We start from the raw sequence: 72,089 nt of genomic DNA on the forward strand, positions 1-72,089 counted from the left end.
CGTAGTCACTGTGACGGCAACCACTGGTTTGTGGACTGCCGTTTTGAAGCCTCGAGTTTGACAGTTTGGCCGTCGCCGTGTTGTTTTTTTGCAACCAGAACCAAAATGTTTCATGGACCGTAAACACACTTTGAAAGGGTTAAAGTTGAAAATACGAAAACATGGACAACTGCCAGAACGCCGTGGTAGCGACCTGTCAATCACAAGATAGCTACGCCCTAAAGCATCCCCTGCTTTATGGTCTATTTGACTCTAAATGGGACCATAATTTACTAAATGAACATCATGCTGTATTGAAGAAGACTTGAAACTAGCGATTGAGACCATAAACTCATGTTTACAATATTTACTGAGGTAATAAATCAAATGAGAAGTAGGCTCATTTTCTCATAGACTTCTATACAATCAGACTTCTTTTTGCAACCAGAGGAGTCGCCCCCTGCTGGCTGTTAGAAAGAATGCAAGTTTAAAGGTCCCTTATTGTAAAAAGTAAGATTTTCATGTCTTTTATATTATAAAGCAGGTTTAAGTGCTATATAAATACTGTTAAACTATCGAAACGCTCAATATACGGAGAAATATACACAGCCCGTATTCAGAAATTGTGCTTTTGAAACAAGCCGTCAGGATATCTGTCCATTTGTGATGTCACAAATATACAATATTTAGATCATTGCGCGGTTTTAAACGTAAATATTCTAAAATGTGTCCCAGTTTATTTCCTATAATAACATCAGCTGACAGGAAGTAAACATGGACCCAAACTGTTGCCTAGCAACGCAATTCCATTGCAATTCTGTTGAAATGCACTAAAACGGAGCGTTTCAGACAGAGGGTAAATACAGGTATATTTAGGCAGACAGTACGAGGAAAATAAAGTTTTTTTTTAACTGTACAGCATGTAAACATGTTCTAGTAGAAACACAAAATACAAGTGAACCTGAAAATTAGCACGATATGGGACCTTTAAGGCACTTCTGCTTCGGCTTGATTATTGGCGTGATAGTTTTGCACACTATAGGACAATCATTTCACAGAGACAGATGATTCCAAGTTTTATTTGGTACAGCACAGTACAGCATACTGCATGTTCACATCAGGATTCAGGATCTGAACGAAGTCACAACAGACGTGTCCGTGTGCAACGCTACACATGTTTTGGTTTATTTGTCAAAAGCTAAATCGGTTTGTTGAAGACTCAAAACACTGACACAGATTCACTGATTTTCTTAAACCGTCCTCCACATAATCACTCAAATGTTGGCTTCACGTTGAGCACACTCTGTAATGTAATAGTAAAACACACCAGGAGCATCCAGATCGACTTCATTCGTTTATTTACTTGTACAAATAGTACAACACTTTGAGCGAGCTAACTGTTTCACTTTGTGGCGTCACCACGCTCACTCATCCACTTTCATATTCTGTATTTGCTGAACTGTGTGCGTGTCCATGAGAGTACCAGTTTGACTGTGTGTTGCTGTTTTTAGTGTTTGAGTTGTTGTGTGAGAAGTCAGATACAGACACAAGTATCTGCTCTCAGAGTTGAAAAGCAAATCTTGACCTTTTTAAAAGGTCATGGTCAACATTTTATAACTTCCACCTCCACCTTCTATCTTCTTTCTCGTCATTCTTTATAATAATTTCTACTGCTTTCACAGCTTATTTCCCTAAAATTGTGTAATTTCTCAAGTTTTAAGAAGTACATTTCTGTTTTAAAGACCCTGTCGCATGAAACACAGCCAGAAAACGTCCACAAAGACTTTATGTTCAGCTGACTGTCAAAATCAAAAGTCGTGCCCACTTGATAAGTAACTGCAACTTACCAGCTAATTAAACTAACAAATCAACAAACGGGTTTGATGATGAATTAATCAAACAATTAAATTGTCTGCTCTGTGTAAGTTATTGACAGATCCTGCTGTTCAGAGTGATGTAGAGAGAATATTTACAGTGAGAAACTTCATTCATTCAGCAAAATCTCATAAAAAGCATGATTCTTCATCAGACAGTGCCGACAGAACAGAAGTCACAAACATAAACCCCGACCTGCAAAACTGTGTGTGTGCATCTTTTGCAACCGCGTCCTGGCAGAGAAGCCAGCCAATTCAGTGTCACACTGTAGATCTCTCTTATTATTCAGTTATAGTTTTCTTTGCTATGTGTCAGCTACGGATGAGTATTGTTTATTTTTGCATATTTAAGGTGTGCTGGATTCAAATGATTAGCACAGAAGTGACTGCCAAAAGTGCATGAGTGCTGATTATTTCAATCCAGGTCCGTTGCAGCGACTTTAATCACGTCTTGAACTTGGATTTCTATATTCATCATCAATTGGAACAGCACAATCATTTCAGTATATCTGATACTGTGGTGGTGTTGCACAGTGGCTCTCGAGCTTGAGGTTGTGACAAGATCGTTCGGGGTCTATCGGCCTGTCTTTTCCCCCTTGCTTTTACTCATATTTGGGATTTTATGCAATCTTCCCCGTTCTCCATATTGTAGGTTAAGAGGGGTAACATGTGCTCACTGCTGTATTTTAAGGGGTCACAACCAAAAAGGTTTGAGAATCACTCTCTTTGCCTATAATGTAAGAAACTGTATTGTTTCACCAGTTTGAAGCACACAATTGTAGTCCTTAGAGACCAAATAAAAGAAATAAAAAACTACTAAGAAACACAGATCTAGAAAAGTACCCTAAACATATAGCAAAAGTCTATGTGTTTGACTTCAGAGAATCCAGCTGCAATCGAAAACACTTTTATTTTATTGGGCCGTTTTGGACTTTGTGTGTCACTCTTATATCACCATTTTATCTACCTTACTTTGTGTGCAGTGCTGGCAACCGATTGCAGAAAATTTCATCTTGTGCATTGAGATAATGCTTCCAAATACTAGATCACAGCTATGAATTAGACAGTATAAATACATAGAGAGAACTGCCTTCAGAAGCTGCAGGGTGACACTCAAAGATCCAAAACATCAGTCAATTACGCTATCACTGTCTAGATGTGCTTTAGTATGTGTGTGTATGTGTGTGCGTGTGTGTGTATATACATGCTGGGGATTGTTATCTTTTTGGTCGGGCATTTGCATTGGTGTCCATGCTTCTTTACAAGAGGGGGGTCCTTTGTGGCTCTCTGTTGTATGTCCTTTCATTCCTGCTCAGAGCAGCTTCCTCTGTTGCCGTTGGCTGCTGACCCCTTTACTTCTCCTCCTGAGGGATCTTTTGTGTAGCCTGTTACTGTTGGCGCCGGCTGAGGGGAGAAAAGGTACGCATACTGATGACATCATGTAAACATGAGCTGCCAATAGACGTATAAATTACCCTGAAGCGAGTGGCGTGGCTAAAAGGATCCATTTCTTCATCGGCGTGATGCTGAAATGTTAGCTCTGCAGGAGGTGTGTTTCACACGCTTTATAATTTATGCCCCGTTTGTTTGCGAGGTTTAAATCTCCCTCAATTAGTCCGGGTCGTCCATCTCGTCTACATTTCTTCTTCATGAATGAAGTGGATTAAAAACATGCACTTGGGGCGCCCAGGTAGCCTGGGGGTTTAAGGCCCCAATCAGATGTTTTAGCAGTCTGGGGCGGCTTTTTGAAATTGGTGACTGTTGCTGGATATCCGGAGCTATATGACTTTACCTTTAAGACTTTACATGATCTGAACAGAAAACAGCAGACCTGGAGGCAAATTAGTGCGGTGCTTGAGATTTCAGGTGAGTTGTTTTCGTCGCAGCAAACTGCAAAAAACAGTCCTAAAAAATCAGATTGGGCGTCTTCAACAAACAAACAAAAGGCAGTGCGGTGCGCCTCGCATTTTCAACCTGCAGAACACGCTCTGTCTGATCGGGGCCTAAGGCATCAACAATGAACTGCAACATCCCCGATTTGAGTTCGACCAGGGACCTTTGTTGCATGTGTATCACATACTTAGTGATATACAGTAGAGTGAGAGTGGGCTCAGTACTTAGTAGGAGATGGGCATGGAGATTGGTGAGCAGGTTTGCAGTGGAAATGGCTTACTTTGTTACTTTAAAGGAGAAGACTACTGAGTCTTTCTTAATTTTAAGACAAACATTTTTACAGTATGGATGGCAGATCCATATGTTAACTCACCTTCTGTACATTCCACTTGTGGCTCCTCCCACTGTCCGTCCGGCATGCAGCGTATGACCGGCAGGTGGCGCTGTGTGTAGCCCGCGTCACACTGGTAACGGACTATAGAGTCGACGGGGTAGCGCTGTCTGCCGCTGCCCATCGGCCGGCCGTGTTCCACCTCAGGGGGAGCTCCGCACATGGCTGAAAAAGAACAAACGGCAACATTAAGTGGCAGTTGGTAGTTACGAAGCTCGTCTTGGTCGAGGTTAACTTTTTAGTAATCCAACTTTTCCACATCCCAAGCAAATTTTCCATCTAGAAAGAATTCCCAGAATCACTTCTTGGCCAGATACATATCCCCACCCAGCAGACCTACCAGGTCCAGTCTTGCAGGTGAAGGGAAGGTGGTAGTTGCAGGGGACGTCATTCCACTGTCCGCCCTCGTGCCAGATCATCACCACACAATCCTCCTCTGAGTTAAAGTAGTTATCAGGCTGGTTGGGCCTCCAGTTCTCAAAGGTCTAAAGGAAGTTACAAAGACGATCAATGAATACATATAAAAGAGAAATCATGTAGATGGTTGTTATAGCAACCAAACTCACCAGAGGACTGCTGTCTGTCCAGCGGAACTCATTCTGCACATCTTTGTCATTAAGTCCAATCCACTGGTAGTCCTGGCCATTTGCTGTATTGCAAAGAAAATAGATTTTTGCTTTTACTTTTACATGCTCTTCCTCATAGTATGTTTGCAAATGTCAAAGGGCCATAGTAGTAACAAGATGTATCATCCCTCCCTGAGGCACCGGGGCTCAGTGATATAAGGTCCTGGGTTGGCTATCCAGGGCGCACCCTGCCTCTCACCCAACATGTGAGGTGGAGATAGACCCAAATAGGGTTAGAATGTGTAGGAACAGATGAAGGCATTGATGAGTTTTGACGTTCAACTAGAAAATATCCTTTTAATTTCCTTTTTGAAGTAGTGTGAAGTCTTTACCCTTTTCTCCCCAAATTTGAAAGCCTAGTTCTTCTGAACTGCAGTCCTCGCTACATAGAGATTATCGTCGTACCCCCCGAGATTCCAGTCTGTGCAGTGAAAGGGACATGATCCCTCACCGGCTTCCCACTCGTGAGCACTTTCAACTGTTAATTCATCAATACCTGACCAGTAATGTAGAATTTACAGCCTTCAAAAGTTATACATTATCCCCTTTATTTATACTGTCCCACCTGTTACTAACATATTTTGTTAGATACTTTTAGATATATTTTATATAATGACTACTGCGATGTGTTTACAGATACACACGCTTCACCACTTTTATGATTTTTGAAGCGTAAAAGCAATCGCCAGAAATTAAAAAGCTAACGTTATGCTATAAAGGAACTACACTACGGTCGGCGTGATGACGTTTAGTAGTTTAATTTAACCACTCGTTAGCAACTGCCTTTTTTAAGACACAAAAAGGCTTAAAAATTCACAAGTGGGGTATTAATTGATGTATTTTATGTCGTAGAACAAAACTTTAAAATCTCTTAAGCTTGTGTTAACCACAGACCTTATTTCAAGCGTCAAACTAAAGACCCATTCAAAAAACCCATTGACTTCCAGACAAGGGAACCGGAAGTGCTTAAATGCTAACCCATTTCTGGGTTTCAGGACTCATTCCTGTAGCGCTCTATTTGCACACACTCAAATGACCAGCTAGACACACACACACAACACACACACACACACACACACACACACACACACACACACACACACACACACAACTACTCACAATTGACAAACTGCTGCTCCTCCTGGGAGCCGATGCTGACCAGGTGGGCGTTGAGCTCCTGACAGCGTTGCTCAGCCTCAGACCAGGTGTCTCTCTCCGCAAAGTGGAGGTAACAGCTGCCCATGAACTCCAACCAGCCCTCTGCACAGCCCTGCACAGCTACACACACAAACATCACACATCAACATATTTGGAGCATATAAATATATAAAAGATATAATTTATTTATTGGTATCTAACTTCTTCTAGTTTTTTTCTTTAGCTTAATGGCATTTAAAAACAATAATGTGGTGTTTGTTATGGTAGTTTGGTGACTCACGTGTCGAGCAGTCTACACCAGTGAAACCAGTTGGACACTGACACACAGCGAGCTCTTCCTGCACAGAGCAGGATCCTGCACCGCAGGGGTTTGGATCACAGGGGTCTTCAGAGGCTGACAGCAGAGAGAAAGACACTTTACTTCGAGCATTATGACTGATTACAGTTTATCAGTGGTGTTGCATCACAAGGAAAATTACTACAATACTTTGGCGGATAAATAAGTGTATTTCCCATATTTTTGGCCTTATGAAACAGTGTATATCAGTAAAGTAAACACCTAAACCACATACCTTCTACTACTTCAGGCTGCTCCACTACAGCAGGGGTCACGAATGACACTGACGGTGCCGTGGTTGGGCTGGTGTAGGCTGCGTCTGGAGTCACTACATAATCTGTAGGTCCTGCACGGCTTTCCTGACTCTCCTCCCCAAGTCCTGATTGGCCGAGATTGGCAACATACTCAGTGTAAGTCATTCCAGGCGGTAAGGCGACAGAAAGCTCCCCAATGTGCGGTGCTTCTTTAGGGGCTCCGCCTCCTGAGAAATGCAAGCTTTGGTCCAAAGTGCCACTGAATTCATGATGGATCCCCGAGCCACTTCCTTCCCCGCTTACCTCCACCACCCCACGGCCCTGTTCAGGGTGGCGTACCTGTGGCGGCACGGTCACTTCCAACATGTCATTGTCTGTTAGGTAGATGACATCACCACGATGCACGATAAAGTCCCCAGAGGCTGAACCGCTGCTTGAGACGCCAGATGGAAAACCACTTGGAAAGCCGCTGTCGAACCCGGATTCAAAGGGGCGATATCCAGACACCTCCTGCTCACCAGACGTCTGGACTGTCAGGTCAACGCCACTGTGGTCGACAAATGAGATGCCAGAAAATCCACCGGAGCCTGACCCGGACATACTTCCAGATCCGGACATACTTGATTCAAAGAAACCTCCACTGGTATCAACGCCCCCCTGGCCTAACTCTTGCTCAGTGGGCTTTTGGTGAGTTTGTGACACCTCCTCCATCTTCTCATCCACCATGATGATCATCGAGTCTCCGCCGCTACCACTGATGTCCCCACTTCCACTGGTAAAACCTGATCCCGATACACTGAAGCCAGAGTGTTGTCTGTCTAAACCCTCCCCAGATCCAGATGCACTACCCAGTTCTCCAGATGTGACGATGACAGCACTTCCCCCTTCTGCCTCCTGCGGACCTCCAGAACCAGACTCCTCTCCGGAGAAGACGTCAGTGCGTCCGCTGAAGATGACGTTCTGTCCTGAACCTGAGGCGTCGCCACTGGTACCAGAGACGCCGGACTCCCCTGAGATCTCTCCGCTGGCTGAATGATCAGCTGAACCAGAACCGGACACATCAACAGGGTGGACTGGAGGTAAAATGGGTTTCACTGGGGGGGGAAATATTAAGAATCAAGAATACATCAGAAACATTGTGTTTAGCTTTATTGAAAAAATACATTTTTCATTCATAGTTGTATTACCAGGGGGAGCAACTTGGTGAGTTGTGATGGTTGTCTGGTTGATAAACTCCTCTATTTCAGTAATAGTTACACTGGTTTCAGTTTCATTGTAGTGTACAGTAGTTTCAACTAAAAACAAACAAACAAGAAATGATGAAGATGCATAGAAATATCAATGATGATCGGAGAAGAGATTACATGAACCTTACTCACCAGGGGGAGCAAAGTGATCAACTGCGACTGTTGTCTTGTTGATAACAACCACCGTCTCGAATGTCAGATCCACACTGGTTTCATTTTCAACGTGAACAACAGGAATTTCAGGAATTTCAGCTGAAAAAGCTAAAATGAGATCACAGATTAGTTAAGAAATAGCAATAAATCAAATGTATTGTGAATGTGTGGCTGGAAGAAGTGCTGTTTAGGAGACTTTATTTATTTAGGTGAGCTAAACCCCCACACCTAACCCTTTCCTACCTTTAAAACAATAGGCGTCGTAGCGTGAGTGCTCATCAGGAAATCCTGTCTGGTTGGGGTAGGCGTAGATCATGTGGACCCCAACCTGACCGCCTCCACAGTGAGACCTGGGGGTTGTGATGGGGTAGCGGACGCTGCGGTCCATCAACCAGCCTGGACGGCACTTGTCAAGCCCTTGGTTCCATGCAGCAAACAGCTCCCCAGTGGTGGCCAAGGTGGTGTTGAGTTTCTGACAGTGCTGCACAGCCTCCTCATAGGAGAAGCTGTCATAGTCACTGGTGAAGAAGACCTCACCTGGAAGAAGCATTCACAAACACTCAGAAGAGCTCAAACATGTCAGATACAGTAGATATACAGTAGGTTGGTAGATAGATATTAAAGTGAGTGGACTCCTCACCTTGCAGACGTTCAACATAACAAAATACATCGTAATGCTCGCTAGCTGGTCTCAGGCCGTAGGATCTGACTCCCGGGATGTGTGGCAGATTACCAGCACAGTTATCTCTGGGTGACACGATGGGATACCTGAGCATGGAAGAGAATAATGGTACAATGTTTTAAAGCTTTGCTTTGCCATAACTATTCGTCCCAGTTGCCAGAAAAAATGTTGGTATTGTATGTTTCAGCAAACCTTGGGATACGATGTCAACGTATCTGAACAATAATACATAGCAGTTACATAGCAGTCCTCATGCTTACAAAATCGTTGTGAAATGATTGGTTAGGTTTAGGCAACAAAAGTACTAAGGTTAGAAAAAACATCATGGTTTGTGATAAAATAATCACGTACTAACGTAACAACCGTAAAAACAACTGCCCAAAGCAGGTTTTCTTACATAACGTTATGTAACAAGTGTAACAACGGTGCATAAAACGTTACTTAAAAAACATAAACTCAATGTTTTACTTTTGGTTTCACACGGGGCACAAACAGCAGTCTCCCGGGTGAAAGTCCTGTGTTTGTTTGACCCATCTATAACCCTTTCCACCCGCCCTTTGTGGACTTTCTTACGTTATTATACAACACAACTTTCATACCGCATAATATACTACGTCACTTTCTCTGACTTAATGCAGAAACGTCCACATTCAACGTATCCATGGTTTGCAGAAACGTACAATGCCAGCATTTTTCCTGACATTTGGCTGTACTATCCCTTCAGGAATCATGATATATTGGTATATCTCTATCCTACACATGCCTCAAGCTTACCTGACAGTCTGGTCGCGGAGCCAACCAGCGTCACATTGGTGCAGGCCTTTCTCAAAGGCTGCTTGCAGCTGCTGGGAGCTGGCGATGACCGCCCCAACGCTCTGGCAGGCCTGCTGAGCTTCCACAAAGGTCAGAGTGTACCGACCGGTGATGGGTCGGTAGTGGAACACCACACCTGGGAAATGGAGAGGGAGGCAAGAAAAGAAACACAATAAGACAGAGGCAAGTTAAAGAGTCTCATTTTCTGTTATTTATTTTTCTTCAAGCTTAGCCTTCTTTGTTCAGTCATCTTTATTTTATATCATCAAAGATAGGAACTTGAACAGATGCTAAGGGGAATACTCTGTCCCATTTGGGGAAGAGTTGAAGGTTCAGCCCTCTAGATTTCACTCCTCAGAGGGCTACACCTTTTGTAGAAATGTATTGTCACAGTTTAAAGAAATATTCAAATGGATTTTGTTATTGATCAAGTACATAAAACAACTTGCCGGTGGGAGCCATGGCAGCGTATACGTCTGTCACACTGGGCGGGATGGGCAGTGGGGCGAAGATGTCGACTTCTCCACGTTTGATCTCCTCTCCCCCAGGAGAGGGGGTGAGGCTCGGGTACATCCCAGGGGCAGGTGTCATGCGGATGATGTCTGGGAAAGGGGTGGTCCTCATGGGCACGGCACCGGCATCCTCACCAGCTGAGAAGACAAGATTGCATAATTGCTTGATAGAGCTGACAGTTTTAGGAAAGAAATCCACCCTAAAATAGAATTATTACAAAACTGCGTTATGAGTTATGTCAACAGAGAAGCTCCCAGAATGCACTGAACATGTATCGCCAGGTCGATTTTTCCTCAAATCTCCAGGAAGGATTTACCTTGGAAGCAGACAGCATCGTAGCGAGAGTCTGGGTAGGGGTATCCTGTCTGGTTGGGGTTCAGGTAGACAGTTCTTACTCCCAGGAGCCCCCCTCCACACTGAGGCCTGGCGATGTTGATGGGGTAGCGTACACTCCTGTCTGCCAGCCAGCCAGCGTTACACACATCCATGCCAGCCTTCCAGGCGAGGTAAAGCTCACCGGTGGTGGCGAGCCGAGCACCGAGTTTGGCACACTGATCTCCTGCTTCATAGAAGCTAAACTTCTCTACAGACATGGAGTAGAAGACCCTGCCTGGAAGGAGAGAAGAGAGAGGAAGGGAGACATTGATATGACAGTCTACGTCTGGTCCACTATAGAGTTCTCATGTGGGTCAGGTAGCTTTTGTTGCTACCCTTGTTAGATGAGTGTACCTGACAGCTTCTCGGCAAAACAGTACACGTCGTAGGTCTCGTTGACATCTCTCACGCCATAGGTCCTTACACCGGGGAAGTCCTCCTTGTCTCCAAAGCAACGCTCCCGCGGCTCATGGATGGGGTACCTTGAGAGGTCAAGAGAGACGTCGGTCATCAGATAGACTTAGATGAAAAGTCAGCAACAACATCAGTTCTTTTACTGTGTTATTTATTGCAAGTCTGTTGGTATGTTAAAGACATTCGTTTGTTTTATATTATTGCTGTCAAAGTTAGAAAAGACACCAAGGCCCAAAACACATCAATTGAACTGTCCCATCAGGTCGCCAAGGACAGCATTAAGACTAAAGGGCTCAGTATGTTTCATTAGGAGTGCTTGTCAAATGATCGAATGGTGCCTGAAGGTCTTCATGCTGTCCTTGGCGACCTGATGGGACAGTCCAATTGACATGATGTTTGGGGGGTTGGCTCTCACAAATTTTCTATGAACAGCAATCCATCAACAATGCCCACTTAACGCAGCAATTGGCTAGGTGTGCGGGATTGGATGGATATGACCTTCTCTCTCAAGCCATGTCTTTTCATTCTTCTTACAACTACTTCCGTCAACACCATGAATGCCTTTGAGGAGAGACTGCCTGAAATTGTGCACCCTTATCCATATTTGTACATTTATTGAATGCTATCCCTCTCTATGACAGTAGTCTTTTCACCCTGTCTTCATGTGTGGCTATTCAAAACAGCTATAAACACACCACGTAGATGTTCTAGAAACTCGTTCATTAAAGCATACCTTGGCCATGACTACTCTGGCACAGTGGTCATTTAACAACAAAAAAGATCTTGGGTTTGAATCTGGAAGGAATTTGCATTTTCTTCTTGTGTCTGTGTGGCTTTTCTCTGTGTGCTCAGTGCTCTGACTTCTAAAGACATGCTAGTTTGATGAATTAGAGACTTTAAATGACCCCGTAGATGTGACTGTAAATTAGTTTGATGGCGACCTGTCCATAGTGAGACAGTTAAGAAATGAAGGATGGGTGGATGAACTCTACCTGACAGTCTGATCAGAGAGCCATCCAGCATCACACTGGTGGTATCCGTCATCGTAAGCAGCCTGCAGCTGGGCTGGAGTGGCGATGCTGGCACTGTTCTGCATGCAGGCGGCTTTCGCCTTCTCAAACGTCAGGGTGTAGCGGGTGGAGATGGCTCGGTAGTGGAACACAATACCTGTGAGATACGGAAAGTGAGTGGAAGACAGACGATTATACCAATTTCAATGGTTTTGTGACAATATTTGTGCTTGAACTTTGCCAGATCTCTATGAGCTTGATGAGACAGTAACTCATACTGATTAATTTATGCTATGGATTTGTACCCATCAAAACAGAAGTTATGTGTCCAGAGGCAGCAGGTTTTATCCAGCAGCTAACTGAATGATTGGCGCAGAATTTCGAAAGGTCTTGATAAACTTATTTTTTGACAGAGTTTTTCTCCCAGTGTAAGAGCATTGTTGGTGAGAAAAGTATGGAATAAAGATTTGGAAACACTTGGATTTTGCTGCCAAACATGTTTGATAGAAGATAGAATTGCAGGGGCTAAGTTGTTCTTTGTACTGGTGGAAGTTTGACTACCATGTGGTGACTTGAATATAGTGAACTAGCTTGAATAAAGCTTAATGTTGCTGTGGCGTACCCTGAACCTGGATGTCCACAGAGTCATAGTTGTCCTCAATGCCGTGCATCACCTCGCAGCGGTAGGTGCCAGAATCTTTGGACCTCAGCTCTGTTATCTCCATGGTGGCGTCAGTGGGCACCAGCGGGTAGTTGATCATCGTCACTCTGTCCAAATACTCTGTCTCCACGTGAACTTTGCCCTCAGTCGCCACCAGGATCGTGGTGATTTTCTCCTTGATGACGTAGGTCCATTTGATGCGGTGGGAGAGCGGGGCGACGGTCGGGGCTCCGGGGTCGTTGACGGTGTTGTCCTGGAAGTAACAGGGTACCACTACCTTGCTGCCCAGCAGAGGACGGAGAGGCATCTCCATGGGGATGCTGACATGCAATGTGCCATCCATGTCTACGGTAAAGATGGGACAAGGTTAAGTCATTAGTCTTTTTATTTGTTAATGAGGATACAAACTAATATAGTGCAGATACACATATTTTCACACACCGATGGCGGACAAAGTACTAGGGGTAGGAATCCCCATAGGCCCCACGATACAATATTATCATGATACTTTAGTCACGATACGATCTTATTGCGATTTTAAACATTTTGCGATATGCTGAGTATTGCGATAAGAAATATTGTGATATATTGCAGTTTATTACTTTTTTTAAACTGCAAATTATGCAGTTTGTCAACATCTGTTTTATCTAATAAGATACAGTTTTCACTCCGTTCATCCGTGATCTGTGATATGTGATTTCATTCACATATCTTGAGGTCAGAGGTCAAGGGACCCCTTTGACCCCCTTTCCTCACCAAAATGTTGCGTAACTTCGTAGCATTATTTAGCACTCTTCCCGACAAGCTAACATGACATGGTTGGTACCAATGGATTCCTTAGGTTTTCTATATTCTATGTTACCAGTATCTTCACTCTAGTGTTAAGGCTGAGCTCGCTACAGCCTCTGAAAGACAGAATAGCAGCAAAGGTTAATTTATATAATAAAAGATCAATACTTGACATCTGTGTATCGATACAATATTGCCACGCAAAATATCGTGATACAATGCTGTATTGATTTTTTTTTACCCCAACCCTAAGAACTACCCATTATGGGTTCTTGCTCAAGGACACTTTGAAATGTGGACAAGAGGAGCCAGGGATCGATCCACCAACCCTACATAAAATTAACTTGCTCTACCAAAAAACCCATCAACTGTCCAAAGACTACGTTGGAGTTTGGACTACTTTGTTCTTATTCTGCTTGTCAAATTTTGGAATCTCTGGAAATTACTCTGATAATAGTTTGAGAAGAAATTGGTTAAAAACAGACTAAAATATACAAAAAGAAATCTCAGCAGCATATTTAATTAAGCTCTAATCAATAGATTACACAAAAGAACTGATGAATACCTTTATAATAAAAGCTTAATATTAATTTCTTAATGTCTTCAAATAGTCAGGTTTCCAAAGGTTCTAGAGACAGGTATTTAAATTTTACATAATGACGATAAAGATAAGAATCCATCTGATAAAACCACACTTACCTTCATGGTTTTCAAGTTCAAATAATACTGTTGCCGAGATGAAGGGCAAGGACACACACAGCAGAAGCAGGGGGGTCATCGTTACCTGAAAAATACACAAATTGACGACACTGGAATCAAATTTGTGTGGACGAGATAATTAATGACAGGACGGACAGGCGGGTTACTGAAAGTCATTTGAATGTTTAACGTGATATGTGGCCTTTGTTCATCACTTACTGATCAGAAATGTGTATATATATGTATAGAGAGAGGGAAGGTAACTTCTCATTACCAGAAATGCTGCACTGAATGAACAGTGAAGTAACTGTTAGAATGAATAACTGGGTTTATTGTCATTTCCTCTGCCCCTGAATGCCACTGTGTTGTTTTTCCTAACTCCTGTACGCTTACATTCATATTCCATGTTATCCAGGATACTCAGCGCATTCGGTTATTACGTCATCCTTGTTGGCTAAAATGGAAAGCGGACGTCAAAGAGTCTCTAGTATCACTTTGGAAATACCATACATGTTAGCTGAGGAATGAAAGCCGCTCTGTCTCTGGGAACAGGAAATGTCTTTAGTGCTAAAATTAAGTTCAGGGCTGAGAGGGAGAAGTATGATTCATTCATTACAAATGCTTTTCCGTTTGTTAAAAAACTAATGAAGAAATGAGGGTTGAGATGAGGCTTTTTTTCCATCTTACTAACGGTTCTTTCTTTGTCTCTTTGTTTGTGTGCTCACAGTATATTTATAGAGTCTGTGCTTGTATGAAAATACAATCTGCTGCTGTCAAATTGTTCTCAGTATCTCAAGTGTTTCTGTTTACAACTAGAGGAAGAGTACATCTATATGTGTGTGGGTGTGTTTGCCATGCTATAAGACAAATTTCCCCAAGTGAAAATTGCTATGAAGTTTAAATTTATTTGTGCTTTTATTTAATTGAGTTCTTATTTGGCTACGTTAGCGGCATGGCTCTAGGGATGGCAAAGTTGGGTGGCCCACCACTTTGGTATTCTTTCAAAACTACTTGAATTTCCATTTTGTACCAAAATGTATGGGAGCCTACTGATTTTGGGGATCCCCTGACTTCTCCTCTAGTGCCACCATGAGGTTGACATTTTGGCTTTTAGCAAAAAAATATTTGATTGATTTCCATGAAATCTTGTACAAATATCCACGGTGCCCAGGGGATGAATCCTAATGATTTTGTTGATCCTCAGACTTTTCCTCTAGTTCTACCATCAGGTCAACATTTTGATGTGTCCAATACTTTAGATTATGACAAAATTCCCGCAAAACTAATGACATTACTATTAGCCTCAGCTGTACGTAGTATTTACTGAAAAATAGCAAAATTCTTGCCCGCTAGCATGCTAAATTAAGACAGTGAACATCTTAAACATCAGTCTACTTGCTAAACATCAGTATGTTAGCATTATGATTGTTAGCATGTTAGCATACTGAAGTTGTCATTTAGGTCTGCATGGCTGTAGACTCTTAAAGGAACAGTGTGTAACATTTAGGGGTTTCTATTGGCAGAAATGGAATATAGCCTATTATCAATAAGTATGTTTTCTTTTGTGTGTAATCACCGGCAAATAATAACCGTTGTGTTTTCGTTACCGTAGAATGAGTCGTTTATATCTACATAGGGAGTGGGTCCTCTTCACGAAACCGGCTGCCATGTTTCTACCGTTAACTTTTCCTGCTTGGGCCGGAGTCTATTTCGTTACTCGCTCCTGTCGCCGCCGACTCTGCTACAAATGACCTATACGCTGCCATTACAACAATTGGATCTAGATAGGGCCATTTGCGTTTTCGCATCTGCCACCGTAATTCTTCTACAAGCTTGGCACACGGGAGAGACTTCAGTTGGTTGCAATCTGCAACTTCACCGCTAGATACCGCCAGATCCTACGCACTGCTCCTTTAAAGGGACTGTTTGTAACTTTCTAAGCGTATAAATGTAGCGGGTCGGCACACATGCGCGCTCGCATATGCGCGCTCGCGTGTGGCCGCTGTCTCGTCTCCTCTGCCTGCTCGCCTTCACTCAGACAGCGCACGCGTTCTCGTGTACTCGCTCCACCTCTAGACGTGAACGCGCGCTCACTCCACACTGCAGAAGAGTTAGTTTAGCTCTGAGAATATCTAGTGAATGTACATTGGACGTTTGTGCAGAAATAAATGCTGCAGCTCCTCCAGACCAACAGAGGTTTCCCGTGTCTTGGGAAGTAACGGGGCTCCGCAGAGAGAAACGTTACCGTCTCGTTACCGACCGGTTGCCGGTGTCTCCCTGTTCACTCCGGCTGCGGGCGGAGGGAGACGAGTTTCTCGCTGGGGTGCCCCGCTGCTGAAGCCTGCGCTGAGGCAGGAGAAGCAAACACAGTATCAGCATTGATTCATGGAGAGACCTTCGTCTGGTCAGCTAACATTACTGCCAAGCAGCTGAAATATAGAGTGATATTGTGCTTTTAGCTGATGTGTGTCGCCTCACTGTTTGGAGCGATGCTCGTTCATGTCCATTTAGAGCGAGCACAAGCCCAACTCTGACTTTTGTTGATTTCATGGCCACAGGTGTCGCTGTTAACAAGCATTTCTGAAAGTTACAAATAGTCCCTTTAAGTTCTTCTTTTTTCTGTTTTCAGTAAATTTTCATTTAAAGGCCAATGATCCATAAAGAGTTGCTCACACTCACAAAAGGTAAATCTCCTACGATCTAAATGTTACTTTTGAGGGTCAAAAAAGTCAAATTTGACCATAAATATCATTAAATATCACCAACTGGCAACTACAGTCCAAAAACATCAGCTCCGCTATCACAAACCCACATCTGTCAAACACTGATTACCACATTGCTTATTTTCTCTCAGCTTTCCACTGCTGTGACGTGCAGCGCAGTCCAGACGTACGAAACCATTGAGAGTCCTAACTGAACCCTCATTGTGCTGCGTTCACACACCCCGGGTCGGGCTGCGGTTCATTCCAAACAGCCACACAGAGACTTTTACAACCAATAAACCGGCAGGAGCTCACTCTCACAAAGCGTTGGCAGTGGCTGACCTGAGGCTGGCAGCCCGCTGTGACCTTTTAAGTTCAAGTGACTCAGCATAGAAAACACACACAATCATGTATATTAACTGTATCACACTGTAAAGACTGTATAAAGTCTGTGTGTGTACTACAAACTGCATGAATGAGTGTGTGTTTGTGGGCGCTGCTAGCATTCTCCGAGTTCCACAGATCCAGGACGTACAGCCTACAGTAGGACTAATATTTGCCCTGCTGTCTAAGATCAGTCTGAGAGTCAATGTTTGCTTAGTTTGGGAGGAAACACAAAATACCACACAGCATATGTAGACAGATGGACTAATCCACCCTGGAATAATCACACTCTGTTTTATTATCAGGATGTGATGTTCAGTCCACCCCCACAACCTCTTAGCGGTGACGTATTGTTACTCATTGACTTGTTGTTTTGGGCTTTTTCTGCAATTATATGACATTGTTGTATTCATAATCAACTTTTTGGATTATTATGACGTTTCTATTTTTCCGGAATTACTTTCCAACGACAACCTCCCCTGAATATCTCCTTTTGAAATGTTGCTTATGCATGTGCTGCAAGAATAAAAGTGAGTTAGTATACCATGCCTTTTAAAGGTGCTCTATACGATATTCAGAGCATTTATGTAGCAGAAAACAACTATATGCTATGTAAAGATATAGAGGAAGAATGTCTCCCTGAGCAGAAAATGAAGTCTCCCCCTCTGTGTGCGTTGTATCTGTGCTTTTCTGTGCTTTGTTCACATAGCTGGACCAGCCGCGCATGCCTTTTAGTGCACGTGAGCGTGCACCACTGGCTAGCTCATGGCCGCTGCTAGGCGCTTGTACGGCGGTTAAGGCTGATGACGCCGTCCCGACTGACAGCGCCGTCAGTCGGGACGTCAACACTGTTAGCTCCGTCAGCAGTGTTTCTGTTGTTTTTCACTGTTAGCTGAGAGCCGCCAGCTCAGCCGTCCCCATGTTAAGAGCCGTGCGGAGGCAATAGATATGCTCCCAGCCTGGGATTTAGCACCTTTAAGTGGCGTTTTGAGATTATTGCTGGTCCTTGGTATCTCTCCATCTTCAACGGTGCATTTCTTCTTGATTGTTGAAGTCTCAGCTCTATGACTTTAAGGGTTATACACCCAAACCTACTTATCATTGACTTTTTTTTTCTTTTTTTCATGGAAAAATTAAATTGTATTGCAGCTTGCCATAAGATCAAAAGCAATGCATAAAATATATTTCCAAATAATAGCAGCTGAAAATCTTGTTTTTGCTGACCCCCAGTGGTTTAACTTCTCACCCTGCTGCAGCGATGTAGAAGAGTACTCCAGGGTGTGTCAGTACAATGTGACTTCACTGTTGGGTGTTGTGGTTACAGACAACCACGCACACTTCATGGCCACATCCAATCACACCCATCAGTGATGGTAAAACTGAACTTAATTGGTGAAACTCAACCAGGGAGTGCAGTCAAACACACAGCTATTCAGTCTGGTATTAAGTTTAGTTTATTTGAGAGAACGGAGAGTGTAAATTAATAAATATACATGGTATAAATAATGTCAGAATTATCTAAAAGACTATTTTTCATCTGTTTCATCTTGGTAAAGTTTTCCTAAAACACATCAGAGCAAAAACAAAACAGGGGCAAGCAGTTTAACGGTTGGAAAGGGACACAGAGTTGTTAAAAGCAGTAGATGTAGTGACCTATAAACAATACATATAGAACGACATTGCAAACAAGCAGGACATATAGATAGCAGCAGCAAAAAGAGGTGTAGTGCTGACGTGTATGTGTTAATCATTCAGTGTTTTAATTGGTTACTGACAGATCTATAAGTGTTTAGTTGTCTGATGTGTCTTCAACTACTTGTTAAAAAAATGTCAAAATGTTTTGTTGCGTATTTTTCTTGCGAGTTAGTGTTAATAGGTAGATATAGAGCATATCTATATATTAAAGTTAATTCATTAGTGTTCTTTCTGGTTGTGCTTCAGCCTGAAAAGGCCACTTCTACATCTGCCAATGTAACAAGTGAAAATTCGCTTGGTAAGATTTCTTGAAATAAGATGTAATATTTATACCTTTCAAGATAAAAAGATATCTTGAAATTAGCTGGGAAAACTAATTTTGAGCTATATTTTACTAGTATTATGAAGTGTTGTGTGTTATAATAAGACTGTAATGCTCAAAAGTAGTATTTTTTCACTTAACGAAATATTCATCTCAAGCTGCATTGTCTAAAAACAAGTCCCTACATCTCACTGAAATGTTACCTACTAGGTGATTGTGTCTTAAATTAAGTGTTATTTGACTAGTATTTAGACAAATATACTTGATAAGATTTTGCTTTTTTTGCAGTTTCAATACCGTATGTTACAGTCAAGGTGAGCCTCCCAAACAGCAAGCAAACCTGCACTCTCACTATGAATGAACACAGAAAACGCCAGCAAAAAAACCTCGCCCCATTTCTCTGAGCGAGCCAACCAAAACCTCGACCCCTTCATGGCTTACTATCCGATCATTGAGCGGACCCTCGGCTCTCTTTAAATGCATCATTTAAACTGTGGCCACTTCATAACGTGCCCCAGCATTCGTGAGCAAAGCCACAGCAGGCCAGGTCGAGCCAACCGGCCGGCCACAGTGTGCCCATTGAGTCGGTGGGGTGGCTGCTTGCTCCCCTGTTCGGCCGCTGTGGTATGTTCCGCTCCCAGTTGGGGTGGAGGCCAATAAGGCCTCGGTCTGTTCCAGCGAGGACAGGGGCAGGGCCGTGGGGGGTGCGACCCTGCCAAGGTAAACACAAGGCGGGCATCCAGGGGAGGCTCACCACCTCCCACTCTCCCTCCAACCCTCCAGAGTCCCTCAGCAGAAGAACAGAGTTGACATTGATACGAGTAGAAACACAGACCAACACTCATAGATTACCACGGGGATGTGTGGGAGCGCACGTCCGATGCCCCTGGTAAAGAAAACGCACGGCTGTGTGTGTGTGTGTGTGTGTGTACATACGTCGCTATAGACAGGTACTGTAAGGGCTGTGTTTGAGAACACACACAGACTCTTGTACAGTTAAACGGGTGGAGGGGGAAAAAATCATATTCACAGGTGCTTATGGGTGCATGCGTACATGCCTGCATACAAAGACATGCTTGAGCAGCATGCACACATTAGTTTAAACATTATACACACAAGTAGACACATACGGTCTGAGACTAACTTATCATACATATAAAAAGTTTAAAGATATTTGCTTCAACTGACCCCTTTGTCTATTGTTTTCTTCACATCCAACATCTGAAAATTACAATTCATGCTGTGCGCTCAAACAGCCTGATGTTACCATGGTAACGGGATGTCACTCTTGACAGTAGTTTCCTATATTGCAAGATAGTTTCCCCAATAATAAAACACAGTTTTCCACAGCTCAGATGCTTGAATTTGAATTAAAAAAGAAACATTTTCATTTAAGACTTGAGGTCTAGCACCAGCTTGGAAACTGATTGTATACGTTTACATTCTTACAAATCAGCAGGGAGGCTGCAGTGTCTGATATATATCAAGATTTGTGTGCGTCATTGCACTTTTTAGTATCTTATTCCACATACATGCCATCAGCGGTTCCCAACCTGGACGTCGGACCCCCACTAGGGTTTGTGTTAAAATAAATAAATAAATAAATAAATAAATAATTAAATAAATAAATCTGAGAGTTTGCAAAGCATTAACACGATAGGAAAGCAGAAAAACATATTTCTGCTACATAAAATGATTTCCTCTAATATTTGCTTGTGAATTACTACATAATTTTACCTTTTCAGGCCTCTAAAGATTATTTCAAAAATAAAAAAAATAAATTGGTCTTTGATTTGGTTAAAATTGGACGAGCGGTCACAAGTAGACGTCGCATCGTTTTAAGGAATCACAAGCCATGACGGTTTAGACCACAAATCACTGAGTACCGGCGTACTAAGATGTAATCAATTTAGACACTGAGTAATTAAGCTGTGTGATGCAATTTCATACATGTCACTCTCCATTCAGGGAAGCCAACCAGAATACAAATTGACTAACATATAAATATGATGTAATTTCTATATGCTACATATCATTTTAACACTTTCCTTCTCTTAAAACTCTTCTTTCAGCCACATTACACTCTGTGGAATCACACACAGCACACAATGATGTGCAGTGAAACTAAACCAACAAATCAAACATCAACAATCAGTCAGTTGTAAAGAGAAGCCGACTCCATTAACACCTCACTAAAGTCAACTCAGCAAAATGCAGAAACCAAACCAGACTTCCAGCAAACAAATCCCGACACCCACGAGCACAAAAACTGACTTGAAGTTTTCTGTTTTGTCAAACGTACTTTGCATTAGTTATGATTAACTTCCAAGAGATCACAACTGCTTGATTACGCAAAAGAAACTTCAAACCTTTGCTTTGACATGTGAGAACAACACCTCAACCAATACATGTCTCCCCAGTCAGAGGATGAAGAAGTGTCAAAGTATATCCCCTAAAACCCCTTTCACAATATTCCTTGTTAGGGACTCCAGTGGTGAGTTGTAAACGTACCGTTGATGCTCCAAAGCTCCTAGTGGCAGCGACTCCAGGGGCCTCTCACTCCTGCCTGAGTAGGAGAGCAGAAAGAAGCTTTATTCAAACTCCTCCACACATTTAGATGTTGGACAGAGAGAGAGGGAGGGAGAGGAGAGAGAGAGAGAGAGAGAGAGAGATGTGATCCTCTCCTGCCAGTTGGTGAGGTCATACAAACAGGCTTGAATATCAAAGCTGAAGCACAGAATCAGACAAAATCTTTAAAAATAGCAGAAGAAAAGGATTCCTGCTGCTCCTGGACAATGTCAGATTATATCAGTCTTTCTGCAGTTATTTGTCAAATTGGTTTGAATGGAGATTGATGCTGCTATACCATGGAAGAGTATTCGGGCCCGGCATAAGGAAAAAATGAGGAAGTCAAAATTTCAGTATAGGCGCTAACGCTTATAGAATGATTTATTCTCAAAAGTTCAACGTTTATTCACAACATTTCATCTTTATTCCCTAAATGGTATTTCAACTTTATTCTAAACATTTCAACTTTATTCTCAACCAAGTGGTAACCTTCGGTGCGGAAAAATGAAGCCAAGGCAAACGTACCAAAAACTGCAGTTCCTCAAATGGCCACTTGAGGCTCAAAAGCGAGTCAATCCCCACAGACCTCCATGTTAAAACGCCCGACTTTACAGCAGAAACATGTTAACGTCCTGGTACAAAAAACGTTTTTGGTCTCTTATAGCTAATATCTCTGTTCATGACAACTGTACGGGGGGTGGGGGAGGGATTTTTATAAAACTCAACCATTTAAATAACATTAAAGCTGAAGTAGGCGAGATTGGAGCAAATATGATTAAAAAAAGTTATTTTTATTAAACGGTCGCTATATGGTGACAGTAGTACATGAAATGACCCGGAAAAAATCGTGTTCCTCTGTGTCCTCCGGTGCTCCTAACGGCATCTGCAAGATTTCACAGACCGGAGGAAAACAAGCAGTAAGAGCTGATCTGAGATCTGCTGTCCAGCTGCCGTCTATGAGAGCCGGCTGTCAATCACTCGTGAACTCCGACCAAACGGTCAAACTAGGCGAATATGAATCAATATTCTGTTACATTAATGCCTATTTCTCTCCTCAGATGTTCTCAGAATCATCTAGTAGTGCACGGTTTAGCTGTAAAATGAGAAAGTTTGTGACGCCGCCGCCATTGTAAAATCTGGTGAAGGAACGCCATGTTCTGGTCACATGACCGGAGCACAGCCAATAGGAACGCTCTTTCAATAAAATGACCTGTGATTGGTCAAAGTCTCCCGTCACGGGCTAGACTTTTTAAAGTCTCTTTGCCCGTTTTTGGATTAGCCGGGAGTCAAGCGGAGTTTTCACTGCCGAGATGGCGACAACCGGAGCCACCCACTTTGAGCTTCACAACGGCTCTTCAGAAACCTCTGGGTGACGTCACGGAGACAATGTCTTTATATTTTATACAGTCCAAGTTCTCAACAATTTGACTTTATATTCAATTTGCAAAAAAAACCTCCTCTGATATTTTGTTTTCTTATGCCTGGCACTAAAAATTTGACCTTAGGAGTGCCCAGGTAGCTCACCTGTAAAGTGGGTGCCGCATGTACCAAGGCTCAGTCCTTACCGCAGCATCCTGGGGTTCGAATCCGGCCTGTGGTCCTTTGCTGCATGTCATCCCCTCTCTCCCCCTTTCAGAACTCTGTCACTGTCAATTAAAGGCAAAAAACCCCCCCAAAATAATCTTAAAAAAAACAAATGTACCTCGTTCTCTGCATTTCAACTTTTATTCTTGACATTTTTACTTTATTTTGGAAATGGAAAATAATTATTTGTTCTTCTCTTATGGCCCTGGCCCTAATACTCTTCTGTAGCTGTACACACAAAATACAGAATATAAACTATAAAGGCAATGGACAAATGTTCCAAGACTTTCGTAGGTAGATATGCATCTTGTCAAATATAATCTATTTATGAATTAGTATCAGTAAAACCATTAAATAAAGTATACAATTAGGGGAAAAACTACATGATGCTTGTGACCCCAAATTTCTCCTAAACACACATCCACACATATGGTGTAGTTTTTTTCTTAGATCTAACCTGTTGCACTTACAGTACATGCATAATCTAAACCAATACATCTCAACTTGCTGTCTTTTGATCTTAAATATAAGTGAATTTGCAGATTGGCTCGCTCTCTATCTTTCAGACAGCTTTCAAATCTATCCATGGCTCGTCTGTTGCTACAGTACAGCAGCACTTACAGCCTGTGGCAGTGGTGGTAGATCTACACATCCTGATATGCTTTATTGATTGAGATGCGTGTAGTGTATCAATTTACATGTTTTTAATTTCTTGAATTTCCCAGCCCGAATGAAATGATGGGATGGTCTACCTGCCTGTCTACCTGCGTGTACTCTGTCTGTGCACGCATTGATTGCTAAGTCTTCCAAAAGCTGCCAGCTTGACAGCTGTGAATACTAACAATAGTCATGTTCGCCGTTCATGTCATATGTTTATGTTTGTAATCATTTTGGGGGAGTGGCTTTGGAGGGCGGCCTGTAGGGACAGACTGTCAGTGTTGGCTCGTGCTGCTAGCTACTTTAATTGGAAAAGAGTTGGCAGCACTGGGATGGGTTTGTCGGGTGGATACTTTAAATATCTAGAGTACTCTTGATAGTTTTTCCAATGTTGCTGACCCCATCCTTAAAGGAACAGTGTAGGGATGCACTGATACCTCTATTTTTCAGACCGAGTACAAGTACAAGTACCTACATTTGGGTACTCGCCGATACCGAGTACCGATACGAGTACTTCTCTGTGCCAAAAGACCCTCGTTAACAGCCAGCTGGAGGGTGTGAGCGACACACGGCAGGCTGGGGAGTAACGCATACAAGGCATTGCACCACGACCGACTATAGTTCGGCTTGGAAAGGCTCGGGGCGAAGGTGCTTCCTGGGGCTGTGGACAAAGTGCTCGTTGCGCCCTCTCCCCGCCGGGGAGAGACGGGGCCCCCTGCTCCCGGTGGGACTGTCGACCGGGGCGGACTGTCCTCAGTGCGCATCAACCGCGTCGTGCCCCCAGGGCGGGGCTCGGCCCACGTAAAAGGCGCTAGGGGTCTGCGAGGTATGCTGACAGGAGGTTAACGTCACGCTGTCGAAAAGTGGTATCGGAGCCGTTTTGCGAGTACGAGTGCATGAGCACAGTATCGGACCCGATACTGGTATCGGTATCGGTGCATCCCTAGAAGAGTGTGTAGCATTTAGGGGGATCTATTGGCAGAAATGTAATATAATATTAATAAGTATGTTTTCTCTAGCGTATGATCACCTGAAAATAACAATCGTTGTGTTTTTGTTACCTTACAATGAGCCGTTTATATCTACATACGGAGCAGGTCCTCTTCAAGGAGCCGGCTGCCATGTTTCTACAGTAGCCCAGAATGGACAAACCAAACACTGGCTCTAGAGAGGGTCATTTGCGTTTTCACGTCGGCCACCGTAGTTCTCCTACACTCTTTGCACACGGTAGAAGTTTCAGTTGGTTGCAATCTGCAACCTCATCACTAGATGTCGCCAGATCCTAAACACTGTACCTTTAAGTAAAGTAGCCTACTTGCTGTAGTAGCAAATTACAAAACTGTATAATATTGTTAGAGAATGTGAAATATTAAGTAGCTGATTAGAAAGGTGAAAATGAGCATGAGTTATGCTTGTGTTTGCGTGCATGTGTGCGCCCGTTTCGGCATCCATATACGTATACTGCCGCATGTGTCTGCCGCTGGTGTCTGTGTGCATTCAGTTGAAAGTTAAACATGCTAATGTTGGCCTGAGGTTGAGGAAAGGCGTGTCTCCCGTTCGTCTCCCACCAAACTCTATTCAGAGGTGTAAATACTGGCTGTGTGCTCCCTGCACTCACTGACACACTTTTACCGTCTGCATCTTCAAAGGGAAAAGTATTAGCAGCCGATTTGCTCTAATTTCGTGCTTGTTTGCAGACTCTGTGTTTATTCAGCAGCAGATGAAATAGAAACATCAGGTTTACTCACCATCATTCATGTCAATCAGCTGTTGAATGGTAACATATCTGAAAGAGCAGCACAGAAAGTCAGGCACCAGAACGTTTTTTATACCACGCCACCTCCAGACATCTAGTTTATAGCTTTTTTTTTTTTAAATACAGGGAACGTTCGCGAACGTTTTGACACATGCTTGATATTTGCATGCACATTCATGGTTCTATGGCCTGTACAACCACAGATTACTAATGTTGGCAGCTGACAAGCTTCACTGGAAAGCTGTTGAGCAAACCTTTGACAGGAGATGCTGAAGAGGAAGAAGTGTTTCCCACTGTCCAAGCCAACAGGGGATTCCATGGAGACAGCGTCCATAATCTTTTGGCTAAAAGCCCCAAAATTTTGCTGTAGATGATACAAAAGATTGTCAAGGGTTAAAACTCCAAGTACTTAGCAAACCGCTCTCTGACATTCATAGTTTTATTATATGGAAAATCACCCTAATAACCACAGAAGTGACTCACGGAAATGCTACTGCTGTGACTGTCTTGATATTGAGTGTGTGTTTGTTTCGCTCAAGGTGAAGACAGCCAAGACTGTTGGTGAGCCAAACCCTTACAGTACAGTCCCTCCGTAGCCCATGAAAGAAAAATGAAATGTCAGACAAAGGAACAGTATCTAGGCTGAGGCTACTACAAGACCATAGCCACTTTTTCCACTGTATACTACGCACAGTATAAGAACTACTGTGTCACATTTCTCTGAAGTAGGGAGCGTTATTCATCCTCTCACGTATTGAGTCATTTGTTAAAATCACATCAATTACAGTAGGTTATGACTAATAATGTGACATAGATAAACCATGAATGTCAACAATGACATATCAACCCTTACTGTCGAGCCTCGGCTAAATTATTAACTTTTCCTGCCACCAGTGGGACAACATCTCACTGCAAATGAAGTGACAAAAACAAAAATCACGTCACTAGATGGGCTCAATCTAAGAGAACGCTTGACTGTTTAACAGTGGATCAACTTGCTGTCAAATTTGGCAGCAACTGGCAGAAGACATTTAGACCTGAGGTGTTGACAGTTTACACGGTGAATTATTTGTGGCCAGGCGGCAACTTCCGGTTCTGAAAAGTGAAGCCAATGCTGAAGTGTCTTAAACTTGCATTCTTTCTAACAGCCAGCAGGGGGCGACTCCTCTGGTTGCAAAAAGAAGTCTGATTGTATAAAAGTCTATGAGAAAATGAGCCTACTTCTCACTTGATTTATTACCTCAGTAAACATTGTAAACATGAGTTTTTTGGTCTCAGTCGCTAGTAGGGATGCACCGATACCACTTTTTTCAGGGCGAGTACAAGTACAAGTACTTACATTTGGGTACTCGCCAATACCGAGTACCAATGCAAGTACTTCTCTGTGCCAAAAGACCCTCGTTAACAGCCAGCTGGAGGGTGTGAGCGACACACGGCAGGCTGGGGAGTACCGCATACGAGCCTAGAGCCACGACCGGCTCTAGGTCGGCTTGGAAAGGCTCGGGGCGAAGGAGGCTCGCGGCCGCAGCTTTACAGTGCTCCCCGTCCGGACCTCGCCGCACTGTGACGAGGCTCCCTGCTCCCGGTGCGACTGTCAACTGGGGCGGACTATCCTCAGTGCGCCCAAACCGCGTCGTGCCATGGTGCTGGTATCAGGTATCAGTGCATCCCTAGTCGCTAGTTTCAAGTCTTCTTTAATACAGCATGATGTTCATTTAGTAAATTATGGTCCCATTTAGAGTCAAATAGACCATAAAGCAGGGGATGCTTTAGGGCGTGGCTACCTTGTGATTGACAGGTCGCTATCACGGCGTTGTTCGGTCTGGGAGTTGTCCGTGTTTTCATCCTCAGACTTTAAGCCTTTCACAGTGTGTTTTCAGTTCGTGAAAGTTAATTGTAACATTTTGGTCGCCTAAAAATGTCTTATTCAGCGTTCGGTTGTACTCAGCTCCACCCTCTCGTGTCACTTCTGGTTCTCAAAAAAACAAGAACTTGAGGCTTAAACACGTCAGTCCACAAAGCAATGGATGACGTCACGGTAACTACGTCCACTTCTTATATACAATCTATGGCCCCTACGGACTGAACTATTTGTGAACAAATGCAATAAAACCTAAATTCTGGTTTTAGATGGATATCTTAATGCTGAACTGTTGATTTATTTAGAAATATATTATTAAGAGTATCAAGTTTTCCTCCAGTTTGGTGGTTTGATACTGTCACTCAAAGTCAGAACGATAGAGAGGAGAACTGAACCACTCTGTCTGTGGCAGCAGGAAAAACCCCTTCAGTATAGTTATAGTGTCATCGGCCTGAAATTGCACCGAGGTTGTTAAAAGTGTTGAGTGCTTGGGCTTTATGTGTTGGGCTAACGATATATTAAGGCACACAACGAGTCTCTATAAACAGACATGTAATCTGTTTTCACAGTCTGGGTCGTAAAGAAATTGTGTGCATGGCTGCGTTGTTGAGCTGACTCACAAAATCAATAATATTTAATAGCAAATGACCGTGATATCCTGTTGCTCACCCGTTTATACAATATAGCACGCCAGTTTGACCGTGAATGACCCTTTTGTTCTCATGAACATGAAGAATTTAGTTAATTTGTTTCATGAGTTAACTTGTCTTAAGAGTCACGTTCACCCAATTTTTTTCCTTCTGTATTTAAGTGTGTGTTCATCTGTATGCCTTTCTCTCGACACACCCAAACCCATCGTTTATAGTAACTGAATTCAGCTCATTTGCAGTCTCTGTGAGTTCAGACTTGACTTACAAGAGAGCACCTGAAAGACCTCTCAGAGTGGACGAGGGAGGTCAACACAGAGACGCTTGTGTGTCCTCTCTTCTCCGCCTCAAATTATCCAAATATGAGCGGCCGCACGCTGGAAACAAGCTGGGATATTGCTGACACAGGTAGTCGGATGGGATCAACTGGAACCAGACTGAGGCTTTTTCTTGAGGGTGACAAATTTCAAGCTCGCTTAAAAGTGCTGAGGCGTCTGTTTCGGTTGATGCACTTTCTGTTCACACAGGCAAACACACAGACACACACACATACTGATGCACCCACTCACACATACACAAAGACATCACACACACTTGCATGGACGGCATGCATAGACAAACATATGGTGATGATAAAATCCTTGTTGTGGGTGCAGTAGGTCACATTAATCATACCACAGCACAAAATCATAGCATATGAATCATTTTTAGACAACCCGTTTTCATGTCTAACTCATCAGATACCGCCGTTTGGTCAGTGCCCCTCGGCATCGGATACTGACGCACGGAGGCACCCTTTAGCGACTGTAAGCAATGAACTGGGTTTTCAACTACTGCAACATGGCGGACTCTGTGAAGAGGACCCGCTCCCTATGTAAATATAAACGGCTCATTCTAAGCTAACGAAAACACAACGATTCTTAGTTTCAGGTGATTATACACAAATTAAATCACAGTTATGAATATTATGATCCATTTCTGCCAATAGAGCTCCTGAAATGCTACACACTGTCCCTTTTAAAGATACAGATTTAGAAACTATGGGTATGAATAAGTATAATTATAGCAATGTAATGTATACAGCGAGTACCTGCTTGAGTATAAACACACGTATACATTGTACAGGACCACCTGATTTGCAATTGCAAATATTCCATATTAAAATATATTACCATATAAATGTCAGTGGTCTGTACATCAGAGTTCTTGACATAAAACATCTCCACAGTTCACAGAGTCAAACTTGTTTCAGCTGGTTTTGAACGCTCCGCAGACTGTAAATCAGCACACACACACACACACACACACACACACACACAGAGAAAGACAGGCTGTTAGACACACAGATAAATCAATAGATAAATATGAGAAATATCAGACAAGAAGAGAAGCAGACGGACAGGTTTGACAATGAGTCCGACAGAAACACACGGATCAGTCTGATGAACAGTTTATATCGTGTAACATGTCACGTCTCAGCAGCATCCTGGGGTCCAGTTGGAGAAACGTCAACATACTGGAGATGCCAGAAAATTCCTTCCTGTGTTTTAAAATGTGCCTGAAATAGACTTTCTCAGTTCAGCACTTTATAACTGCTTGTATGCGTGAGTTTTAAAAAAAAAATGTTAAACGTACTGTTCTCACACTGTCCCAGACTAGAATACATTGTGTATATTTACTTACCTCTAAAAATACACAGAGAATGGAGCTGCTCATTCAAAACACGAGGATCTGTTCATATCACCTCTGTGGCTAAATATAAAACAGGAGGCACAAAGCTGCCAACACTGAACTATTCGATGTTACACTTAAAACCTCATTGTCACTCAGGTCCAACATGAGGTAGATTATTTAGGCAAGCATTGTTCAAACCCTCAGAAATGCATTTTTAATACCAGTGAGTATCTCAAATGTTTCTAAACCTACTAAAAAATACACGTGTTATAAATTAAAGGAAAAAATAACATGAAGTTTTCAGCTTCAATGCTCCTTAAGGGGAGACACCCCAGGTAAATAGGTTCAAAAATATAACTGATGGATATCACCATGAAACTGTCCTGAGTTGATTACTCACATTAAGACAATTACTTATATTATTTTTTGTATCACATGTTTTCTGAAATATTGTGTTTCAATATGCAAATGCATCATTACCTTATTAAATACTCTATGTGCTAATTTGCATACATTTTCAGAACAGATATCTGAACATTGGATGAAGCCAGGTTGAAAATGATTGTTTCATTTTGCTGACATATTAGAGTCAAATGCTTTTACAGAGGGGGTTTTGGATATCTCTTTTTATTACTCCATAAATCAGAATATTGTCAACAGTCATAAAGAAATTGTATGTATATGAAGAGTAAGTTAGTTTGTAAGTTAGGTTTAGGAAAAAACATCATAGTTGTGCTTAAAATTACTATATTTGTAAAGTGAAACTGAAAGTTAACGAACAGTATACAAACAGTTTGTTTGTTGGACCCATCCACCTCGAATGTGTTGTTGTTTGCTCTTTAAACTACGTCACCACACTCCCCGACTACTTTCTCTCAGCGTTTACTGTTGCCGCCGAAGGGTTTCCATTGTAGTTGCTTGAAAGCCCTGTGCGTCTCATACAGGCACTAAAGGGTGCGTTGTGCGTTGGTATCACAAATCGTATTTTACACCCTAGGAATGAGAACGAGCTGGACTGAAAGGTCATAGCATATGATTCCAATATTACTTATACACATAAAATCATTCATTGACCCCTTGTGATCTGCATTTGTCAGATTTCTTTTCTCCTGATTTATTCAGATTTTTCATTTAATTTGTCACATTTTTGAAGTTATAGGGAAATTTATGTAATATCATGTTAAAACAAGGGTCCAGGTCACTGAATACAAAATTACAAAAGATACATTTTCACTAATTGTTTGCATTCTGTAAGAATAAAATAAGATTTTGTTTTATAGTGAATCCTGCAACTTCTTTCCTCGACCAATAGAGGGCACCAGCTCTGTAAAGAGACGAGGTATTCAGTACATGCATTAGTCTGGAATTAAAATGAGATCATTCTATATATTATCATATTATGCTGTTGTAATCCTGCAGTCACCAAATGCTTATGTTAAATCACTTTCTGGTGTTGAGTTTTTCCTTTAATTTTACACAGGACGGTTTGTACACAAGTTGTTAGTATGAAGGCTGCTTGTCATACCGTCAGTGTGTGTGTGTGTGTGTGTCCCTGTCATAAGGCCTTCTTTCAACCAGTCCTGGCTGCATCTCGTCCTGGTATCCATTAAGGAAAGGGGGCTGTGTGTGTGTGTGTGTGTGTGTGCGTGTGCGTGTGCGTGTGCGTGTGCGTGTGCGTGTGTGTGTGTGTGTGTGTGTGTTGACACAGTCTCTGGCAGTTTATCAAGTTAGAGGGCTGCATATTTTTTTCTTTACAGCCTCTCCATAGAGGTGAATAGCGGCTTTATGGCTGTCAGGGCTCGCTCACTATATATAAATGTGTATACGTGTGGATGTGTGAGCCACACTGACAGCGCTGGTGAGCACGTCTGGACAAAATGGATGAGCGGCTATAGGGGGAGATGTTCTTCTTGTCATTCTGTGATCGTCTTTAACAGACCGTCGATGATTTATGTAGTGGTAGGAAATGATTCAAGTGGCTTTTAGTGGGCATTAGGATGCTGTAGTCACTCGTGTGTACAGGAATTTCTCTCAGTGATGCAAAGACGTATGTACGGATGACAGTTGCAGAGGAAATATAGTCAAGTTTCATTCTCATTTCAGCCAGAAAACACAAAGAAGCATTTGAACACCAGTTATTGAGACTCAGTAGAATTGCCAGTTATACTTTGCAGCATCAGAAAAGAAACCTTGATAAAGATGGGACAGAAGTATTGATGAATATTGGACTTAGACATCTAGTGTGCTGGTTATTTATTGGAATGCATGCAGTGTTTATTGTTTTCCCGATTGTTGCTGTGTTTGCTGGATCTAAAGAACAATATCACTGAAATCCATTATTTTTACTGAGTGGGTTTAGCGGGATCTAAGTATGTTTGTTTTAGTGTATAATCACCTGAAATTAAGAATCGTTGTGTTTTAAATTGTAGCCTACTTAAAGGGACAGTGTGTAGGATTTGGCGGCATCTAGTGGTGTGGTTGCAGATTGCAACCAACTGAGTAACCCTCGTTTCACTCTTCCCTTTCCAAAACTGTGGTAGCGTGAGCCGCTGAGTGCAAAACCGTGGTAACGCCGTTCTCCTCGCTCAGAGGCCATCCTTACCATAATAATACTACTTTAGGAGCAACGAAAGAACAGACTGCGGCTTTAAAGGCAGTGTTGACGATGTTCTCCAGTATACACTCTTTGTTATATTGGTAGAACTGGTCTTTACACCCACGACAGCGATCCATTACTTATGAGCTCTGAAAAAGGACTGGAAAAGAGCCGTCATCTGTAGCTGCTGTTATCTTGTAAAAACGTCCACCAATCACTGCCTCGCGGTCCGCTTGGAAAGAACCAATCAGATGCCTCCCTGCCTCCCTGCTCGTACTCTACCCTTGGCGTGCACCAGCCTGAACTCAAAGCGCATTGCCGCCGCCGCAAGTTTACTGGAGAATGGAGGAGATAACTCAGCCCTGCAGTAGCACCGCCGCGGTTACTTGTCATGAGGTAGCGTTGTTGAGTTGAGGTCCTCTCTCCGCTCTGTGTCTGTGAAGTAGTTACGATGCAGCGGTGCTCGTGCATGTGTGTGGGGGGGGGCGTTGCTTTGGAAGGAGCCCCGAGGGGATGGGGTGGGTTTAGACGGAGCTCCTGAGGCGATGCTACTTTCAAATTATGCTATCTTTCCAACATCGTCGACCCTATCTTTAACTGCAAGGTTGGCGGTTCGATTTCCAGCTCCTACTGTCCGCATGTCGAAGTGTCCTTGTGTGAGACTGAACTCCAAGTTGCTCTCCGGCTGCTTTACAGAAGCTCCTTAGGATGGGTTAAATACAGAGGTCAGATTTCATATATGTGTATGACGAATATAATAAAGTTTTTTTTAAAGTTTTATGCGAAAGGCTCTCTCTAGAGCCGGTGTTTGGTTTGTCCGTTCTGGGCTACTGTAGAACGTGACGGCCTCCGTGAAGCGGACCCGCTCCCTATGTAGATATAAACGGCTCATTCTAAACTAACGAAAACACGATTCTTAGTTTCAGGTGATTATACACTAATGAAAACCCGAAATATTACACAGTGTACCTTTAAGTACACTACTAAATGCACTTAGCTACGTTCCACCAGTGGTTATTACAGTTATAAAATTAAGTTACAAGCATGCTGTGTTATGTGTATTTTTTATCACTAAAAATGTTATTACTTTTTGCCTCCTGGCCTACGTGACAAACGGCAAGACAGACTGAAGCGCCCTATTCTGCATCTCTGTCATTATTACTGCAGCTATTTTAAGCTTCAAATGAATGAAACGTAATCCAGAGCCGCCGTGGCCTGAAGGGAGAAATGAAAGTGCAGTTTTATATACAGATCAATCTCAGTTCCAGTAAATGTGGCAGAGTTTATGAGTCATAACAACAGCAAAGATCTGCCTCTTTTCACAGGAAATCTGTGGGAGAAAGTGAGCAAGAGAGGAGAAGGTAACACAGAGAGGCACTAAGCTGAACCCACTCACCTCATTATCCATCATTAGTGACTGTGCACACTCTTCATCATGGAAACATGACGGAAAGTTTCCTGTTTTTTTTAACCATTTATTTGGTCACAGTGCTTCACATTTAACTACCTCTTCTCTATAGGTGTCCATGCTAATTTGCCTGCTGACAGTCTTGTAAGTTTAATGTTACGGTGCTTTACACAGACCTTTTCACCTCCGTTTCTGTCTCCTTGTAAGCCGAATGTGATTTAAAGTGGACAAGGACGCGTTTGTCAAAATCCAAGATGGCCATCAGTGATAGTGCGCCTATTGAACCAGTGAAGACAGGGCGCTTCAGAGACATTTTTTTTAAATGCATTACATAATTTCAAGTGTTTAAAAAAAAAAAAAAGAGAGATTTTTGGATGCTGGGTAGGTGGTGAGAGAGAGGAGATGAGGAGGAGGAGGAGGGAGAGGTGGTTACTGGTTTCTCAGTGAACACTACTTCCTTATGCCCGCAGCACAGACTGACTTCTCATGTCCCGCTGCATGATGGGATAGAAAGCCGCTCCACATTTTCTTGACCGGTTGCCAGACTCACATCAGCCACACCGGGCTGTCTGGCAGCGACCAGCGCCGGTCTGATGCTGGGAACGGCTCAATGGGAAGCAAAGGGAACTGTGGGATTATGGAGATCTATGTGAGGCTTGTTTCATACCTCAGCTGACTGCGTGTGGTTCCAGCAGGGCGTGATGAATAACTTCACCTCATCAAGTGAAACGCCTGTGTGTGTTGTACCCTTTAAATTACAAAAATCTGATCCGCATTTGATGATACTTAGCAGATACTTTTATTTAAACTGTTAAGGCCTACGATATGTACAGTAAAGGTTCAGTTTTGAGGTACTTTGCTTGAGTATTTCCATTTTCTGCTACTTTATACTTCTCCTCCACATTGCATTAATATAGAGACTTTTTACTCCTCTACATTTATTGGACAGTTAGAGGTACTAATTACGATTTAGATGAAGATTTTACACTAAAAAAACATTTGATAAGCTTTTTTTTCTTCTTTTTTTTACATTTTTTAACATCCATGTTTCACAACTTTTTCGGTTTGTGACCCCTTATAGAAAAGTTGTTTGTGGGTCCTTGTCATGTTTCAGATGTTGACAAATTGTTCGAGGCTCAAAGAGGTAACAAAGAACGAGTACTTTTACTTTTGATGCTTAAATTACATTTTGCTGATGTACTTTTACTTCAGTAGAAATTTGAATGCAATTCTTTTACTTCTATTAAGATAAGATAAGATAAGATAAGCAGCAGCAACACAAGAACATAATAAGTACAGATAGATAGAGAAAGTAAAAGAAAAAAATATATATCTTGGGCACTGCCGAGGTGTCCTTGAGCAAGGCACCAAACCCCCAACTGCTCGCGGCCGATGAACCGATACAACAGTGTACAAATACTATTATTTATTAATAAATACATAAATAAATAAATACTTTTAAGTAAATGTATCAGTACTTTTACTTAAGTGAAAGATCTGTGAAGTAAACAGAAGTGGAAGAAGTATTCAGATTTTATACTTAAGTAAAAGTACCGATACAACAGTGTACAAATACTATTATTTATTAATCAATAAATAAATACTTTTAAGTAAAAGTATCAGTACTTTTACTTAAGTTAAATATCTGTGAAGTAAACAGAATTGGAGTATACAGAGAAGTATACAGAGGTTAAAAAAGTATTCAGATTATATACTTAAGTAAAAGTCCCAAAACAAAAGTGTACAAATACTATTTTTATTATCTATCAATATATATATATATATATATATATATATATATATATATATATATATATATATATATATGTGTATATATATATATATATACATATATATGTGTATATATATATGTATATATAATATATATATTAAATATCATTATTATTATTATTATTATTATTATTATTATTCAAGCATCAAACCCCTCCATCAGTCCTTGAAGCCTGCAGTGCTGCAGTTCACCGCTGTGGCCGGTAGGTGGCAGTGATGACGCGGCTTCAAACAAACTAAACTTTATGTAAAAAAACAAAAAGGTGAAGAAAAGAAAGGAAGCTAGAAGCTAGCAGCTAGCAGAGTAGCAGCAGCAGCAGCAGCAGCACCACCAGCAGCAGCAGCACCACCACCAGCACCACCACCAGCACCAGCAGCAGCAGCAGCAGCAGCACCACCAGCACCAGCAGCAGCAGCAGCACCACCAGCAGCAGCAGCAGCAGCAGCAGCAGCACCACCAGCAGCAGCGGTGACCGGACGTGAACTTTATCGTGCAGTTAGCCCTCAGCTTTCCCTCTAAAGTCAGGCGGCAGCAGCTTCCTTCAGTCCGGCTCACTCAGGGGAAATAAGGAAGTGAACAGTGACTGACTTCCAGCTGGTTTTCCTCCGGTAAGTCCGGTTTGTTTAACACTTAGAGGCGGACAGTTGGATGTTTGTTGCTGTTTGTGTCTGTTGGTGGAAACAAACGGGACAAAAGCAGGCGAGCTGTTAAACGTTGTGTCTTCTAACTTTACCTTTAACTGTATATAACAGGAGGAGAGATGTGTGTAGTGAGCAGGCCGATGATCTGATTCATTAAAGTGTGTGTTATGAGGTTTATTCCTCCAACAGACTGCCAAACCTCCAACCGACTCATTCATTGTGTTTAATGGAGAGTCCAGAGCAGCTGGAGGCTTCAAACAGGCAGCTGGACACCTGCTAGTGTCCTGATGTAATGTGTTATTAAACACCAAGAGAGCAGGGGCTATATTATCAATTTAATGTAATGTGTGGTCCTCATATAGTGTATTATTAAACAACAAGAGAGCAGGAATATATAATCAGGTTGATGTAAGAAGACTCAGATAAACTATCTGACTTCAGATTGCTTGATTTGTCCAACCAAAACTTACTTTCAGTTTATACTAGACAAACAAAAGCAGGAAATCCTCACAAGTGAGAAACCGAAACAGAGAAATGTTTGGCTCAACTTCAACTTTGTTGATCAATTAATTGTTTGATCAACTAATCGTTTCAGCACGTCATAGTTTCCATTTGTAAATTAATGTGTAAATTAATTCAATTTAACCTAACCAGGCATGATCTGGCAAAAGGCAACGTTCCTGCTGATCTGAAATAAGAGAAAGAAAGACTTAAAGGGACTGTTTGTAAGAATCAGAATTGCTTGTTAACAGCGACACCTGTGGCCGTTAAGTCAACGAAAGTCAGCGTCCTGTTGCTCGCGCTTGTGCGCGCTCTAAATAGACATGAACAGCATCGCTCAAAACAGTGAGGCGACACACGTCAGCTAAAATCACAATATCACTCTATATTTCAGCTGCTTGGCAGTAATGTTAGCTGACCAGACGAAGGTCTCTCCATGAATCACTGCTGATCCTAGTGTTGGATTTTCCTGCTTCACCCTCCCGACCGCGGTCGGAGGGAACAGGGGAGACACCGGAGTTTTGGTTTGGAGACGATAACATTTCTCGCTGCAGAGCCCCGTCACTTCACAAGACACGGGAAACCTCTGTTGGTCTGGAGGAGCTGCAGCAGTTATTTCTGCACAAACGTCCACAGTACATTCACTAGATATTCTCAGAGCTACTAACTCTTCTGATAAGACATACTTAAAATGTAGACAGTTTTAGAAGACTTTTGCTTTGTAGAAGATGACAGAAAACAATATAAACAGTAATGCAACATCAACAAGAACACCATCAGTTATTTAGCTGAGAAACGGCTCTACGTGAACCCTGCTGACTTGGAAATACTTATCATTATAACAGTATTTTCAGTATTGGTGTGAATGAGTTAAAAATCCAAAACAATGTAATCCAAACAATGGAAGAAACTAAGGCTGCTCCCTCTGAGTCGATTAGTCAACTAATCGGTCGTTTTGGTCTTAGTTGACTAAGATTTCTTTAGTCAATTTGTTGTTTTTTAAGCTTTTTTCATGCTGACTGACTTATTTCCAACAAACATGAGCACATCTCTTGTAAACACAAGATTTAAAGTGGTGCTTTTGTGTGATTCTTTGTGGAGAAACTCAATTTTACAGATCTGTCGATTAAATCAACTAATCGATAGTCGACAAAATCGTATGAGTGTTAATTAACTAAGTTTTTCTTTGGTTGAGGACAGCGCTAGAAGAAACCATGAAATAGGTGTCACTGGGTAATGTGTTTTATTTTCAGACTACACTTAGACATCACATGCTGCAGCTTACTAATGGCTGATTTCCTTAATCAAACAAGTAAACAAACTAAAAAGTAGGTTTGGAAGCTCTTATTGAAGACAAATGCACTAGTAGTCCCTGTGGACCAAAGTATCTGCCAAATGGCTGTAATATAATACAAGCTCATTGTGTCCTGCTGTTATTTTGGGGCCTATCCACTGATTTGATCTCTACTTTTCTTCTAACCTCTCATTCATAAATAGCTCATAGCATGTTAAGATGTTAAAATTGTCACCTTTACACCATATTTTAGTATGAAACCCATCTGCTTTATCTGTGTTAATTCCAATCCATCATGTTTATCCTCTGTTTTTGTTGCTGCTGCATCTTTTGTATTATCTGCTGCAGCAGCTCGTATTCTCCTCAGGGACCCATTACAGTTTAATTTTATTGTAACCCTGAAAGCTGTATACCTGGCAAAAGTTATTCATCAGTAGCTTAGAAGCGGGAGAGTAAAGTCATGTGTCTTTCAAAGTTTCATAAATCATCTTGTAATCCCTACAGAGGTTTCATCTCCCACAGTGAGAAATGTATGCTTTGATGAGTTGGAAATGATGGGCCTGTTCTGCAGGGCCCGCCGGCGAGCTTATTACGGCCTCTGTTTTCAGTAATGACGGCAGTTTGTATTCGCAAACAAAGCTAATTTCTCGAGTGCTCGGTGCATAATGAATTTACAAGCTTGTAGAGGCGTAACTGTTACTGCTGTTCCCTCTGGTAGTTGTATCCTGATAACATCACCAGCATGTTTTCCGACCCTCGGGGGGTGATTGAGTTTCAGCACTGATGTTGGTGTCCGACCTCGATGACTTTTTGCACTTTAAAGTTTTATTGAATATAATAATTAACAGTTTTGTTAATGATTTAGTGTTTGAACTCTCTTCAGATAACAAGCTGCTACCTGTTCAGCATCGTCCTGACCCTGATAGGAAAGTAGTGATACTGGGCTAATAATAATAATAATAGTTAAAGGTCCTAATCACAAACACGTCATAATGTCATTTCTCTTTCCTAGAAATGACCTACTGTAATTAGATCAAATCAACAAAATATGAGTCCTTAATTATCAGGCAAACTGATGCCATCAGCGCAGCGTGTCGTGATGTTCCTCATTTTGCCATCTTATCAGAGAAATGATAGTGAATTGAGATCTAATGACCGTCTCCTCCCTCAATGGTCATAAACGCGGCCTTCCTGTGGCAGACAGTCTCAAAGGTTAACAGCCTTTTATTGGAGCCGCCTTGTTGATCTCCGGTCCCGCGGTGATGACGGAGGTGACTCATCCACACCGACGAGGACCTGCAGGGGGATGTTTTTAATCAGCCTTCCAAATTATTCATGGGTGATGATGCACAATTACATTTTTTTTGAGGGGAACAATTTAACTGGCAGAGAGGAGACCGTTTCACATGATTATTTTGTCTGGTTCCTCCCGTCTCCTTTTTGCCTTCCTTCTCCATTTTGTCGTCAGCGAAAGGGACATTAAGTCGTTTATGAATTTAATCGACCTCCGTTGACGTCCAAGAAAATGACAACATCTCAGCCAAGTCTTTGAAACAGCCTGTTTCACTGTAATGACAGAAATATGCTTTCAGATACAACTTTCAACAATGGTCAGGAGTGGAAATTGTTTGTAATTCTTTGGATATGGGTTAGAATACAGCACATTAGTTTCAGTACTGATACCAAAGCAATACTTTTTTTCAATATCTCAGTTTGAGGATTACAAACTTGTTTTTATACCATATATTTTTCTAAATGCATTAGAGTCTAATGTTGCCTAAAGCAGGGCTATGTAGTGCAGTAGGCTTTTGCTGAACTTTTAGTTCAGTCATGAATGCTAAAACATAGTGCATATGTAAACATCAATTCAATTCAAACTTTATTTCAGACTCACAGGAGTGTCTATAGCAATAAAAGACAACATACAAGATGAAACCACAGCAGTAGCACAAGTAGAAAAAGAGTCATGAAGTCAGCAAACTGACTCAATAATGTCAGTTTCACTGCAACATCTATCTAAAGTTTACAAACATTAGCTTATATAAGCTAGTGCTGATACTAGCCAAGGCTGTAGCAGCAAAACTTATCAATTTATTGGTTCGAGAAGCATGTTATTGATTATACATTCAAGCTTTTAAAACGTATTTCCTTTTTCAAAAGTTGCATAGTCTTATTTTAAAGGGACACCAGAGATTTAGTAGTTACACTTCCATAAAGTTGAGCGACTTGCAAGAGACAAATTATAATAAGTGGTAAAAATTGAAGCAACCGAGGTTGAGATATCCTGAATAAAACAATTTATTTATTTCTATCTGAGGTAACTCTGATGATATCATTCATCAAGGTTATTCTCTCAGACTTTAGAGAGCTCCCTTTTAGACATTATGCAACTGTTTTTACAGACTGTGAAGTACTCGTCCTCATAATCAGCAAACCGACCTTCATCTGTAATATCAGTGAGAGCTGTAATAACTTTGCCTGAATAAAAAAAAAAAAAAAATGTTATGATTTACAAAGCCTATTTTTGTATACCCCTGTGTAAATTAAATACTTGACAAATTCCTTAAATTAAGAACTTTAGTGCAAAATGAATATAACAGTTTCAAGTTATATAAAGAAATACAGAGAAAATAAATATTTCCACCTATACACTGAGTGTTTACATACAGGCACACACATACAGAGTAATCAGATTAAGACAATAGTTTGATTTAACTGAGTTTTGATCAGATTTTCTGAGAAATTATCATATTGAATTATCGCCCAGCCCTACTAAGAATCTGGCCAATGCCATCTTTCGATACGTGACAGTTTCTGGTATTTGTATTTATATAATATTGAGGTACGATATCTATCCCTCCCCAATAAGAGCACCACTTTTGTTTTCTATATGCTTTTAGATCCCAATGGAAGCATCATCGATCACCATTTCCAGCAGGATTACAAACATGTTCAGTTTTATTGTATTACAGTTTTTAGTATCTTTTTGGTCTGTGCAACGGTGGCAAGCAGTGTGGCAAGACTTGTGCACTCACCATGGATACCTGCAAGATGCAAATCAGGCGTTAGAGGAATTCATTTTCTGTGGAAATGTTGCTTCAGAGCACAGTACACATGGAGAAAAATTATAATAGCATGCAAAGCTAAACCATTAGTGGTGTTGAGTCATGTGTGATCGCAGCCAATCGTGACACTAGCTGAGCTCACTGCTGAAAGTTATTTTAATCACTTGATTTACTCTCGGTTGGAATTACATTTTGTATAATTTGATACAGCTTGTGTTTTGCATTTGTTTCTAACCATCATGCAGATATTTTTTATAGTGTGCGATGTCGGCTTATCCTGAAGGTCATCGTGTCCTTGGCCTAGTAAAGGCAGAATAAACTCGAGCTGAGCAGCGCCGACTCAGAGCAGTTATAGACATTTATTTATGAGTTTATCTCTGTCGATGTTCTTCGACCCCGGGGGTCAGCAAGAAGGGCTTCCACTTTGTTTAGTGCGGTCTGTCATCGCCTCAGAGGTTAGTAACGATGAGTTATCTTTTGGAAAGCGTAGCTCGCTCACGATGGCACCCAACACCGCCACCTTTGCTCCGCCCTCCAGTTCCTGTATCACACCCCCTGCAGAAGAGGACACTTATTTCTGGGTACCAAGGTCAGGCTGGGTTACGGTTGCAGGCATGTCTTGGCTACAAATCCAGGACACGGGAAGACCATGTCTTCTCTTTAACAGCCAGAACTGTCAAAACGGTGCCAGTGAAATAATATGTGAGTGGAAGTGACTTTAAATAAACTCGTGCAGTCATTCAAAGACTGCGTGGAGCGCACAGTAGGCTTGTGGGCCGTCACTGAGAGGTGATATGATCCACCTGTCTGTTTCTGGAGGCTTTTCCCCTCGAGTCAGCTGTTTGTTGTGGGTGGTGGTGTTTTAAGTGTGTACCGGGGAGGCGGGGGGGATGTTGGACTATACCGATGAGAGACACGTCAACTGGCTTTGGCTCCGTCAACTGTTTGTGGACATACCACAGTTTCTTTCTTTGCTCTCGGGCTTTGGCTCGGTGGCGAGGCAATGACATAACAGCTTTGTTTCGTTATTGTGCGGTATCAGATAACAGATAAGCAGTGACCACAAACACACATAATACTGAAGCACTAGGGTTACAAATGTTTTGTGAAATGTGGCAGCTGTTGGACCTTTAGCAAGAGATGATTAGAAAAGTGCATTAACAGCTATTGTGTTATGATTTTGCAGATCAGTGTTCAGTCACGTCATCTTTTCTCTTGAATTGAGTGCTAGTACACACAGGATACATTTATCTAGGGATTAGTTTATTGTTGTCTGTCTTCTCCCTGGAATGATATTAATATTAGAAGAAATACACTTGTCAGTTTATTAGGTACTTCTAGCTAAAACTAATGCAGCGTAATAAAACAGTCCTGCAATAAATCCTACTTTTAAGAAGGTTATAATGTTCAGTTTGTGTTGAAACTAGGGCTGTCAAAGTTAATGTGATAATAACGTGGTAATTCAAATTCATTTTAACGCCACTAATTTCTTTAACGCATTAACGTAACTTGCGATTTTTAGGTTGCAGTGGGCTCAGTTATTTTTTGGGGGCATTTTTTAAGCATTTTATTGACAGGACAGTGGATAGAGTCTTGGAAAGGGGGGAGAGAGAGAGAGTTGATGCGGGAAGGGCCACAGGCCGGATTCGAACCCGGGCCACCGCGGTCAAGACTGAAGCCTGTTACTCTACCAACTGAGCTAACCAGGCGCCCTGGCTCAGTTTTAAAGCTAGTGAAGATACTGGTATCATGTGATATTAGAAACCCTAAGGAGTCCATTGGTGCCAACCATGTCATACTAGTTTGTCGTGAAGGAGGTTAAATAACGCTCCAAACTTAAGCTAAATTTTGGCAAGGACAAACTGGCATGGCCATTATCAAAGGGGTCCCTTGACCTCTGACCTCAAGATATGTGAATGAAAATGGGTTCTATGGGTACCCACGAGTCTCCCCTTCACTTTGTGATAATCACATGCAGTTTTGGGCAAGTCATAGCCCAACAGGCATCAACAGGCATCAACAGGCATCAACAGGTAACAGTAGCCCAACAGGCCCAACAGGCAAGTCATAGTCAAGTCAGCACACTGACACACTGACAGCTGTTGTTGCCTGTTGGGCTGCAGTTTGCCATGTTATGATTTGAGCATATTTTTATGCTAAATGCAGTACCTGTGAGGGTTTCTGGACAATATCTGTCATTGTTTTGTGTTGTTAATTTATTTCCAATAATACATTTATACATTAATTTGCATAAAGCAGCATATTTGCCCACTCCCATGTTGATAAGAGTATTAAATACTTTACAATTCTCCCTTTAAGGTACATTTTGAACAGATGAAGAACTGTACGATTAACTTCTGATTAATTGCGATTCAATATTTTAATCGATTGACAGCCCTGGTTGAAACGGTTTTAAAGAGGTGTTGATTCATTTGTATGATCATTTTGGAGGCTGCAGTTTTTGGTGCTGTTGAATTGTACCGCATAATATTGAGAGGTGTTTCTATTGTGATTTATATTTCAGTATTGGTTTTATTGTGTTTCTGGACCTTGTGTTTATTATGCATGAAGTGTGCATTGTAAACTTTTTTCTTTTATTTTTCTCGTCTTATAGCATTAGGAATAGTAGCTATACTTTAGTGGTATATGTGTTTTTACTCACAGCCCAGCAGCAGTACAAGGAGGCATAGTAATCAGAATCAGTAATACAGCAGCAGAAACGTATGACACAAAACAAAGTTCTTCTGGGTGGGAACTGGAAAGCCACATTAAGAGGACGGGCTTTGTTTTAGTCAGACTATCATCACAGTAAAGACAACGACAACAAACAGCAGCTCTCTCTGTTCCTCTTCCCACAATGTCTCTCTCTTCCCACAATGTCCCACAACAAGTTGAAATTCAAAACCAATTGCAGAAACAACTCCAGTGTTGCATTAGTTTGTTGTGACGCCGTCTGATGAGCAGCAACCATAAACTGTATAGAAAGAACCGCAAACGAACCCAGACAGAGTGAGACGTAATAATTAATTGAACTAATACATTTAAAAATAATATTTACACTGTAGTTGATGCATGTTATACTGTACACACGCTCTTCAAAAATTGGCAAAGCTGTACAAGTACTGCCTTTTAATGGGCTTTTAATGACATTTTAAATTCTAAATTTGGCTATAGCATTACCATTTATAAATGCGCTTTTGCAGCTTTTGATTTGATCAGTTTACAGTCATAGGAGTTAAGAAGTCAGGAAATATTCACATTTAAGGAGCTGGAATCAGAGTAAAAAATTACTCAAAAGCGATTTAATCGATTATCAAAGTAGTTGGCTATTAATTTAATAGTTGACAACTAATTGAATAATCATTGCAGCTTTAATATATTTATATATTAGACAACTGTAAAGATATTAAAGTGAAAAAAAGGACCAGGATGTTTCATAAGTGGCTGAAAAGTGAAATACAAACCAGAGTAATGTGATCCACCTCAACGTACATACAGGACAAACAATAGAGAGACAGTCCGGCTCCTCTTCAGGCCCCGTTGTCATGGCAACAACAAACAGCAGCAGGCTTACGTGGAGTAGACGACGATGATGAGGATGTTGTGTATAATAAAAGTATTAGTGATGAGTGATACTTAACTGAAAGTGAAGTGCGGGTCATCTCACCTGAACGAGACGTGAGCCAGACTAAAACAACTGAATTAAAGTCTTGGCCTGTATTTATTTATTTATTAAATAACTAGAGGGGAAATTTTGGACAGAAGTGGCGACTGTCACTCCTACTTGCAGACTTAAAAATTTAATTTATTTATCACATTTGCTACAGCTTAAAGGTGCAACGTTTAAAGTCTAGCCACCTGCTCCAACGGAATACTACCGGGTCCATACAATCTAAATTTACAGTCATATATATATATATAAAACAAACTACTAACTAAGAGCAGGTCAAAATAACACAGCTATTTTATAATCTTCACGTGTGGTGTCAGCCTATAGTTTACTGTAGTCATCTCTTTGTGATACTAATGGGGGGCTGTACTGTCCATGTAATGTTTTGATAGTTTGAATTAAATCAAACGTGGCAGAAAGGGGAAAACTAAAATTACATTTCAGAGCCTCTGAGGTCTCTTAAGTTGGTTAAGGGTAGATTCTAGATAACTGTAGTTACATAGATAGAGGTGAGCAAACACCTTCTGATACACATTAAGGAGTGATTGTACAGTAATTATTATACGTATACTGTAGCTGAAGCAGTATGAGTAATTTAGCATGTAGTAGTTTTAGCCTATTATTTGAATTTGATTTGATGTTGCAGCATTTATCAGAGGTGCAAATAACAAGAACCAAGCTGGCATTGATTACAGTGACTGCATGCGTCAATGTGGTGCTAACTTCTCTTTATGTTTTTCTGATCTGATTCATCTGTTAATATTTCAACAGTCAACAAACCAGAAATTCTCTCAAGCCAAAATCTTGATTCATATCTTAGGTAACATTTTTGTGATGTGTTGCAATAACCCAGTTTTCCTCAAGAATCAGTAACGTTTTTCTTCTATTGTGTGGCTGATGTTACAGCCCTGACGTTTATTTCACAACCAGCAGGACTCTGGTTATTCAGATGCAGTAAATTCATTGAAGTTATCGTGTACAGCTGCAACTGCTAAAACTTTCCAACTAATCCTGTAAACACTTTTCACCTAAAGGTATTTTTTTTAACTTGTTGCTCAACCAGTTTCCCCTTTTTTTTTATTCCTAGGGCAAGAAAAATGGTGCACAGATGTTGACTGTGGAGTTGTTTCCTGTGTGAAGAAGCGTCTCCAGACTGGGTCATGTTGTCTCTCAGAGCCAGACCTCCTCTGTCCTGACACGGCGGAGTTTTACAACCTGGATCTTGACTTTCTACCTCAACATACGTGGAGTCCACTCCCTCTGTTCTACCTCTCTTAGGACATCCACCGCTCTTTTTCTACCTCAACACATACTGTACGCACACAGACGCACGTAGCTGTTATCAGCCAGCTCAGAAACGCCAGCAGACCCTTCACTTTATCACCAGGCTCTTAGGCGTCAGTCATCTAGTGACGGTGTAACACAGTAGACTGGATTTCTTCCTGCATTGCTGCCATAACCGCCAGCTGGGGAGGAGCCACCCGAAGCAGACATGTTTCATGGGGGTTTGTGATGTCCGAGACCTGCGACGGACCTGAACCAGGACCAGGAGCAAGGGAAGGACAGGGGCGAGGCGGCAGAGACGTTCCTCGGTTTGTGGTTGGCTGTGGGGATGACGAGCACGACATGGGCCAGATGGAGGCAGGCATGAAGAATGAGATGTTTCGAGAGGAGGAAATGGAGGACGATGAAGATGAGTCGGTAAGTGACAAAGCTGGTGTACAAGGTGTTTCTTGGAAAGAAGACTTTTTACATCAAAGTTAAAATATTAAAAAAAAAATGTATGAGCAGTTTTAAATTGTAAAATATCAAAAATAGTTTCACTCTTTTTGTCTTATATCATGCATTGTATTAATAATAATGACTTAATAATGTAACATTGGAAAAAGATGATTTCCATTTTGGAACAGGAAGCCAAAGCTTTGGTTATTTCTGGGCAGCAGGAAATTAACAGGCCTGGAAATTTTATTTGGAGTGGAAAAATCAATGGAGACAAAAATATACAAAGGCTGGCGTGAGAACAATGCAGTAGATAAACAGCTTTAAGGCATCTGGTCTGTTGTTTAGTCCTGTAGCTATAAAAGGACTTTATGGTCGTGCTGCTGTGTTAGCTGCTCGCTTACGTGCTATGATTTCCTCTTTTTGTCTCAGTATACGTCTCTGCTTTACTAGCTTTGGTTTTTATCTAGAGAGTGAGTTGCATTGAGTGATCAGGTAGCAGTTCAGTTCATACTTCCCCTCAGCCACTGTGGCACAGCAGCAGAGATTTTCTTACTTAATAATATAACAGTCAATGTACACAAAACAATTTAGTGTAACGTTATCCCAACAATCAAATAGATTTTCCATGCTTGGGATAAAGTTCTAGCCTGCTGATTAGGGTAAGTAATGGGGACATTTTCAGGTTTCAATCGATGATCTCATAATAATAAAGAATCAAAACAATACTGTCATCATTCAGAATCAGATTTATTTGCCAAATACGTGTGCACATACAGGGAATGTGACTCAGTTTTTTTTTTAAATCTCTCTCATAGTTCTCAAGTCAATAGTTAAGGCCCAGACACACCGAGCCGACATCAGAGAACTAGCGGCGATGAAGGCCGACTGTTGCGTCGCCTCACGTCAAGTTGCATTTGAACACATCGCAAATACTACAGCTGACGGCCAGTTAGTACGTACGTTCTGAGTCTGTATTCGTTATTCAAAAAGGGAAACCGGAAGACCGAGGACTGCGGATATACAAGCCGTTGTTATGATACGTACATGAAACAAAGCGGCGTTTGCTTCAATCCAGATAGTCAAAATATCCGTGTATTTGAATGACCAGATGAGATGAGGATGAAAAATGGGAAGAGCCTTCTGTGTTTTACCTCTTGACTTAATCGTTTGCTTGCTTTCCTCACGTCTGTTTCTCTTCTCGTGCACTGATTTGTTTAAGCTGAACAGCCAATCGGAGTGATTTCTCTCACCGACGAGCTCCGCTGCCGATCCAACATGCTGAATCGGCCGAAAAACCTCATACACGGGCAGACTGGAGCCGACGATGTGGGACACACCCAAAAACTAGGCAGACAGACGCTGACCGACGGCCCCATACTGGCCGACTGTCGGCTTGGTGTGTCAGGGCCTTTTAGAATCTAGAGAGATATTTTTGTTATACAAATCCTTTACAAAAGAAAAGATAATTATTCTGTCCATCACATTACTCAAATATCTTTGACATCTAACCAGTAGGGCCAATACATTTTTAAAAGCCACCAAGAGTCATTTCAGGATATCTATGCTCCTCTGCTGTCATTACACTCGACCTATACTTGCCGTTACATTGGCTCATTTTTTGTCTTCCCTGTCCTGTCCTTTCCACCAGCCTCCAGAGCGTCAGATTGTGGTCGGCATATGTGCCATGATGAAGAAGTCCAAATCCAAGCCCATGACTCAGATCCTGGAGCGACTGTGTAAGTTTGACTACATCAACATGGTCATCTTTCCCGAGGAGGTGATCCTGGAGGAACCGGTGGAGAAATGGCCCCTCTGCGACTGCCTCATCTCCTTCCACTCCAAAGGTATATACTTACAAACAAGTTCAAAACATCCTGTTGCATGAAGGGAAACGGTGACAGGGACATGGAGGGGAAATGCTCCAGAGAGGTGGGAGAGGTTTGGTAGCTTCACCAGCATAACTATTATGGAGTAAGCCATGTTTTGCCTATCCTCCAGATAAATCCTCAATTGCTTTTAAGCTGTTCACATGTGACCTTGGTATCCTGCAGTTGCGTAATGCTTTGTCAGCAATAACAAAATGTTTGGAAACACAAATAACCATCCGTGTGCCGTGTGCCGTGTTGGCGGTGAGAAAAAAGGGAAATGACTAACCAGTTTATCAGCAGACAAAGATGGGCATCTTTTCTTCAGTCCAACTGAAGTTAAATAGCATTTTTGCTGCATCTGTTAAATGTTCTGTGCACTGAAAAAACCTTACCATAACTCAGAGAGCTTGCCAGGTTTGTGTCAGGCTGTCTGACAGAAACCAGTGCCAGTTTATGGGAATGTCTCAATGGGAACTGTGGGATTGGGAATGTCTATTTAAGGCTTGTAATTTTATGACCATGTGTGGCTTTCAAAGGCAGAGCTACATGAACAAGATTAATAATACACCTCTCCATGTCTCCACGTCTCTCTGCGTGTATCTCAGTTCATCACATGAGACTGTTTTTCCTTCTATTTTTAAAAGAATGAGATTTTTTGGGTAGTTCTTCAGAGACCATGGGAACATGGTACGAGTCCTGTGTTGTTATTATTGGAAAGTAGAAACACGGATATTTCCACTTGAATGTGGTAAAATGTTAGTATCTATTCCAGGAGTAAACGAGATAGTGTGTGGGAGCTTTTCATTTTTATAAAAATTGTGCTTTCCTCTGACGCACCTTTTACATATTTAGATGTGCAAAGACTTTTTAAATCTTTAAAAGTTTCTGTAGATGTAACTTTTTTCCCCACCATCTCGTGAGTCATGATGGCAGTTGCTGCTCATCACTACGCAGTTCTTCTTCTTCATACTGATTCAAACAAACTCCTGTTGCTGAGACCAGATATTGTGTGCCAGAGTTTTTTTTTTTTTTTTAAAGATAAAGATTCACTGAATTAACGTGGGGGCGTTGCCATGGGGATATTAGTAGATGCTGGTAATCTGGTGTGTGAATTTATTTTATTTTATTTATTATATTCTATTATTATTGCTATTTATTTATTAAATGTGTAATTTATTATATTTTTATTTTTACTTTTTATATTTCATATTTATTTATTTGTCATTGTTTCTCCTCTCTTATTTTTGAATACTTTGTTTTTCAATTTACAGTTATCTGCTATTACATGTATAAATAACTTCATTGATTATGGTTTTGGTTGTTTCAGTCATTTTTCTTAAGGAAACAATAAAAAGCATGATTTAAAAAAGAGAGCTGAACTAAAATCTGATTTAAAAACAAAAAAACAAAAACTCATTAAAAGTACTAAAAGTGATCGGCACACTCAATCTGCCGTCTCGTGAACTTGGACATGAACCATCAAGACAATTGTTTTAACCACTTTGAATATGCTGAAATGAATATAGTCTCAGTCACTGTTGTGTCGACAGGGAATAAGCAAAACAGAAATGCATCTTCATGAAAAATTATTGTTCAGTTCAGTTATTTGTAAATGCCGGTTTTGATGTTCATTTGACATTTTTTCAGGTTTCCCTCTGGACAAAGCTGTGGAGTACGCCAAGCTCAGGAACCCACTGCTCATCAATGACCTCAACATGCAGTATTTCATACAGGACAGGTACAGTTTGAACACACACACACACACACACAGAGCTCAAAATAATGGTCCTTAATAAGATGGTGGCTACACATACAGTGAGTATAACAAGGGTCAAGAAGTAGCCAAAGTCATCGTTAGGCTGCTTTTTACCAGCTTAAAACTTTAAGACTCGTTTTGTAGAAAGTAAAGCAGTCAGTAGAGCTGGCTCAGCTCCGGCTGCTACCGCCACGTGATGCAAGTTACTTTAAAACTCAATGATTTATTGAAGTATATTGTCTGAACAACATCAAAACAAAAAAAGCAATGTACCTGCATCAGTATACGTTTACCACATTATGTCCCTTTTGAATGTCACTGTTTTCCCAACAAGAGTTTGCCAGTTAAACAAGCTCATTCTCACAGTAATTAGCGGACGAGATGGGAATAATTCAGACTTTCCTCATCATGCAAATCATATGACTTCATTGAGATTCACTGCTTCTCTCGCTCTCTGGCCAAATTGCAGCAGCTGCATTCTTTTATGCAACCGACTTCCCCTTCCTAATCAGAGGAGCGATTACATGACAGGAATGAAAATTACATAATTGCTATTTTCACATACCTTTATATCATTATTCCTGTTTTACTGCCCAGCCCCAGAAACCCACACATACGTACATGCACATCGAAGACACACAAACTCACTACCTTTATCCTTTGTTTTAGAGGTTATTTATTTATTCTGGTATTTGATTCCCTGTCAGGAGGGAAGTGTACCGGATCCTACAGGAAGAGGGCATTGACCTGCCGCGTTACGCCGTGTTAAACCGAGACCCCGACAATCCTGAAGGTGAGGAAGAGTTCTCGTTTTTTGTTTTGAATAAGTTTGTGTGTATGAACCATCTGATTTATGATAACAAACTAAAACAAAGCCATTTATTGCAGGAAAATGTACTGTCAAATTATACATCTGTGATATATCTAGCAGCATGCAGGACCTGGACAGGTCATATTTTTCAGTGTTCAGTTGAGTTGTTGCTCTTGTGCTTTGTAAACAAAATTGGATGTTGGATTTATTCATCATTTAACCTTTGCTGCCATTTTGGCCAGGGGCGTATTGGAAATTATATAATGTATCATAGTAGATGTCCTGGTTAAATAAAGGATAAATAAAGTACATAGATATTTAATGGATTTATTCTATGAGTGGATGTGAAAGGCACAGACAAAAACCAAAGGGTCAATTGTTCATATTGATTTGATTGTACATTCATTCACTTATTTGTGTGTTTCCTTGTTTTGTAGCATCACATTTTTTTTTTTTTTTACTTTATTGTTATAGTATATGTGTTTTAAAACTGAAGTCTTACCCGTTGCAGAGTGTAACCTGGTGGAGGCGGAGGACCACGTCGAGGTGAACGGAGAGGTGTTCCCTAAACCCTTTGTGGAGAAACCCGTGTGTGCGGAGGACCACAATGTCTACATCTATTACCCGACGTCTGCTGGAGGGGGCAGCCAGAGACTCTTCAGAAAGGTAGAGGGCTCACATTCAACGCAGGAAAAAATAATTCAGTCATCGACAGATGCTCTGATCCTGAGATTAAACAAGGAAGCAGAAGTTTAGCTTAAAGTCACACTGCTTGTAAACTTTGCCATTCATGGACAATTTATAAACTTAATATGTTGAAAGATTCCTTTACATGTAAATGAATGTTATTTTGATATGATATTTCTAACTTTAGGGAATTAGTCCTTACCCCACGTGAAGGAGCTCGGGGTCTTGTTCGCGAGTGGGGGGACTATGGAACGTGAGCTTGGCCGGAGAATCGGAGCAGCTGGGGCGGTATTGCATTCGCTTTACCGCACTGTTGTGACGAAAAGACAGCTAAGCCGGAAGGCAAAGCTCTCGATCTACCGGTCAATCTTCATTCCTACTCTCACCTATGGTCATGAGGGCTGGGTCATGACCTAAAGAACTAGATCACGGGTACAAGCGGCCGAAATGGGTTTTCTCAGGAGGCCGTCTCCCTTAGAGATAGGGTGAGAAGCTCAGTCATCCGTGAGGGACTCGGAGTAGAGCCGCTACTCCTTCGCGTTGAAAGGACCCAGCTGAAGTGGTTCAGGCATCTAGTAAGGATGCCCCCCTGGGCGCCTCCCTATGGAGGTGTTCGAGGCACGACCAGCTGGGAGGAGGCCACGGGGAAGACCCAGGACTAGGTGGAGAGATTATATCTTCACAATGGCCTGGGATCGCCTCAGGATTCCCCAGTCAGAGCTGGTTAATGTGGATAAGCGGTTGAAAATGAGATGAGATGAGATTTCTCACTTTAAAAAAATCCTTCCATTTTTATGTGTCTGCACCGTACAACATTACAGTGGAACATCAGTGACACAAAGTACTATTAGGAAACCTCATAGATGAAGCAAAGGCTGGGTAATAAGGTGAAATAAGATTTTTATTTACAGGTTTGCTTCTGTGTCTCTCTCTCTCTCTCTCTCTCTCTCTGCCTCTTTTCTGTAGATAGGGAGTCGTAGCAGCGTGTACTCCCCAGAAAGCACCGTACGAAAGACCGGATCCTACATCTACGAGGAGTTCATGCCCACAGATGGTACTGATGTGAAGGTACTGTGAATGTTCACTCGGCCATTGATGGAGGTGTTTAATTGCTTGAATTGAGTCATGCTGAAATGTAGAAATCATGATTTTCCCCTCAGACACTTTCTGTGTGTGTGTTATGTGGTGTTTCCAGGTTTACACAGTGGGTCCAGACTATGCCCACGCGGAGGCCAGGAAATCACCTGCCCTGGATGGAAAGGTAGAGAGGGACAGCGAGGGGAAGGAGATCCGTTACCCGGTCATGCTGACCGCCATGGAGAAACTGGTGGCCCGCAAGGTCTGCCTGGCCTTCAAGGTAAACTGTAGTCATCATGTAGAGGATGTAGTGCAGAATAGTGTGTAGAAGAACAAAGAAAAAAAGGTGTGAGATTGTCAGGAAACCTGCAGTTAATTTTTGAAAACTGCATTATTTATGCGCTTGTGGCCATTCTCTTGTCCCGTTTGTTATTGCTGCCGGAGCCATTAGTGGTCAGGAACTCCACTGGGTGCCTCTTTACTGGATGTGCATTAGCTAGCACAAACATTGCATCAACGAGACAATAAGAGCTATCAGCTCATTGAACCCATTTGAGACTGTAAACTGTTTTAATTGCAAACTAAATTCAATATTTCTTTACACATTTAATAATTTGCTGTAATCAGCAAACATTAAACAAATAGGGAGGATCTGTAGAGGGCGTTATGGATGACTCAGTAAATTCAGAAACCACACTGAACTCCCAACAAACAAACAAAGACAACGAAGGCTCAGGCACAGAAAATCAATAATTCATAAGTTCTTTCTATTGTAATTACAGCTCTTAATATTATGACTTTTTATATTACACATTATTCCCAAAGGCACGTTGTTTTTAAAGATTAGAAAATGTTCCTTCAAACAAACAAATCCTTCTAGTAGCATTAAAAGCCTCATAAACACAAACCTGTGACTGAAGTTACAGATGTCACTGCTCAACTGTTTTATTATAGTTATAGTTATTGTTATATAGTTAGCTAGTATATATGCTATATCACTAGCAGAAATGTAACGTCTCGTTCCTGATATAAAAAAAAAAAAGGTAAATTTTCCTTTGGTCTTTTTTGTCCTTTTTGTATCCCAGAAAAAAACGAGAGGTCCACATATAAATAAAATGATAATATGCCACAAATAATGCATATGAAAACTTCTTCATTTTGGAACAAGAAACAAATGGATAACTCAGTTAAAAACATTCTTACTGTCTAATAAAAAACAGACTGAAGTTGTTTTATCTGCACACTGTTGCTAGCACCTGTATGGAGTGTGTAAATGTTACTTTAATTCACTTTTTAGCAAACGGTGTGTGGGTTCGACCTGCTCAGAGCCAACGGCCACTCCTTCGTCTGTGACGTTAACGGCTTCAGCTTTGTCAAAAACTCCATGAAATACTACGACGACTGTGCCAAAGTCCTGGGGTGGGTGACATCAGCTTACATACTATTTATCTTGTTTGTGTTTGTTGTATTTTAGTTACATTTTTATATTTTATCTGTTTACTTTTGCTTTGTATTTAGTCCTCTCCCTCTGTGATATTTACTTTTCAACCTGATTCCAGTGCTCTTTATGCCTTTAAAAGTGTGTTATTGCATTTCTCTGCTTCACCAGGAACATGGTGATGAGGGAGTTAGCCCCCCTGTTCCACATCCCCTGGTCCATCCCCATGGAAGCTGAAGACATCCCCATCGTTCCAACAACCTCAGGAACCATGTACGTACTGAAAAACAAAGTATCAGCTTTATGGTGTTCAGGTGTTCCTCCACAGCCTGGAAAACTCCTGGAAAATATGTTGATCTGTGTACTACCTCACATATGATATGATATGACATATGATTTATGAGATGTCTTCAAAATCCTTAAAGGTTTATGGATTTAAAAGAATAGTTAGATAAGGTTTTTGCTAAACAGATCTTTTGAAAGAACTTTTGAACTAAATGTTGCAACTAAAATCAAAATTCAATGTTAAATAAATACTTGCAATGCAATTTTAAAAATGTATTTTACCATGATTTATTTACTTACCATTCATTCGAATAAATACGTGTCCTGTGGTTCCTCACTCTCTGTGACTCTTTTGATGAGGAGCAGTGTTTTTCAGGCTTGGATAAGGTCTTAGTGGACGTTTGACAAGGTGCGATTGTGAAATAACTTGAGTTTTATCCTGTCTATCCCTCTACTTTATTCAGGATGGAGCTGCGCTGTGTTATTGCCATCATCCGCCATGGAGATCGCACACCAAAGCAAAAGATGAAAATGGAGGTCCGACATCCTCTGTAAGTCTCTTTCTGTCGGCATATCTTTAATAAAAAAAAAAAGTGAAAAAAACATTTTAAGATATTATTGTACAGTTTACCTAATCTAACTACAAAATACTGGATAAGAAAATAAGGTGCAAGATATGTGAGAACAAAACTACTGTCTTCACAAACTGCATTTATTCAGTTTATTATATATTTAGGCAAGAAAAGTTTATTTATATTGCACATTTCAGCAACAAAGGCAATTCAAAGTACTTGACATAAAAATTCAAAAGCATCGAGACAATGTGCAAAAGAAACCCATTATGAAAGGACATTTAAATACAATTAAAAACAGTCATTTAAAATTAAAAAGAAGAGTATAGAAAATAAAAACAAGCTAAAATGTAGTGTATTTATGCTTTCTCATCTTCGCCCTGCTAGGAATTTTAAGGGAATAAAAACAAACTGCTCCCAGGTTCTCTCTCTTTACCTACTTATTTTTAGAGATGAATCAACATGTCAAAAATGATCTCTTAATCCTGCTGTTTTATTCTGTTTGCCTTGCACAGATTCTTTGAGTTGTTTGAGAAGTACGGAGGCTACAAGTCAGGAAAGCTAAAGCTGAAGAAGCCGAAACAGCTACAAGTGAGTGAAATTGATTTTAATCTCTCGGATCGTTCTTTTTCCCACACTCCCTCTCCTCTGCCTGTTTATTTATGTTTTTATTTTGGCACATTATGACTGAATCCTTTCAAGAATAATGAAGGGTTTCAGAGGATATATCAAGTATCATAATTATTATGTTGGATCACAAAACCATTATTGTTTTGTTGTCTAAATATTTAAAGCCACACACACACACACACACACACACACACACTGCATTCATCTTGTCACTGTTATCTTTTTATAAAACATTTTTGAAGCCGTCAGTCTTGTCTTTGACGTGATACTCACTCAGTCAGGGTGTTTGCTGTGGTTCCAGTGTGTGTTTTAGTCTGTGTAGTAAAATTAGTTATATTGATAATAAGGTTGTTTTTTTAGCAGTTTCCAGAACAGGAGGGCTCGCCATCCAATTGCCGAAAAAATTCAATTCTTGATTCTCTTTTTGATACCAAATCACAGCATGGCTTTTTCTATTGTGTTCTTCCATGTCTTAGTGTCTTAATTTGGTAGTTTGGAGGGATTATTGATAATTTTTAATCAATTCTGGAGTGGTAAAAATGGTTAAATTTAGCACCAAATCTGTAACAAATGGGATCAACCCAAAAATTGCTGCAAAAACTTATGAGACTTAATAGAGCATGGGAATGACCATCATACATACTTCTATCATAATGTTCTAAGCCCTTATACACTTTCACAATTCATTTTAATTAAGTAATTAATTCATGTTCATTTCTGATTTATGACTAGAACAACTTGACACACAGTGCTGAGCTGCATCTCAAATTAATCTCCAGGTTCCAGCTTCCAGATGATGTACACCACTGCTATGTGACATCTACTGTTGACCTGCTATCTCCCACTAAAGACCCCCTGTACCCACCTTTAAATAAAAAAAGAAGACCAAAACGGGTGTATGGGGGTCTCTTAGGGTTGAGAATAACAGCCTTCTGTGTTTCCAGGAAGTGCTGGATATCGCCCGCCTGCTGCTGGTTGAACTGGTCCAGCACAACGACTGTGAGATCGAGGAGAAGAAATCTAAACTGGAGCAACTCAAGACTGTCCTGGAGATGTGAGTGACGTCTCGCATCAAACAAACACATAAACAAACAAACAAACAAACAACACAACATCAGTCGTCCTGTTTCCTGTCACCATCATCTTTCATCAGCAGTCACCGTACTGTAACTCATCTGAGATTCACGACGCAAAAACTACCTTCATCCTCAAACACTCCACCAGGGTTCAGTCATCTTTTCTCGTACTCACACACACATGTTGACCTTGATTCTCTCCCTCCCTCTCGAGTCTCTAACTCTTTGCTTTCTCTTTTCTTCCCTCCTCTGTCTCTCTTTCCTCCTGCCCACCCACCCACCCATCCCTCCTTCTTTCTCTCCAAAAGGGAATCCAGCTTGAATGACACTCAGTACGCACCCTCTCCCTTCTCACTTTAAAGGATGAGGTTTTACCACCCTCCTTTTCTTTAGTCTACGTAGCCTCTGCGTACAAAATATTAGGAATACCTGTTCTCTCTCTGACACAGACCGAGGGGAAATCTGTGCTTTTTGAAAAACTGATTTCACCCTTTCAAATCTTAAATGAATGGGTATAAACGGGGTGAAGAAGGTAGTTTAGACGCAGCTTGTGCAAGATTAGAAATTTATAATATTTGGAAGGTATTCCTAATGTTTTGTGCACTGAGTGTATCATTTCCATTAACATCCATTCATTTTTAGTCATTAACACTAGACACATACACAGTCAAATGTCCTCGATGATTTCACTGTGTTTCTGCGTGTGAGTGTGTAAATCAGTGTGTGCTGTGCTACTTTGCGTGCATGCCGTTCTCACCACATATCAACTGGACTCTAATTCTCCAAATGTCTTCCTTCCTCCCGTCAGCATTTACACTCATTTCAGTGACTTCTCCGTAGAGACTGGAATGAGTGTTTTTAATGTCTTAAGGAGTTTTGAAGTAGAACCCCGCGACAAACCAATTATCAGGAAGTCGTAGATGATTTCAAAACAAAAGAAAAACAATTTAAAAAAAGAAATGCACAGTTCAAAATGGCAGTAGAAAACAATATTGAAAATGTATAATAAAAAAGTACTAATTTCATGAGAAGGCAGGGATTACAACACAGGTTACCTGTTTCATGTACTACTGTCAGGATATAGCAACCGTTTTATAAACATAACTTTTTGTAATCATATTTGCTCCAATCTCGCTACTTCAGCTTTAAGAAAACATCTTTGTTTGTTACAGATCCCTGCGAAAATCACAACATAATGGTTTTAATGTTTTTCAATGAAAATGAGAATAATGATGTAAAAAAGTCATTCCCTCAAATATCGCAAATCATATCGCAATTAGATATTTTCTCAAAATCATGCAGAACTAGTAGTACTGTTATATATTAATATATAAATATTGATTATTGCTGTTAGAAGGTCTTACAACATACAACTCTGTATAAAAGCATACGTCTCATAAAATATCGAAAGCCATTTCCTTTTGAGCTGAACTATTCATTCCTAACTGAAGTTAATTACTGTCGGGTAATTAGGGCCTCCCTGACTAACAATGTGTGTGTGTGAGACAGAACGATAGTGTGTGTGTGTGTGTGTGTGTGTGTGTGTGTGTGTGTGTGTGTGTGGTGTGTAGTGTGTGTGTGTGTGTAGTGCAGTGATGCAGTAAGCCCCACCCATTTGATTCTCCAGTAGATGTAAACAACCACCCAAGCATTGCTCCACCACAGTGATGATGTTTCTTTTAAGTGTGAGTCTTTGACAGCTGTTCAGATTCTCTGGCTTCATGCCAGAGTTATTTGTCCTGGTTCAGGGTCCATCATCATGCGGCTTTTTGAGGCGTCCGCTCAGCTGCCTGACCTATTAGAGAACACTATGCGGTCATTAGTCTGCAGGATGTGCTAAATTCTTACTAAAGCACAATGGAGGCTCCTGATATGTGTCCGCCTGTGATTTTTTTTTTTTTAAAGAATAACAACATGATTTAAAATTGGCCTTTTCATCTTGCATCGTTTTAAAAAAGCAGTCACACACACACACTCTTACACCTTCTATTTTGTTTTTTCGCCTTGGCGTATAAGAGCCATTGTAGGTAAAAAAAAAAAAAGAAAAATTACAGAGCCGGGGCAGAATTTCCGTCGTAACTTTATGAGAAAAAAACTCTGATATTCTCTGATATTAGAGTGGTAAATTTAAGAGAAAAAAAATCACAATTTTACGACAAAAAGAGATTAAGTCATATATTTGCAAGGAAAAACTCAGAAATTCTCTGAGATTCAAGTCACATATTTAGCTAGCATCTGGATTTTGTTGCTCCTAAAGTAGTGTTCTTATGGTAAGATGGCCTCTGAGCGAGGCGAAGGTCCGGAAAGATACATATACACATTTTCTTTCATGTTCTTTCTGTGTTCTTTTGTGAACATAAATAAATACTAATGTAATTTATATATTTTGCTCTCGTTACTGCAGTGTTTAACGGTGGCGTCTGTTGTGTGATGAGGTTGATCCAACCTTGCAAAGTAATGCGATAAGGTTACTTGGCCAAACATTTTTTTGTAAATTTGTCACTTTTTGTTATCTCAGAATATCTGAGTTTTTTTTGGGGAAAATTCTTTTTATTCCTTTTTTCCAGACATAGCATAACAAACATAACAAAACATAACACCCGTGCCATAATACAAAAAAATATATATCTTACATTTAACATTTAAGATGTACATACATACACATCGCTTCCCACTCCCACACAGAGACAGGTCCAGCCTTCTTCCCACCCCTAGAGGTAAAGTTACAGAAAAAAATATGTTTTAAATAATTTAATTATTTATTTAAAATTAAAAGTAATAAGTACTACAATAATATAATTCATGGTTGTAAGATAGAAACCTTAAATAAATAAATTAATTCATTAAATATATGTAGAAAAAAAAAAGCACACAGAAAATAATAATTAATAATTAAGTAAATACCATAGAAAGGTTAGGTTAAGAAGATTCTATATAAGTGATCCATGGATCCCATAACTTATAGAAAAGCTGTGGGTTACCTCTTATAACATAGGTTATTTTTTCCAAGGGAGCACATGAATTTACCTCCGAGTTTTTTCTTGAAATATGACAGACCTCCCCTGGCTCTGTAATTTAATTATTTATTTATTTTACCTACAATGGCCCTAATATGTTGTCATATGTATTCAATTAGACACTGAAATCAAATTTGGAGGTCCACTGGAGCTACTGGTTTTTAGGTGATCCAAAGTACCTGCTGAGTGACTGAATTATCATCAAACCGTTGATGATACTGGTACTTGGTTGTGTGGATGATCCGTGTGTCATATTTGAAAAAGTTGTTGCCTTGTTCTGTCCTCTCTTTAAGCTTTTGTTGGAATAGAAGTCAGATGTGTGCTGTTAAATATTTAAACAAAATGTTCTTTTTGAAATGGAATAAATTCTTTCTGTGTATCTGTGTGTGTGTTTACTGTCCGTCTGTCTCTGTGCTTATCAAAATGTGTTGTCTGCTTTGTGTGTTGTTTGTGTGTCTCGCCAGGTACGGTCATTTCTCGGGTATCAACAGGAAAGTCCAGCTGACCTACCTGCGTAACGGCCAACCTAAAGCCTCGAGTGAAGAAGAAGGTACAAACACACACAGAAGTAGTTTATAGTGTTTATATTTACGGTAGTTTGTATATTGTGTGCTGTTTGAACAGGTAATATGTAAACAGATGATACTAATCTCATTATAAAATAAAGGACGACTGCAAATAAATTCTTGTTAAATAAATCGCTTCTTTTCAAATTCATCTTTTGGTAAAAAAGAAATTACTTGTGTGAGCAATATTCAGATTTTGGAAAGTAATCTGTAATTGTGAAAAGATGGAGAAAGAAAGAGGAAGTCAAACTATTGATGCAGCCGGGGAAGACTTTGTGCGTTTTGTCCGTAAGGGAAAAGCGAGAATCATCCTTTAGAAGATGGAGTCCGTTGGGTCCGTTAGTAATTGTACCCCCGTTAGTTCTGCAAGGGTACCAATAACCTTCCCCCAAAAACCAAAACACCCTGGACATTTCAAATTCAGACATTTTGAAGTTGTGTTAAATATTTTCGTACACTGATTACTGATATGAATATCAATATGCGTCTGTTTTTCAGACTCTAAGAAGGACGGTCCATCTCTGCTGCTGGTGTTGAAGTGGGGCGGCGAGCTGACGCCTGCAGGCCGGGTTCAGGCGGAGGAGCTGGGCCGGGCCTTTCGCTGCATGTACCCTGGAGGTCAAGGTACCCACTGGACTCACACTCACACTAGCTAATAAATGTTTTATGAGGGATCCCTCTACTTTGGCTCTGATGTAAATTAAGTTCTTCCATGGTGTAGTATGTACGTTTTTTTTTTTTTTTTGCTCAATTTAGGGCTGTCCTAGACCAAAGAAATCATAGTCGACCAACACTCATACGATTTTGTTAGTTGATTTAATCGAGATTTGTAAAACTGAGTTTCTCCACAAAGAATCACACAAAAGGCATCACTTTAAATCTTGTGTTTACCAGAGATGTACTCATAAGTTTCTTGGAAATAAGTCATTCAGCATGAAAAAAGCATAAAAAACAACTATTGACTGGGTTGTTTTGGTCTTAGTTGACTAAGAGGGGACAGCCCTTATTTAATTTTATCTCAGAGGAAACATTTCTGGGAGAAAATGGCTTAAAACCGCCATTCAATGCAAAAACATTAAAGACATTCTGGTGTTTTCTTTTCATGTGAACTATTTATAAACTTACCATGAATTTCCTGGTTTCCTAAAATGATCCAAATTAATCCAATTCTCAGACATTCCCCGTGTGAAATTCACCTCTCAAACTTTCATGAGAAGAATTCCAGTTGCACACACACACACACACACACACACACACACACGCCTATAAGCAAAAACTCACATAGACATTCACAAATGCACAAACATTATCAGAGGTCATTTCTTTATAACACAGTCAAGAGGGCACATGATAATCCCACAGCCCAGTCTTTCCTCCCTTGTGTACCTTTGCTCATAAAGTCTATTTCAAGCTCTTCTTTTCAGCCGCTCAAAGCCCCACCACCGTATACAACGTCAACACTGCATAGCTGACATACAGCGTGTCAAAGGAGATCAAAGGTGGAGGTTATTATAGAGTCACCAAGCCAGAATTTCAGGCCTCATACACAATAATAGAATAGACTTATACATTAAAAAAGCTCTCAGGTCAAAATATAACATTTATTTTTAGTTATAGTCAATAAAGCTGCCACACACACATTGTAAAATCATTACCACATCAACTTAATGTAATTCATTTTATATTTTGTGCCTCCATGATGGATTTTATGATAGTTTGTCACTACAGCAGATGGTGAAGTCTAACTGGGGGGAAAAAAACACTTTTATAGCACAGACTGTAGACAAATACGAACATAGCATCTGTAATGTCACACATAGGTTACAGAACGGGTGTTGAAGCCTGTTCTAGACTAACAAATCTGAAATGGGAAACATGGTGGAGCCTGGATGGAGCAGATGCAAACTGCTAAATATGTGCTTTTTAAAGTCTTAATTTCTTCTAAATGGAAAAACAAACATCGTGAAAATCACCACGAGACCCATATTAGATTTATTTAGCACTTAATTTGCAGTGGAAAAACTGCATCTTTATACACTCCTACATTTGAGCTCGGCAGTTCATTCTTGACCTTTGTTGACAACAGTTGACAAAACAGTCTTAACACAAGTTCTCTAATAATCTACAGTTATTATATATCTACAGCTGATGAATGCAGTGTGCTATGGTCAATCCGGTGCATTCCACGTTAGGCTACGTCAGCCAGTTGAGTGGAGTAGCGCGTCCCCTAGCGTCCTTCGCTGCCTACTTTGACCTGCAGTCAGACCTCAGGCAGGAGGCGGAGAGCCTGGTGCGGTGGTCGGGACTAGGGAGGATCTTTCACGTGGTCCAGGACGACCTGTACATCGACTATGGCGGGAAGTTCTGCTGCGCGGGGTCCGTTTGTGGTAGCAGGACCTGTAGCTCACTGCCCACTTCTTGGGAGCTGACACCACGCTGCTGGAGGCTGTATTGTTGGCCCGCTGGAAGGAAGGGATGCACAAGACAACCAGAACCAGGACTGAGTGGAGCAGCATGTCAGACGTCAGACGTCAGACCTTGCTGCAGTAAAATTAGGTTTTCTAAAGGGAGTCTGGCAGCTGCAGATCTTTACGACACAATGTGGTAGTGCTAACGCTTTTGTCCACAGTGGCCGTCAAAATCAACACAAAATGAAAGTTCTTTGTAGTAACTTTAAAAGAGTAACAGTATACTCAGGCTCAAAATACTACACGCGCTGCCATCTAGCGGTGCTGTCCACAACCAGCTGAACACACCCGACTACACCCAACATTGATGTTGGGTGTAGTGCATGAGACAGAAATGCAGCAATGCTTTTCTTCCATGCAAAATGAAGAGTGGAGTTACGCTTTAATGCTTGAAAAGACTACCCACAGCACCCGCAACCCTGACCCCTCTTAACCAGAGTGAAATACAATGAGCAAGCGGACAAACCGGCCTGTTTACATCAAGGTTTTCTCTCTCTTTGCAGAGCTTTTAACTGAGCAACACCTCTGTGTCATTCATGGATTACCCTTTTTCAGGCTTTCCTTCTTAAAGGGGTAGTCAAGGTGATGTGAAGTGGGGTTGTATGAGGTACTTATCCATAGTCAGTGTATCACCTACCAGTTTGGAGATGCAGACAAGAGTTACCGCATGGTTTAAGTGTATGCTATATTTAGAATATTTTTGCCAGTTTACCTTGCTGTGAGACAGCTATTCAGTCTATGTTTCCAACGGGGAAGTGAAGTAGTTATCTATGCTGTAGCCAAACCAGACTCCATTGTGGAAAAAAACAGTAATTTTACCTCGCAAATCGTGCGAGTTGCTGGTCTACTGCTGCTTTTGATTGGTTTGTTTGTGTTATTGTGTGACGTTGGTTAGTTCAGATTCACCAAAGCCACACAATAATAGCACAAACAATTTTTTTTCTCCAAACAGAGGGCGCACCAACCGCCATCTAGTGTATGTAATACGCTGACTATGGACAAGCACCTCCTACAACCCCACTTCAAAACACCTGAACTATTCCTTTTAATGCTTTTGTTTCGTAGTGCATGCAACACAAACTCCCAAACCCAAACTGCACAGAAAACCAACCTGAAGCAGAACTACAAGTAGTCGCAATAGTCTGTCACTTCTTTTTAATAAAAAGACTATTTTCTCCTCCCAGCCACTGTTTTCTTACTTTTTTTCTCCACCACAAGTTGTGTCTATTAACTCTGCTCTTTTCTTCTTACCTGTTGATGCTCTGTGTAAACTACTAGCCGGTAACCGCCGGAACTTTGGCTGTGAGTCCCCTATTGACTTTGGTAAGAGAGAGGTTTCCCGGACGTCACCGCTCTTCCACGCCTTTCCTCATTCTGCGCGTTTGTCGCTCCGTCTACTAACGTGCTGCTGATCTCTCCTCCTCATTTCATCATGATTTTGTTTTCTGTTCACCTGGCGACTAGTCCCGTTTGTCCCTCATTGAGATTGCTGTGCATTGTTTGTATCGTGGTTGATGTGTTCCTGAGGTGATCCACAGCAGTGAATGTTGTTTTGGCCTCACATACATACACAGGCAGTTAAAGTGACTGCTGTTAACGCGGATCATCTCACACTAATCCTACTGCATTTTTTTTTTTCATGAGTTCTTGGGATGTCGGTTTTTTGTTTGATGAAAGCCAGTCTACTTTAGCCTCGGTTAGAGCCTAGAACAGGGGCAACACGTCCACATGTTTCTTGTCAAATGAGGCCTGATAACTCAAGGAAGTCAATAAAATAACATCAGGCTGATGATATGGCTGGACACTAAAGAAAAATGCATGAAGCATCAGTGTGATTTGATCTGTAGCGTTGGTATGCATCCACCTCCTACAGATACATTCATTTAAGTATATTTAGCATGTTCAAATTGTCTAAGTAGGTAATCTAAAGTATTTGATCTCATCTCCAGAGGAGCCGTCTTCAGTAATGTTTGGGGTTTATTCAACATCTGTTCACTTCACTTTCACTTCATTTTATAATAGCTTAAGCCACACCATTTAAGTGAAATGAGCCATGTCAAAAGCTTACAAAGCATTTTCGAGGACATTTGAACTGAAAGTGATGTTGCACCTGAACAGGTGCTGTGTGTCGCCTGTGTGTGAGCCTATTTTTGATGGAAATCCTTGGTACTTTTGGGTACAATCAACACACTGTTATATTTTGTTTCTCTTTTCTTTCAACTACCCAGCCGTTTCTAAATTGAGAAAAATATTTTTACCTCGATGCTGTAATCAGGCCAGTTAACTATGATTCCTCACTCTGTGTACAATCTTCCAGGTGACTATGCCGGGTTCCCAGGCTGTGGCCTCCTGCGCCTGCACAGCACTTACCGCCATGACCTGAAGATCTACGCCTCTGACGAAGGCAGGGTGCAGATGACCGCTGCTGCATTCGCGAAGGTAACTGCCCCAGTACCTAAAAGACTATACTACAGAACATACAGTATATTCTATGTGTAACGGATGTTACATAAACACTTGGGTGAGAACTTCTGAAAGGTTTTGGCTGCCTAGTTTGACCGTTTGGTCGGAGTTTGCGAGTGATTGACAGCCGACTGTCATAGACGGCAGATGGACAGCAGACCTCAGATCGGGTCTGACTGGTTTTTTTCCTCCGGTAGGTGGATGCCGTTAGGAGCACCGGAGGACACAGAGGAACATGATTTTTTTTCAGGTTACCTGTTTCATGTAGTACTGTCACGATATAGTGACCGTTTTATAAAAATAACTTTTTCTAATAATATTCGCTCCAATCTCGCCTACTTCAGCTTTAATTTGACAAAATGAAAACAGGCTTTTGTCTGTAAATAAATACCTTGAAGAAGACTTCACATTTTAAGAAGCTGCAGATCCACAATAAAAGAAATTAAGGTGCTTTAAAAAGTTAAAAGTTCTCTGAGGGAAAAATGAGGAAGAACCCTGATGCAGCTCGACTGTAGCTTAAACATATCAAGTTTCCTCTTGACTCATGTACTGTATGTATTTCTCTTAACAGGATGTGGATTAGGTAGAAATGCTACACTGATTCGGTTCAAGTTGTCTGGTTTCTCTGCAGGGTCTGCTGGCTCTAGAAGGGGAGTTGACTCCGATCCTGGTTCAGATGGTGAAGAGTGCCAACATGAACGGACTGCTGGACAGCGACAGCGACTCTCTGACCGACTGCCAACAGAAGGTGAAGGCCAGGCTGCATGAAATCATGCAGAGGAGCCAGGAGTTTACACCGGACGACTATCAGAAGGTGCGTGGCAAACCTGAGAAGAATGGCTTGATGTGATAAGGTGGCTGGTGCAATGTTTGCCAGTAAGCTTCCACATGTTCAGTTTAAACAGTTGGATGTGTTTCTCAAGTCTTTTTCAAAGAATTGTGAAAATGTGGTTATGCAACACTTCCTCCTGTTGCAACTTTCCCATGCATGTATAAGCTATTCAACTCCTTCCTGACTACATTCATTGATGTGATGTTATGTAGAACATGTTATCTATTTCCTTCCCTTTCAACTGTGTCCCAGTTGGCACCGACTGGCAGCCCATCCCTGGTGAACTCAATGAAGGTCATACAGGATCCAGTCAAAACCTGCGACAAGGTGTACGCCCTCATCCAGAGACTCAATTCACAGATCCGCAAGAGACTGGAGGACCCCAAGTCTGCAGGTAGTGTGTGAACTCTGCCATACCTGTTTACAGAAGAAAAACTATTCAGCTGCATTTGGAGAAGGAATATTTTACTCTGTTAAAGCTGTGATATTTGATTTAGTCTACAGACTTTTGTGTGACATTTAACTACATGGATACATTTTAAATAGGGCTGTCAGTCAAAATGTACCTTAAAGGGAGATTTGTCAAGTATTTAACACTATTATCAACATGGGAGTGGACAAATATGCTGCTTTATTCAAATGCATGTATATATTTATTAGGGCTGTCAAAGCTAACTTGATAATAACGCGTTAATGCAAATCCGTTTTAACGCCACTAATTTCTTCAACGCATTAACGCAACATGCAGTTTTTAGGTTGTGGCGGGCTCAGTTTTAAAGCTAGAGTGAAGATACTGGTATCATATGAAACTAGAAAACCTAAGGAATTTATACTAACCGTGTCAAGGGTAGGAGGCTAAATAACGCTCCAAACTTACGCTAAATTTTGGCGAGGAAAAACTGTCATGGCCATTTTCAAAGGGGTCCCTTGACCTCTGACCTCAAGATATGTGATTGAAAATGGGTTCTATGGGTACCCAGGAGTCTCAAGATCAGAGGTCAAGAGACCCCTTTGAAAATGGCCATGACCGTTTTTCCTCGCCAAAATTCAGCATAAGTTTGGAGCGTTATTTAACCTCCTTCGTGACAAGCTAGTATGACATGTTGGTACCAATGGATTCCTTAGGTTTTCTAGTTTCATATGATACCAGTATGTTCACTCTTCATTTAAAAGCCCGCTACAACTTCCGAAATCGCAAGTTGCGTTAATGCGTTACAGAAATTAGTGGCGTTAAAACAAATTTGTGTTAACACATTATGACGTTAACTTCAGTCCTAATTTTAACTTTTTTCTGTTTCTGTCTGATTCCTGCAAAGTGTTTTTTCCGAGAGAGCATAGTTAAGATTAGTTCATTCTGTGCTTATCCTCAGACCTTCAGCTGTACCACAGCGAGACGTTGGAGCTGATGCTGCAGCGCTGGTCCAAACTGGAGAGAGACTTTCGCATGAAGAACGGCCGCTACGACATCAGCAAGATCCCGGACATCTACGACTGCATCAAATACGACACGCAGCACAACTCCTCGCTCGCACTGGAGGACACGCTGGAGCTGTTCAGACTGTCCCGCGCCCTGGCTGACATAGTCATACCACAGGTTACAGGCGCCCTTTTAGCTTAGTAGCACATTTCAGATTCTGGCATGCTTTAACTATGCATGCATGCATTTTGCATTAATACTGAATTATTTTGTAATATTGAATTTACTGTAAGAGTTGTGTTCCAGAGAGGAAAATGTAGAGAGTTAAATTATATATTCAAATCATCTGGTGGAGTCGGGGAATGTCAGGAATGTTAACAAATGGGTCACATTAGAGACTTGTATCAGCAGGCATTTATTGCACTAAGTGGTGGTCATGAAACCAACCATTTCTCCCTTTGAACATAAAATCAAACTTTATTGATCCCTGTGGGAAGATTAAAATGTTGCACCAAAAAAAGGTTGTATGGCTCAGCAGACAAAAATAAAAATACGCTATAAAGTATGCCATAAAATACAGCAGCAACAGTGAAACACTATTTAAGCTAAAGGGGAAAAAAGCAAACTAATTCTGCATGAATGTCATTTATTATCTGTGTTCACCCTGTGATGTCCAGCAAGTTTTCCCTTCTCCCCCAAAATATGCTGAGATAAGACTCCCCGTCCTCATGACCATGAATAAGGAGATTAAAAAGAAATGGATGAAAGTGTTTAAATGGCTTATTTTTCTATTTCATATCATATCAGGAGTACGGCATCAGCAAAGCAGAGAAACTGGACATCGCTCAGGCTTACTGTGTTCCTCTGATGAAGAAAATCCAGCTGGACCTGCAGAGGACCCACGAGGATGAGGCTGTCAACAAGCTGCACCCCCTGTGAGAATACACGCCGCCGCTGAAGCGCACACAAACATGTTTACATGTATATAGACAAAGCACATATATCTCTATATATATATACAGTGTGTGTTTGTGTATGTTCGAGGTCACTGGTGCTGCGTCGTCTGATGAGCTTTGTGTTATTTCTTGTCCCCTGGTGTTCAGGTATTCTCGTGGCGTGATGTCTCCTGGCCGTCATGTCCGCACTCGCCTCTACTTCACCAGCGAGAGCCACGTCCACTCGCTGCTCAGCGTCTTCCGCTACGGAGGACTGCTGGATGTACGTCTGATCTTATTATCTCTGATGGTGTTGAATCTTTCTGTGTCTGCTGATGATAAATTGCCAGAATAGACCAGTTCACAGTCGTAAACGTTCCAAATGTGTTCCAGTTTATTTCCTGTTGCAGTGTAGGTGAATGACATCAACTGACAGGAAGTAAACACAGACCCAAGCGGTTGCCTAGCAATGCAGTTCCGTTGAAACGGTCTATAAAGGCACGGTCACACATGCGGGAAATTAACATTTGCCTCCCGTTCACTTCCATTCTATTCAAAGCAAAGGGGCAAAAAATAATTAGCTTCCGGTCGCGAGGCAAATTCGCGTCTTCAGATTTGTGTGGATTTCAGGTCACTCACCTGCATTCGCGCATGAGGATGTTGATCACTGTATTGATGTTTTTTTCTTATTTGTGAGAGTTTTGTTTTATGTAATGTATACACACATTCCCCATATTATAGGAAAAAAAATGTATGATATTGATATAGCTACATTGCCTAACCCTTGTTATTAATATCTTCTGTTGTACATCATTAGAAATTCTGACATTAGCTCATTATTGGTAAATACAGGCCAATTTCTCAAACATAACGCCCTCTGTTTTGTGGTGGTTTGATGATTTTGCATACCATCAGGTGTCAGGTGTGTGTTTTATAATGGTTGTTTGTTTGTGTATTTATGTCTGAGGTGGCGTTTACATGTGTTAACAGTCTGTATGTTTTTGTACCAGGATGAGAAGGACCAGCAGTGGAAACAGGCCATGGACTACCTGAGTGCTGTGACTGAGCTCAACTACATGACACAGATAGTCATTATGCTGTACGAAGACAACAACAAGGTCAGCTCGCAGAGAGCTGCAAAATAAAAGTATCTTTCTCATTTATATTCTGTCAGCATTACCTCTGCAGTTTTATGCATCTATGTTTTTTTTTTTATGTCTTTTATATCTGTGTCGCGAGCAGGACCCGTCCTCAGAGGAGCGTTTCCATGTCGAGCTTCACTTCAGTCCAGGAGTCAAAGGTTGTGAGGATGAGGAGAACGTACCTCTGGGCTTCGGCTTCCGCCCGGCCTCCTCAGAGGTGTGTGAATGTGTGTGTTTGTCTTGCATTTTTCAGTCTTATGTTTCAAGGTCACACAGTTTTTGTTGCCCTCAGTTAAGTCTTAAGATGTACATTTTGTTTAGTTTATAAATCTAGAGACAATCATTAAATATATTCTTCTGACCTCCAGATATGTGAATGAAAATGGGTCCTATGGGTACACACGAGTCTCCCCTTCACAGACATGCCCACTTTATGATAATCACATGCAGTTCGGTGCAAAACCATGCAGTTGTTTTGCATGCGGTATAAATGTGCTATTTTTGCCTATTCTAAAATGGTGTATTGCTTGTATGTTCTTTATACTCTGACCTATTTCCTAAAATTAGAAAAAATAAAATAGCAATATATTTCCTTGCTTAAGGTATCGCAATATATTGAATCCTTATCCCAGTATTATGATACGTATCGTATCGCCAGATCCTTGCCAGTACATACCTAATTCTTATGCCTTTTTGTGGGAAGTTAAACCAACCGGCCAAATATTTTGAAAAGTTAGTGAGCGATGACAAAAGGTAAAAACACAACATCCAGCTCTGTCTGCAGGAAAAATATTTAAATAATCGTGTACAGTCACTGATACTCATTGTTGTCTGTCAATCCCAAGCATTGGTCATGTGTAATATAAGCTTTATGTTCTGCCATACTGGTATGCAGGCCATTATGTCGCTGTGGCGTCTGTCTGTCTGTCTGTATGAAGTCACATTCTTTTGACTGGGTTTAACTCTCTAGCAATACATTACAGTAACTTGACACTTGAAGCGCATGTTTCTCTTGTAAACAAAGTGTTTTCATCAGTTTGTATCATCTTCCTGTGTACACTTTGCATAACAGAGAAGAAACGGTGATACTTAAATTCAGTTGTCTCTATGACAACTAAAATGGTAGGATAAAAGCAAATCCTTGCATTTAAAATATAGAGCTCATAATATTTTGCTTGTCTTTTGTGTAGATAAGTATGTTGTCAAATAAATATTTGTTGTAGCGTTAAATGAGTTAAGGTCGTGTCATGTAGGACAGCTGAGGTGGTTTTTGCCGATGCATGTGGAGAATATATATTCATCATTTCCTTCTCTTGTTCTCCAACCAATCAGAATCAAGACAAAAAGCCCAATCAAGGCAGTTTGGAGGATCTCTCCCAGGACCAGCTGGACCAGGCACTTCCCCTCACTGAGCCAATCAACATCCAGCGAAGGTCCCCCATGGTCCGCAACCGCAAGACGGGCTCCATGGAGGTACCAGACCCTGCTAATAATAATAATACAATCAGACTGGGTCTTTCATTTTATTTCCCCACATAGTAGTTCTAGTCTCTCTTTAGTTGAGCAGTTGTACATTTTTGTTTTTCTTGTATAAGAAGTGTTACCATTTTGTTTAAGTGAATGAGATACGTCAGGTTCCTGATTCACTGTGGCAGCGGTCTCAGTCTTAACCCCTGGTTTCCATGGCCCCACTCAGGTCCTCTCTGAGACCTCTCCCACCCAGTCCTCCAAAGGCTGCACGTCCCACCGACTCTTCCCCTCGTGTTCGCGCCAGTCTCCTGAGATCAAAGCAGCCAGTGGCCTAGGTGGGCACCTCATTTCTGGTGTGTGTGTGTGTGTGTGTGTGTGTGTGTTATCTATACGTACGTACGTGTGTGTGTGTGTGTGTGTGTGTGTGTTTGTGGAGAGAGTAAGAGAGAGAGGGTTTATGCCGACAGACACTCACAACACATTTTATCTCCAGCTGTCATCACTGATCCTCCTCATCACAAGCCCCCGGCTGTGACTTCTCCCTCACCTTCCCACCTTTCCAAACCCCTCTCTGTGTCTCTTGTTATTTCTTTCAGTCTGTTTTTCTTTCCCTCTTTTCTTTCCATCACCCCCCGTCCCCTCTGTCTCTCTTTCTGAGGGTCACATAGCTTCCACCCCAGCTTAGCTCAGCAGCAGCCAAACAGGATCAGACTCCAAACTATGTAGGCGAGAGGTCAGCAGGGAGAGTGTTGCGTTCACAGCCGACTGCAGGATCTCTGGCGGCACATAGCGTTCAGAGACGTACCGATATCTCTGCTAGGTGATAGTGATAACATGGGAACATATTGTAGATGTTTTATCTCTTATTTCTGAGGTCTGCACAAGAAACAAACCAAACTACAGAAGATCAAATTGCACCATCAGACCATTTAACTGTTTATTTTAAAGTAGATATTTCAGAACAGAATTTGTTGTCCTGATTCCATACTGCATACTAATTACTACATACTACTACTACAACTACTAATTGTAGACAGTATGTACAATATACTAATTGACAAAGTGAAAGCAATAGATTTAATACAATAATATTCTTCCAATAATATTCTTCCAAAATAAAAATTTGCAGCTGTTAGATGCTCCTCGATTTCCTTTGTGCGTTGCATTCCGGG

General features: G+C 41.2%; 2 protein-coding genes across 11 annotated transcripts in view; one reads left to right on the forward strand and one right to left on the reverse strand.

The window, feature by feature from the left end:
* Positions 1–1,042: 1,042 nt before the first annotated feature.
* acanb (aggrecan b) lies at positions 1,043–21,575 on the reverse strand. Its single transcript, XM_074633861.1, has 19 exons — positions 21,483–21,575; positions 13,869–13,953; positions 12,342–12,725; positions 11,702–11,876; positions 10,650–10,777; positions 10,237–10,530; positions 9,857–10,057; positions 9,369–9,543; positions 8,553–8,680; positions 8,156–8,449; positions 7,892–8,020; positions 7,700–7,807; positions 6,494–7,606; positions 6,202–6,315; positions 5,883–6,041; positions 4,704–4,786; positions 4,478–4,622; positions 4,120–4,302; positions 1,043–3,257 (listed from the first exon to the last, which is right to left on the reverse strand). Exons 2-19 carry the CDS (start codon positions 13,945–13,947, stop codon positions 3,166–3,168), a joined length of 3,984 nt encoding a protein of 1,327 aa, XP_074489962.1. The 5' UTR covers positions 13,948–13,953; positions 21,483–21,575; the 3' UTR covers positions 1,043–3,165.
* A 14,362-nt stretch (positions 21,576–35,937) lies between these two features.
* The window catches only part of ppip5k1b (diphosphoinositol pentakisphosphate kinase 1b), a 61,873-nt gene continuing 25,721 nt past the window's right edge, over positions 35,938–72,089 (forward strand). For 3 of the 10 annotated variants that reach the window (XM_074633862.1, XM_074633866.1, XM_074633868.1), the window contains exons 1-26: positions 35,939–36,122; positions 45,773–46,386; positions 48,056–48,251; positions 49,923–50,013; positions 50,739–50,824; positions 51,354–51,508; positions 52,496–52,597; positions 52,725–52,886; positions 53,904–54,025; positions 54,216–54,317; positions 54,794–54,880; positions 55,417–55,492; positions 56,476–56,585; positions 56,916–56,939; positions 60,089–60,174; positions 60,689–60,814; positions 64,976–65,097; positions 65,753–65,935; positions 66,206–66,347; positions 67,324–67,547; positions 68,178–68,305; positions 68,474–68,588; positions 69,316–69,423; positions 69,548–69,664; positions 70,780–70,920; positions 71,144–71,252. In XM_074633862.1, coding sequence (XP_074489963.1) covers positions 46,198–46,386; positions 48,056–48,251; positions 49,923–50,013; positions 50,739–50,824; positions 51,354–51,508; positions 52,496–52,597; positions 52,725–52,886; positions 53,904–54,025; positions 54,216–54,317; positions 54,794–54,880; positions 55,417–55,492; positions 56,476–56,585; positions 56,916–56,939; positions 60,089–60,174; positions 60,689–60,814; positions 64,976–65,097; positions 65,753–65,935; positions 66,206–66,347; positions 67,324–67,547; positions 68,178–68,305; positions 68,474–68,588; positions 69,316–69,423; positions 69,548–69,664; positions 70,780–70,920; positions 71,144–71,252 — 3,103 coding nt within the window. In that variant the 5' untranslated portion in view covers positions 35,939–36,122; positions 45,773–46,197. Of the gene's footprint in view, positions 36,123–45,772; positions 46,387–48,055; positions 48,252–49,922; positions 50,014–50,738; positions 50,825–51,353; positions 51,509–52,495; positions 52,598–52,724; positions 52,887–53,903; positions 54,026–54,215; positions 54,318–54,793; positions 54,881–55,416; positions 55,493–56,475; positions 56,586–56,915; positions 56,940–60,088; positions 60,175–60,688; positions 60,815–64,975; positions 65,098–65,752; positions 65,936–66,205; positions 66,348–67,323; positions 67,548–68,177; positions 68,306–68,473; positions 68,589–69,315; positions 69,424–69,547; positions 69,665–70,779; positions 70,921–71,143; positions 71,253–72,089 lie in introns of all 10 variants that reach the window. The other 7 variants (XR_012593677.1, XM_074633870.1, XM_074633865.1 and 4 more) reach the window with 5 other exon arrangements.

Source organism: Sebastes fasciatus, chromosome 4, assembly GCF_043250625.1.
Source record: "Sebastes fasciatus isolate fSebFas1 chromosome 4, fSebFas1.pri, whole genome shotgun sequence".
NCBI lineage: Eukaryota > Metazoa > Chordata > Actinopteri > Perciformes > Sebastidae > Sebastes > Sebastes fasciatus.

Excerpts from the sequence above, each read along its gene's own strand:
- acanb (XM_074633861.1), bottom strand. The coding sequence starts at position 13,947 with ATGACCCCCCTGCTTCTGCTGTGTGTGTCCTTGCCCTTCATCTCGGCA. Across the intron at positions 8,450-8,552 it reads TTATGTTGAACGTCTGCAAG|GTGAGGTCTTCTTCACCAGT; the intron begins GTGAGGAGTCCA and ends TGCTTCTTCCAG. Across the intron at positions 4,787-5,882 it reads GGAGCAGCAGTTTGTCAATT|CAAATGGCCAGGACTACCAG; the intron begins GTGAGTAGTTGT and ends TTTGCAATACAG.